At 46.9% G+C, this 71,863-nt stretch overlaps 1 long non-coding RNA gene and 3 gene segments (V, D, J or C); 3 read left to right on the plus strand and 1 right to left on the minus strand.

Moving 5' to 3' along the window:
* Window positions 1-1,679: 1,679 nt before the first annotated feature.
* Window positions 1,680-2,620, plus strand: LOC125126691 (immunoglobulin kappa variable 2-28-like). The segment is given in 2 exon segments: window positions 1,680-1,796; window positions 2,043-2,620. Coding segments are annotated over 2 exon segments (612 nt in total).
* A 5,716-nt stretch (window positions 2,621-8,336) lies between these two features.
* On the plus strand, window positions 8,337-9,428 carry LOC125126693 (immunoglobulin kappa variable 2-28-like). The segment is given in 2 exon segments: window positions 8,337-8,467; window positions 8,851-9,428. Coding segments are annotated over 2 exon segments (612 nt in total).
* A 2,509-nt stretch (window positions 9,429-11,937) lies between these two features.
* LOC125126697 (uncharacterized) lies at window positions 11,938-14,979 on the minus strand. The gene is made up of 2 exons (XR_007134754.1): window positions 14,604-14,979; window positions 11,938-12,284 (listed from the first exon to the last, which is right to left on the minus strand). It is a non-coding gene; the product is annotated as an uncharacterized LOC125126697 (long non-coding RNA).
* Window positions 14,980-15,164: 185 nt separating this feature from the next.
* On the plus strand, window positions 15,165-16,236 carry LOC125126692 (immunoglobulin kappa variable 2-28-like). The segment is given in 2 exon segments: window positions 15,165-15,276; window positions 15,659-16,236. Coding segments are annotated over 2 exon segments (612 nt in total).
* The last annotated feature ends 55,627 nt before the right edge of the window (window positions 16,237-71,863 follow it).

Here is a 71,863-nt window from a genome sequence, read left to right on the forward strand (position 1 = left end):
AAATCTCTAGGATACGTTTTAACTGTCTAGAAAGTTTAAATATCTATATTTTCACACTGACGTTGTAAATGAGAGGTCTACATTTTGTATATCTTAATTTACACCTCACCACATTATCAAGTTTTTGCTATGAAATGCAAGTTACATGGAACAAAAAGAGAATTTAATAAATGAACTAAGACTCTGTGATTTGTCACATATTCCTTTTTAAATGTTTTTTTATGGCCGCAGCAACAGCACTTGGAAATTCCTGGGCCAGGGATGGAACTATGCCGCCAAAGAGACCCAAGGCATGGCTGTCGGATTCTTAACCCCCTATCCAACAGCCAGAAATCCAACCTGTTTCTTAACCAATGAAAAATTAGTTACTATTTAAAAATGAGTGTTTTGGAGTTCCTGTTATGGCACAGTGGAAACAAATCTGACTGGGAACCATGAGGTGGGGGTTCGATCCCCGTCCTCACTCAGTGGGTGAAGCAACTGGCATTGCTGTGGCTGTGGGGTAGGCCGGCAGGTGTAGGTCCCATTTGACCCCTAGCCTGGGAACTTCCCTATGTCTCAGGTGTGGCCCTAAAAAGGAAAAATCGTAAAAATAAAATACAAATGAGTGTTTCACGGCTATAGGTCCGTGTCAACATGCCTGTTCTCTGGTGTGACTGAAGTCACTTCAGAGCTGTGTCTGGACCTCAGGGAGAAAGACAGCCACCTCCTAGTGGCTGAAAGAGGAACAATGGTGCAGCCCGTGGACCTGCCACTAGAGAGAGGAGGCATGTGAGGTGAGGCTTCAGGCTCTTTTATCTAAGAAGAAAAGAGAGAACACACTCCAAGATATGCAGGTTTTATGGCTATAAGGCTCTAATATAAAATCACTCTGTCTGGGAGTTCCCGTCGTGGCTCAGTGGTTAATGAATCCGACTAGGAACCATGAGGGTGTGGTTTTGATCCCTGGCCTTGCTCGGTGGGTGAAGATCCCGCATTGCTGTGGCTGTAGTGTAGGCTGGTGGCTACAACTCCGATTAGACCCCCAGCCTGGGAACCTCCACATGCCATGGCAGCAGCCCTAGAAAAGGAAAAAAGACAAAAAAAAACAACAAACAACAAACAAACAAACAAACAAAACTAGGTCTGGACCTCAGGGTCGAAGGACTTACAGTCAAGCTTTTTCCCACGTGGGCAGCTCTCCAGGTTTCTACTAAGAAGAGCAGCTCTGGGGGCTCATATGTGTCATCACGGTGACGAGGATCCTCCTGAGGTCCAGTGAGTCCAGAGGGTTTATTAACGTAGCTGAAGGAGAGTGTTTTCCAGAAGAAAACATTTTGATCACATCGACTGATGATTTAAATGTTTGACAAATTTTTAAGTAGTATTCATTGCTATTTTTAATTTTAAAATGACTTGCTAAACTCGGACTAGAAAGACTCAGTACATTCAAAAGGATGACCTGTGAGCACAAGCAGGGGAGCAATGAGAGATCTTCCTGAGACTGTAAGGGAGTAAAGAGAAGTGACAGCTGCTCCCATGAATGTCAAGATAACGAGTGAAAATGATGAGAAAAATGAGACCGTGATTTCTCTTGGTTCAAATGTGAGTGCCTCCACCCACCTGCTCTCCCCCCTCTGCTGCCCCCACCAGGGGATTTGCATTTGCATGCTGTCCCCTAGGGAGGACCTGCCCAGGCCAGCCTGACATAAAAGGGCAGCTCTAGTCTGGCTTGGACTGATCAGGGCTCATCTGGACACAGCTGACCATGAGGTTCCCTGCTCAGCTCCTGGGGCTCCTCCTGCTCTGGGTCCCAGGTGAGGAAGGAGGGGAGATGAGAAGGGGAAGGGGGTGCTGTGGGGGCAGGGCTGCTTTTTGTGGGCATGTGCCAACATGTATGTGCACATCTCCCACCCTCTGCCAAGGGCAGATGTTTAACAAAGAGAGAATGAGGATAAAACCAGATGAAACTAATCTAGCGTGAAATAAATAACAAGTCGAGAATTGTGAAAATTATTCATGATACTGGCTCAAAATGCTCTTCTTTTCTCTCATTATTTCAGGATCCAGTGGGGCCATCGTGCTGACCCAGACTCCACTCTCCCTGTCAGTCAGCCCTGGAGAGCCGGCCTCCATCTCCTGCAGGTCCAGTCAGAGCCTTGAGAGTTTTGGATACAATTTGTTGAGTTGGTACCAGCAGAAACCAGGCCAGTCGCCAAGGCTCCTGATCTATGAGGCTACCAACAGGGCCTCTGGGGTCCCAGACAGGTTCAGTGGCAGTGGGTCAGGCACAGATTTCACCCTGAAAATCAGCAGGGTGGAGGCTGAGGATGCAGGCGTTTATTACTGCCAGCAAAATAAAGAACCTCCTCCCACAGTGATACAGCCCTTGACACAAACCCCTCTCCTGGGGGCCCAGCTGCACACATGGGTGTGTGTTGTCTGGGGGAGCAGAGGGGCAGATGCTCTGAGGCTGTGTAAGAGGAAGAGGTGGGAGAACCAGGGGCAGAGGGTGCAGCTGAGGCCTGTGGGCCAGCAGAGCCTCAGCTCCTCCTCAGACACCACATGTCAAGGCCCCTCAGCTTCATGGCCTTGGCCCGATGCCCCCTTCGAAACAGGCCAGTGAGCGAAGTTGGCCTCCGGGACAACCACAGCTCAGCTGAGTTCCCCTTTTACAGCTCAGGTTTTCGGCCTGGACCGAGTGAGAACTTTATCAGATGCAGCTTTGGAAATGGTAAAGAATAGCTGACGGTCAGGTGAAAACAAAAGATAGTACAACAAAAAATGGACCTTTAATTACAGAATTTTAGGCTCTATTATTATATTTTCCATTAAACTCTAATGCAATGAGAATACAGTGTCTCCAATTTACCCTTTTATTTATTTATTTTTTTGTCTTTTGCAACATTGGCTTTCCAAGCCCTCTAACACAATCCCGTGAAATGGATATTCTTGTCTTTTTTCAACTTAAGTAATGTTTTGGAGATTATGCCTTGGGTCATCAATTGTCCTAAAAGCCAACCAATCAGACAATAAACAAACGTAGTGTTTCACATGACATGCTCATGTCATGAGTCTAAATCTGGATCCTATTTTCTAGATCTAAGTGTAGACAATGGATACATTGACTAGATCCCCTTTTTCAAAATTCTTATGTATTTGTTTTGCTTTTCTTAGGGCTTCACCTGAAGCTTTTGGCTTTCCCAGGCTAGGGGTCAAACGGAGCTGCAGCCACTGGCCTTTTTCACAGCCACAGCATCGCGGCATCGGAGCTGTGTCTGCGACCCACACCACAGCTCACGGCGACACCAGCTCCCTAACCCACGGAGCGAGGCCAGGGATCCAATCCACATCCTCATGGATACTAGTCAGCTTCGTAACCCGCTGAGCCCCAACAGGAACCCCTGACCCCAGTTTTTAAAAGGTTTTAAAACTACGTCTGAAGAAACAATGGGCATGCTGGGTTCATGTTGTGGCATGATGTGATTCACGGTGAAATACTTCCAGGCAGTTCCTGTTGTGGCTCAGTGGGTTATGCACCCAACTAGGACCCATGAGGATGAGGGTTTGATCCCTGGTCTCACTAAGTGGGATAAGGATCTGGCATTGCCACAAGCTACGGAGCTCACAGGTGTGGCCTGGATCTGCCTTTGCAGGGGCTGTGGTGGACTTCCCTGACCTGGGAACTTGCATACATCACAGGTGTGGCCATAAAAAGAAGAAAAGAGTAAATAATTGCAGATCACTAGGATGATATAATCCTGGTTGTGATTAAGGGATTCAAAGTACATTTTGCATGGCAAGTGTGCAGTCGAACTTGGATGAACAAGTTCATAAAGACAAATTAAATAAAAAAAAACGGCTTCTACTAAGAAGCTTAGAGCCCAGAGAAGAAGTTTTCAGAGGGTGTTTCTACACAAATTCCCAGTGGGCACCGTTGCATCCCAAACGCACATGGCGGGTTGCTCCGATGCCCAGTGTGGAGCCAGGGGATGCTGCTTGTCCTCCTGTGAGCAGGACGCTCCCTGGACCCGACACAGAGTCACAGCCCCTCACACAGGCCCCTTGGCTTTCTGGCCCCTCTCGCGTCTGGCAGATTCCACAGCCCCTGATCCCTGAGCCAGACCCTCCCTCCTGCTGGTGGAAGGTGTGGTCTCCAGAAGGCAGAGAAGCTGTCACGTGATCCCTTTCTTTAAGGAAAAGACACATTCAACACTCTGGATGGGAATGGAAATCTCAACCTGTGTGGGGGGCACACTTGAGAGCTCACTTGCCCTTGGGGAGCATTTTCTTGGTCCGTTGCTGCCAGCCGTTGGGTGCCTGGGAATAGAATGTGGACAGCACTCCATCCAAGGGACATCGGCCACCTGACAACCACCAGGACGTCACCAGGCAGCCCAGAAGGAGGTCCTGGGTCCTTTGCCGTTGGTTTCTTTTCAATCCCGACAATTTCTGGGCCGAGGCTCTAGTTCAAAGGCGATAAAACTGAGTTGGAACTTGTACCTGGTAGCCTTTTCTCCTCACCTTGGACACAAATCTTAGGTATTCCCAGAGCCCTTTCCCCAGAACTCCTAACCTTTCACCTCCTAATTATGTCGTTCCAGGCCCTTGAGGAACCAGCTCTCCAGAAATCTCTGAACATCCTGGTCTCTAGTCACGTCCCTGCTAAGACCAAGGTGGTGGTGACCATGTGCGCTGCTCCAGCATCTGCTGACTCAGCAGATCATTTCAGAGCCCAGCAAGAGCTGGGCTGTAGGGCGGGAGTGCTGCGTTCTTACTCGCACCCACATATGATGCTGGTGTGCCCAGGACAAACCTGAAGTCTTCTCTCCCAAGTCACCTGCTTGAGCGCCCCTCGGATGCCAATCTCTAAGCTGATGAAGACATGTTAGGGCCAGGGGGGTGACTGCTGTGGGGACTGAGGTCCTTCCCGTGGAGAAGGAGTCTGCCTGCTGGATTTGTTTAGACCCAGTCCTCAAAGAGCCACCGCTCTGCTAAGACTCACTGCCACTGAGACCCAGACCTACTGATAACTTGCCGGCTTTAAAATGAACAGATCCCACTGGGCAGTTCAGCCACATAGCTGCTTCTTGTCCTACAGACAAATCTAGCAGCGGTCCTTGACCTTTGGAGAGATTGCTTTTTTTTAAAAAAAAATGTATAGTTTATGTTTGTTTATTGAGAAAGGCATGGCTTTCCACCACAAGCCTAGAAATCTAGGAAGTGCCCTTATATCTGAGCTTTTCAGAGCGTGCACACAGAATCCTATGTCATCCAGCTGTAACCAGCACCATGTGCTGTGCTGATCACATGGCCCAAGTAGAGGAGCCAGTCCTCTTGCTCCTTGAACTGGAGGCAGAGTCCTCTCCTTCCCTGAGTCTTCACAGATGTAGCCAAGATCCAAAGCAGCTGACTGACTCCTATCATATATTACACTGATGTGAGGGTGTCGTGTACACGGTGGTGAAATAGTTGTCTCGACCAATGGGGCAAACTGGAGAGATACACGTAAAAGAATGAAAATGGAACATTTTCACACACCATGTAAAAAATAAACTCAATATGGATGGAGGACCTTAATGTGAGGCATAGTACTCTGAAAGAAAAGGAAATGTCAAATCCTTTTGATTGTTGATTGACTCCCTGATGTACACATATGGCCAGCCTCACCTCACTGTATGTATCATATACGTGCCCTGCCTTAGATATCGGTGAAGCTGTGTTCCCCACACAATATGACCTGGGGTGGATGGAATCCTATCAGTTGAATTCATGACTGACAACGAAAACCTCAAGGTCTAGACTCTTGGGCCACAGCATCCAACATCCTGTAAGTTTCCTTGCCACCAAACTGCCATTAGATGGCAGACAAACACCACCATCCACAAAGGTCCTAGGCCTGATCTTGGAAATTCTGGGGAAGTAGGAGGGAGACTGTCCCATTTTCAAGAGGGAGCCCCTTTGAATTTAAGGTCTCAGGTGTGGTGAGGACACTGAAGAAGGAGCTGCCGTCAGGGTGGGTGGTGGAGAAACCCTCTCTGGGTCCTGGGCTCTGGGGCTGGAAGCCTGGCCTGCCCCCCTCCTCTCTGACATGGCTGTGTCCACACAGCCCGTCTCTACCCTTGCTGAGCAGGATCCATCTCAGGCGGCCACCTTTCCCCACCTGCTGAAGCTGACACCGTCAGCTCAAAGATTAGAGACCTGATGTCATTGGCATCCTCAGGCCCTCTTAGGTCACCACCGCCTTGCAAAGGTCCCTTTGGGCACTCCCCTTGCCCTCCAGCTTAACGTCCATGCACAGCAAAATCCAACATGTGGAAGAATCTCTGAGCCATGGGCACAGCAGGCCTTCCCCTTCTGCTCAGGGTTCGAGACCCCAGCTCTGCCCTGGTGTGCATTGTGCCCTGCATGTGCTTGGGGTGTGGGTGGCGGTGTGAAAGGATTCCTTGAGCCCACACTCTGGCCTCTTCCTCTACTCAGGGAGATAATGCGATTTAGTGGGACTATTTCTAGTCACTCTTTAATGCAATGGAAATTGAGGTTTCTGGTCATCTGACCTTAAACTTTACCAAATGCTTCTATAACCTTGAATGACCTTGTATTGGTGGTGGATTTGGAAACAGTTTATTTTTCATCCTAAACTTTCAAATTACAGGAAATATAAAAGAACCACAGTTTAGAATAAATCTCTTCCTACGCCATTTCACATTTTGTTTGGTTTTGTTTTGTTTTTATTTTGTTTATTTTTATTTATTTTTGTCATTTGTCTTTTTAGGGCCTCACCCGGCACATGTGGAGGTTCCCAGGCTAGGTGTCAAATCGGAGCTGTAGCCACCGGCCTACACCACAGCCACAGCAGTGCCTGACCCAAGCTGTGTCTGCGACCTACACCACAGTTCGCGGCAAAGCCACATCCTTAAGCACTGAGCAAGGCCGGGGATTGAGCCCACAACCTCATGCTTCCTAGTCAGATTCATTTCCACTGCACCATGACGGGAACTCTCATTTTATTTTTTGGGTAAACTTAAAACTTGTTGGCCTCAAATTGTATATGTCAGTGCTATTCTGTCCTGAACATGCATTATTTCATAACATGTGGAGAAACAATCTTTAAATTGAAGCTTTGAAAAGCCATATGCTGAGGTATAAATTTAATTTCTTAAAAAGCTTTGTAATGAGCTTGAGATAGAACATGATCTTGATCAGGAATAGGGACAGAAGAAGAAAGTGATCAGAAAACACACACAGGTAAACACACTTACACACACATGCACACTTCAAGGAAAAGTATATATGAAAACACATGCAGTGAGATCCTGCTGAGTAGCACAGGGGACTGTATCTAATCACTTGGGATGGAGCGAGATGGAGGATAACGTGAGAAAAAGAAAGGCTACTCGTGTGTGACTGGGTCACTTGGCTGTTCAGTAGAACATGACAGAACGCTGTAAACCAACTATAACGGAAAAAATAAAATCATTTTATTTTCTGTCGTAGCACAGTGGAAATGAATCCGACTAGGAACCATGAGGGTGTGGTTTTGATCCCTGGCCTTGCTCAGTGGATGCAGGATCTGGCACTGCCGTGAGCTGTGGTGTAGGTTGCAGATGTGGCTCGGATCCCGCGTTGCTGTGGCTATAGTGTAGGCCGGTGCCTACAGCTCCGATTAGACCCCTAGCCTGGGAACCCCCATATGCTGTGGGAGCAGCCCTAGAAAAGGCAAAAAGACAAAGAAAAATAAAATAAAATAAAATTAAGTTAAATTAAATTAAATTAAAATCGCTAGGTCTGTTCCTCAGGGATGAAGGACTTACAGTCAAGCTGCTTCCCACGTGGGCACCTCTCCACATTTCTTCCAAGAAGAGCAGCTCTGGGGGATCGTGTGTGTAATCATGGTGACGCTGATCCTCATGAGGTCCAGTGAGTCCAGCCGGTTAACTAACGTAGCTGAACAGAAGTGATTTCCAGAAGAAAACCTTTTTGGTCACGTTGATTGATGGTTTCAGGGTTTGATAAATTCTAAGTAGCATTTGTTACTATTTTTAATTCTAAAAAGTCTTACTAAACTAGGACTAGAAAGACTCAGTACATGAGATGTCCTAGAGCTTCTCATTCAATAGGATTATGTGTGAGCACAAGCAGGGGAGCAATGAGAGATCTTCCTGAGACTGTAAGGGAGTAAAGAGACGTGACAGCTGCTCCCATGAATGTCAAGATAATGGGTGAAAATGATGAGAAAAATGAGACCGTGATTTCTCTTGGCTCGAAGTTGAGTTCCTCCCCCTTCCCCCCACAAGCTACTTCCCCTCTGCTGCCCCCACCAGGGGATTTGCATTTGTGTGTTGTCCCCTAGGGAGGACCTGCCCAGGCCAGCCTGACATAAAAGGGCAGCTCTAGTCTGGCTTGGACTGATCAGGGCTCATCTGTCCACAGCTGGCCATGAGGTTCCCTGCTCAGCTCCTGGGGCTCCTCCTGCTCTGGGTCCCAGGTGAGGATGGAGGGGAGATGAGAAGGGGAAGGGGGGCTGTGGGGGCAGGGCTGCTTTTCATGTGTAATTGCCCACAAGTTAGCTTCACACCTTAGCCTCAGCAAAGGGAATGTGATGTTTAACAAAATAGGAATAAGGAAAAATATGGAAGAAGAAATATCCATCCTGTGGTGAAGAGGGAGGCATAGGAAGTGTAGGAAGTGGACTTGACCTCTAGAGGGCTCCTTATACATTGAACATCTCTGGTTCTTGCGAAATTGAATATTTTGTGTCTAAATCAGAATCAAAAAATAACCTAGCATGAAGTAAATAACAAGTAGAGAATTGTGAAAATTACTCATGATATTGGCTCAAAATGCTCTTCTTTTCTCTCATTATTTCAGGATCCAGTGGGGCCATCGTGCTGACCCAGACTCCACTCTCCCTGTCAGTCAGCCCTGGAGAGCCGGCCTCCATCTCCTGCAGGTCCAGTCAGAGCCTTGAGAGTTTTGGATACAATTTTTTGAGTTGGTACCAGCAGAAACCAGGCCAGTCGCCAAGGCTCCTGATCTATGAGGCTACCAACAGGGCCTCTGGGGTCCCAGACAGGTTCAGTGGCAGTGGGTCAGGCACAGATTTCACCCTGAAAATCAGCAGGGTGGAGGCTGAGGATGCAGGCGTTTATTACTGCCAGCAAAATAAAGAACCTCCTCCCACAGTGATACAGCCCTTGACACAAACCCCTCTCCTGGGGGCCCAGCTGCACACATGGGTGTGTGTTGTCTGGGGGAGCAGAGGGGCAGATGCTCTGAGGCTGTGTAAGAGGAAGAGGTGGGAGAACCAGGGGCAGAGGGTGCAGCTGAGGCCTGTGGGCCAGCAGAGCCTCAGCTCCTCCTCAGACACCACATGTCAAGGCCCCTCAGCTTCATGGCCTTGGCCCGATGCCCCCTTCAAAACAGGCCAGTGAGCGAAGTTGGCCTCCGGGACAACCACAGCTCAGCTGAGTTCCCCTTTTACAGCTCAGGTTTTCGGCCTGGACCGAGTGAGAACTTTATCAGATGCAGCTTTGGAAATGGTAAAGAATAGCTGACGGTCAGGTGAAAACAAAAGATAGTACAACAAAAAATGGACCTTTAATTACAGAATTTTAGGCTCTATTATTATATTTTCCATTAAACTCTAATGCAATGAGAATACAGTGTCTCCAATTTACCCTTTTATTTATTTATTTTTTTGTCTTTTGCAACATTGGCTTTCCAAACCCTCTAACACAATCCCGTGAAATGGATATTCTTGTCTTTTTTCAACTTAAGTAATGTTTTGGAGATTATACCTTGGGTCATCAATTGTCCTAAAAGCCAACCAATCAGACAATAAACAAACGTAGTGTTTCACATGACATGCTCATGTCATGAGTCTAAATCTGGATCCTATTTTCTAGATCTAAGTGTAGACAATGGATACATTGACTAGATCCCCTTTTTCAAAATTCTTATGTATTTGTTTTGCTTTTCTTAGGGCTTCACCCGAAGCATTTGGCTTTCCCAGGCTAGGGGTCAAACGGAGCTGCAGCCACTGGCCTTTTTCACAGCCACAGCATCGCGGCATCGGAGCTGTGTCTGCGACCCACACCACAGCTCACGGCGACACCAGCTCCCTAACCCACGGAGCGAGGCCAGGGATCCAGTCCACATCCTCATGGATACTAGTCAGCTTCGTAACCCGCTGAGCCCCAACAGGAACCCCTGACCCCAGTTTTTAAAAGGTTTTAAAACTACGTCTGAAGAAACAATGGGCATGCTGGGTTCATGTTGTGGCATGATGTGATTCACGGTGAAATACTTCCAGGCAGTTCCTGTTGTGGCTCAGTGGGTTATGCACCCAACTAGGACCCATGAGGATGAGGGTTTGATCCCTGGTCTCACTAAGTGGGATAAGGATCTGGCATTGCCACAAGCTACGGAGCTCACAGGTGTGGCCTGGATCTGCCTTTGCAGGGGCTGTGGTGGACTTCCCTGACCTGGGAACTTGCATACATCACAGGTGTGGCCATAAAAAGAAGAAAAGAGTAAATAATTGCAGATCACTAGGATGATATAATCCTGGTTGTGATTAAGGGATTCAAAGTACATTTTGCATGGCAAGTGTGCAGTCGAACTTGGATGAACAAGTTCATAAAGACAAATTAAATAAAAAAAAACGGCTTCTACTAAGAAGCTTAGAGCCCAGAGAAGAAGTTTTCAGAGGGTGTTTCTACACAAATTCCCAGTGGGCACCGTTGCATCCCAAACGCACATGGCGGGTTGCTCCGATGCCCAGTGTGGAGCCAGGGGATGCTGCTTGTCCTCCTGTGAGCAGGACGCTCCCTGGACCCGACACAGAGTCACAGCCCCTCACACAGGCCCCTTGGCTTTCTGGCCCCTCTCACGTCTGGCAGATTCCACAGCCCCTGATCCCTGAGCCAGACCCTCCCTCCTGCTGGTGGAAGGTGTGGTCTCCAGAAGGCAGAGAAGCTGTCACGTGATCCCTTTCTTTAAGGAAAAGACACATTCAACACTCTGGATGGGAATGGAAATCTCAACCTGTGTGGGGGGCACACTTGAGAGCTCACTTGCCCTTGGGGAGCATTTTCTTGGTCCGTTGCTGCCAGCCGTTGGGTGCCTGGGAATAGAATGTGGACAGCACTCCATCCAAGGGACATCGGCCACCTGACAACCACCAGGACGTCACCAGGCAGCCCAGAAGGAGGTCCTGGGTCCTTTGCCGTTGGTTTCTTTTCAATCCCGACAATTTCTGGGCCGAGGCTCTGGTTCAAAGGGGATAAAACTGAGTTGGAACTTGTACCTGGTAGCCTTTTCTCCTCACCTTGGACACAAATCTTAGGTATTCCCAGAGCCCTTTCCCCAGAACTCCTAACCTTTCACCTCCTAATTATGTCGTTCCAGGCCCTTGAGGAACCAGCTCTCCAGAAATCTCTGAACATCCTGGTCTCTAGTCACGTCCCTGCTAAGACCAAGGTGGTGGTGACCATGTGCGCTGCTCCAGCATCTGCTGACTCAGCAGATCATTTCAGAGCCCAGCAAGAGCTGGGCTGTAGGGCGGGAGTGCTGCGTTCTTACTCGCACCCACATATGATGCTGGTGTGCCCAGGACAAACCTGAAGTCTTCTCTCCCAAGTCACCTGCTTGAGCGCCCCTCGGATGCCAATCTCTAAGCTGATGAAGACATGTTAGGGCCAGGGGGGTGACTGCTGTGGGGACTGAGGTCCTTCCCGTGGAGAAGGAGTCTGCCTGCTGGATTTGTTTAGACCCAGTCCTCAAAGAGCCACCGCTCTGCTAAGACTCACTGCCGCTGAGACCCAGACCTACTGATAACTTGCCGGCTTTAAAATGAACAGATCCCACTGGGCAGTTCGGCCACATAGCTGCTTCTTGTCCTACAGACATATCTAGCAGTGGTCCTTGACCTTCGGGGAGATTGCTTTTTTAAAAAAAAAAAAAATGTATGGTTTTTGTTTGTTTATTGAGAAAGGCGTGGCTTTCCACCACAAGCCTAGAAATCTAGGAAGTGCCTTTATATCTGAGCTTTTCAGAGCGTGCACACAGAATCCTATGTCATCCAGCTGTAACCAGCACCATGTGCTGTGCTGATCACATGGCCCAAGTAGAGGAGCCAGTCCTCTTGCTCCTTGAACTGGAGGCAGAGTCCTCTCCTTCCCTGAGTCTTCACAGATGTAGCCAAGATCCAAAGCAGCTGACTGACTCCTATCATATATTACACTGATGTGAGGGTGTCGTGTACACGGTGGTGAAATGGTTGTCTCGACCAATGGGGAAACCTGGAGAGATACACGTAAAAGAATGAAAATGGATCATTTTCACACACCATGTGAAAAATAAACTCAATATGGATGGAGGACCTTAATGTGAGGCATAGTACTCTGAAAGAAAAGGAAATGTCAAATCCTTTTGATTGTTGATTGACTCCCTGATGTACACATATGGCCAGCCTCACCTCACTGTATGTATCATATACGTGCCCTGCCTTAGATATCGGTGAAGCTGTGTTCCCCACACAGTATGACCTGGGGTGGATGGAATCCTATCAGTTGAACTCATGACTGACAATGAAAACCTCAAGGTCTAGACTCTTGGGCCACAGCATCCAACATCCTGTAAGTTTCCTTGTCACCAAACTGCCATTAGAGGGCAGACAAACACCACCATCCACAAAGGTCCTAGGCCTGATCTTGGAAATTCTGGGGAAGTAGGAGGGAGACTGTCCCATTTTCAAGAGGGAGCCCCTTTGAATTTAAGGTCTCAGGTGTGGTGAGGACACTGAAGAAGGAGCTGCCGTCAGGGTGGGTGGTGGAGAAACCCTCTCTGGGTCCTGGGCTCTGGGGCTGGAAGCCTGGCCTGCCCCCCTCCTCTCTGACATGGCTGTGTCCACACAGCCCGTCTCTACCCTTGCTGAGCAGGATCCATCTCAGGCGGCCACCTTTCCCCACCTGCTGAAGCTGACACCGTCAGCTCAAAGATTAGAGACCTGATGTCATTGGCATCCTCAGGCCCTCTTAGGTCACCACCGCCTTGCAAAGGTCCCTTTGGGGACTCCCCTTGCCCTCCAGCTTAACGTCCATGCACAGCAAAATCCAACATGTGGAAGAATCTCTGAGCCATGGGCACAGCAGGCCTTCCCCTTCTGCTCAGGGTTCGAGACCCCAGCTCTGCCCTGGTGTGCATTGTGCCCTGCATGTGCTTGGGGTGTGGGTGGCGGTGTGAAAGGATTCCTTGAGCCCACACTCTGGCCTCTTCCTCTACTCAGGGAGATAATGCGATTTAGTGGGACTATTTCTAGTCACTCTTTAATGCAAAGTAAGTTGAGGTTTCTGGTCATCTGACCTTAAACTTTACCAAATGCTTCTATAACCTTGAATGACCTTGTATTGGTGGTGGATTTGGAAACAGTTTATTTTTCATCCTAAACTTTCAAATTACAGGAAATATAAAAGAACCACAGTTTAGAATAAATCTCTTCCTACGCCATTTCACATTTTGTTTGGTTTTGTTTTGTTTTTATTTTGTTTATTTTTATTTATTTTTGTCATTTGTCTTTTTAGGGCCTCACCCGGCACATGTGGAGGTTCCCAGGCTAGGTGTCAAATCGGAGCTGTAGCCACCGGCCTACACCACAGCCACAGCAGTGCCTGACCCAAGCTGTGTCTGCGACCTACACCACAGTTCGCGGCAAAGCCACATCCTTAAGCACTGAGCAAGGCCGGGGATTGAGCCCACAACCTCATGCTTCCTAGTCAGATTCATTTCCACTGCACCATGACGGGAACTCTCATTTTATTTTTTGGGTAAACTTAAAACTTGTTGGCCTCAAATTGTATATGTCAGTGCTATTCTGTCCTGAACATGCATTATTTCATAACATGTGGAGAAACAATCTTTAAATTGAAGCTTTGAAAGCCATATGCTGAGGTATAAATTTAATTTCTTAAAAAGCTTTGTAATGAGCTTGAGATAGAACATGATCTTGATCAGGAATAGGGACAGAAGAAGAAAGTGATCAGAAAACACACACAGGTAAACACACTTACACACACATGCACACTTCAAGGAAAAGTATATATGAAAACACATGCAGTGAGATCCTGCTGAGTAGCACAGGGGACTGTATCTAATCACTTGGGATGGAGCGAGATGGAGGATAACGTGAGAAAAAGAAAGGCTACTCGTGTGTGACTGGGTCACTTGGCTGTTCAGTAGAACATGACAGAACGCTGTAAACCAACTATAACGGAAAAATAAAATCATTTTATTTTCTGTCGTAGCACAGTGGAAATGAATCCGACTAGGAACCATGAGGGTGTGGTTTTGATCCCTGGCCTTGCTCAGTGGATGCAGGATCTGGCACTGCCGTGAGCTGTGGTGTAGGTTGCAGATGTGGCTCGGATCCCGCGTTGCTGTGGCTATAGTGTAGGCCGGTGCCTACAGCTCCGATTAGACCCCTAGCCTGGGAACCCCCATATGCTGTGGGAGCAGCCCTAGAAAAGGCAAAAAGACAAAGAAAAAATAAAATAAAATAAAATTAAGTTAAATTAAATTAAATTAAAATCGCTAGGTCTGTTCCTCAGGGATGAAGGACTTACAGTCAAGCTGCTTCCCACGTGGGCACCTCTCCACATTTCTTCCAAGAAGAGCAGCTCTGGGGGATCGTGTGTGTAATCATGGTGACGCTGATCCTCATGAGGTCCAGTGAGTCCAGCCGGTTAACTAACGTAGCTGAACAGAAGTGATTTCCAGAAGAAAACCTTTTTGGTCACGTTGATTGATGGTTTCAGGGTTTGATAAATTCTAAGTAGCATTTGTTACTATTTTTAATTCTAAAAAGTCTTACTAAACTAGGACTAGAAAGACTCAGTACATGAGATGTCCTAGAGCTTCTCATTCAATAGGATTATGTGTGAGCACAAGCAGGGGAGCAATGAGAGATCTTCCTGAGACTGTAAGGGAGTAAAGAGACGTGACAGCTGCTCCATGAATGTCAAGATAATGGTGAAAATGATGAGAAAAATGAGACCGTGATTTCTCTTGGCTCGAAGTTGAGTTCCTCCCCCTTCCCCCCACAAGCTACTTCCCCTCTGCTGCCCCCACCAGGGGATTTGCATTTGTGTGTTGTCCCCTAGGGAGGACCTGCCCAGTGCCAGCCTGACATAAAAGGGCAGCTCTAGTCTGGCTTGGACTGATCAGGGCTCATCTGTCCACAGCTGGCCATGAGGTTCCCTGCTCAGCTCCTGGGGCTCCTCCTGCTCTGGGTCCCAGGTGAGGATGGAGGGGAGATGAGAAGGGGAAGGGGGCTGTGGGGGCAGGGCTGCTTTTCATGTGTAATTGCCCACAAGTTAGCTTCACACCTTAGCCTCAGCAAAGGGAATGTGATGTTTAACAAAATAGGAATAAGGAAAAATATGGAAGAAGAAATATCCATCCTGTGGTGAAGAGGGAGGCATAGGAAGTGTAGGAAGTGGACTTGACCTCTAGAGGGCTCCTTATACATTGAACATCTCTGGTTCTTGCGAAATTGAATATTTTGTGTCTAAATCAGAATCAAAAAATAACCTAGCATGAAGTAAATAACAAGTAGAGAATTGTGAAAATTACTCATGATACTGGCTCAAAATGCTCTTCTTTTCTCTCATTATTTCAGGATCCAGTGGGGCCATCGTGCTGACCCAGACTCCACTCTCCCTGTCAGTCAGCCCTGGAGAGCCGGCCTCCATCTCCTGCAGGTCCAGTCAGAGCCTTGAGAGTTTTGGATACAATTTGTTGAGTTGGTACCAGCAGAAACCAGGCCAGTCGCCAAGGCTCCTGATCTATGAGGCTACCAACAGGGCCTCTGGGGTCCCAGACAGGTTCAGTGGCAGTGGGTCAGGCACAGATTTCACCCTGAAAATCAGCAGGGTGGAGGCTGAGGATGCAGGCGTTTATTACTGCCAGCAAAATAAAGAACCTCCTCCCACAGTGATACAGCCCTTGACACAAACCCCTCTCCTGGGGGCCCAGCTGCACACATGGGTGTGTGTTGTCTGGGGGAGCAGAGGGGCAGATGCTCTGAGGCTGTGTAAGAGGAAGAGGTGGGAGAACCAGGGGCAGAGGGTGCAGCTGAGGCCTGTGGGCCAGCAGAGCCTCAGCTCCTCCTCAGACACCACATGTCAAGGCCCCTCAGCTTCATGGCCTTGGCCCGATGCCCCCTTCGAAACAGGCCAGTGAGCGAAGTTGGCCTCCGGGACAACCACAGCTCAGCTGAGTTCCCCTTTTACAGCTCAGGTTTTCGGCCTGGACCGAGTGAGAACTTTATCAGATGCAGCTTTGGAAATGGTAAAGAATAGCTGACGGTCAGGTGAAAACAAAAGATAGTACAACAAAAAATGGACCTTTAATTACAGAATTTTAGGCTCTATTATTATATTTTCCATTAAACTCTAATGCAATGAGAATACAGTGTCTCCAATTTACCCTTTTATTTTATTTTATTTTTTTGTCTTTTGCAACATTGGCTTTCCAAGCCCTCTAACACAATCCCGTGAAATGGATATTCTTGTCTTTTTTCAACGTAAGTAATGTTTTGGAGATTATGCCTTGGGTCATCAATTGTCCTAAAAGCCAACCAATCAGACAATAAACAAACGTAGTGTTTCACATGACATGCTCATGTCATGAGTCTAAATCTGGATCCTATTTTCTAGATCTAAGTGTAGACAATGGATACATTGACTAGATCCCCTTTTTCAAAATTCTTATGTATTTGTTTTGCTTTTCTTAGGGCTTCACCTGAAGCTTTTGGCTTTCCCAGGCTAGGGGTCAAACGGAGCTGCAGCCACTGGCCTTTTTCACAGCCACAGCATCGCGGCATCGGAGCTGTGTCTGCGACCCACACCACAGCTCACGGCGACACCAGCTCCCTAACCCACGGAGCGAGGCCAGGGATCCAATCCACATCCTCATGGATACTAGTCAGCTTCGTAACCCGCTGAGCCCCAACAGGAACCCCTGACCCCAGTTTTTAAAAGCTTTTAAAACTACGTCTGAAGAAATAATGGGCATGCTGGGTTCATGTTGTGGCATGATGTGATTCACGGTGAAATACTTCCAGGCAGTTCCTGTTGTGGCTCAGTGGGTTATGCACCCAACTAGGACCCATGAGGATGAGGGTTTGATCCCTGGTCTCACTAAGTGGGATAAGGATCTGGCATTGCCACAAGCTACGGAGCTCACAGGTGTGGCCTGGATCTGCCTTTGCAGGGGCTGTGGTGGACTTCCCTGACCTGGGAACTTGCATACATCACAGGTGTGGCCATAAAAAGAAGAAAAGAGTAAATAATTGCAGATCACTAGGATGATATAATCCTGGTTGTGATTAAGGGATTCAAAGTACATTTTGCATGGCAAGTGTGCAGTCGAACTTGGATGAACAAGTTCATAAAGACAAATTAAATAAAAAAAAACGGCTTCTACTAAGAAGCTTAGAGCCCAGAGAAGAAGTTTTCAGAGGGTGTTTCTACACAAATTCCCAGTGGGCACCGTTGCATCCCAAACGCACATGGCGGGTTGCTCCGATGCCCAGTGTGGAGCCAGGGGATGCTGCTTGTCCTCCTGTGAGCAGGACGCTCCCTGGACCCGACACAGAGTCACAGCCCCTCACACAGGCCCCTTGGCTTTCTGGCCCCTCTCACGTCTGGCAGATTCCACAGCCCCTGATCCCTGAGCCAGACCCTCCCTCCTGCTGGTGGAAGGTGTGGTCTCCAGAAGGCAGAGAAGCTGTCACGTGATCCCTTTCTTTAAGGAAAAGACACATTCAACACTCTGGATGGGAATGGAAATCTCAACCTGTGTGGGGGGCACACTTGAGAGCTCACTTGCCCTTGGGGAGCATTTTCTTGGTCCGTTGCTGCCAGCCGTTGGGTGCCTGGGAATAGAATGTGGACAGCACTCCATCCAAGGGACATCGGCCACCTGACAACCACCAGGACGTCACCAGGCAGCCCAGAAGGAGGTCCTGGGTCCTTTGCCGTTGGTTTCTTTTCAATCCCGACAATTTCTGGGCCGAGGCTCTAGTTCAAAGGCGATAAAACTGAGTTGGAACTTGTACCTGGTAGCCTTTTCTCCTCACCTTGGACACAAATCTTAGGTATTCCCAGAGCCCTTTCCCCAGAACTCCTAACCTTTCACCTCCTAATTATGTCGTTCCAGGCCCTTGAGGAACCAGCTCTCCAGAAATCTCTGAACATCCTGGTCTCTAGTCACGTCCCTGCTAAGACCAAGGTGGTGGTGACCATGTGTGCTGCTCCAGCATCTGCTGACTCAGCAGATCATTTCAGAGCCCAGCAAGAGCTGGGCTGTAGGGCGGGAGTGCTGCGTTCTTACTCGCACCCACGTAAGATGCTGGTGTGCCCAGGACAAACCTCAAGTCTTCTCTCCCAAGTCACCTGCTTGAGCGCCCCTCGGATGCCAATCCCTAAGCTGATGAAGACATGTTAGGGCCAGGGGGGTGACTGCTGTGGGGACTGAGGTCCTTCCCGTGGAGAAGGAGTCTGCCTGCTGGATTTGTTTAGACCCAGTCCTCAAAGAGCCACCGCTCTGCTAAGACTCACTGCCGCTGAGACCCAGACCTACTGATAACTTGCCGGCTTTAAAATGAACAGATCCCACTGGGCAGTTCAGCCACATAGCTGCTTCTTGTCCTACAGACAAATCTAGCAGCGGTCCTTGACCTTCGGAGAGATTGCTTTTTTAAAAAAAAAATGTATAGTTTATGTTTGTTTATTGAGAAAGGCATGGCTTTCCACCACAAGCCTAGAAATCTAGGAAGTGCCCTTATATCTGAGCTTTTCAGAGCGTGCACACAGAATCCTATGTCATCCAGCTGTAACCAGCACCATGTGCTGTGCTGATCACATGGCCCAAGTAGAGGAGCCAGTCCTCTTGCTCCTTGAACTGGAGGCAGAGTCCTCTCCTTCCCTGAGTCTTCACAGATGTAGCCAAGATCCAAAGCAGCTGACTGACTCCTATCATATATTACACTGATGTGAGGGTGTCGTGTACACGGTGGTGAAATAGTTGTCTCGACCAATGGGGCAAACTGGAGAGATACACGTAAAAGAATGAAAATGGAACATTTTCACACACCATGTAAAAAATAAACTCAATATGGATGGAGGACCTTAATGTGAGGCATAGTACTCTGAAAGAAAAGGAAATGTCAAATCCTTTTGATTGTTGATTGACTCCCTGATGTACACATATGGCCAGCCTCACCTCACTGTATGTATCATATACGTGCCCTGCCTTAGATATCGGTGAAGCTGTGTTCCCCACACAATATGACCTGGGGTGGATGGAATCCTATCAGTTGAATTCATGACTGACAACGAAAACCTCAAGGTCTAGACTCTTGGGCCACAGCATCCAACATCCTGTAAGTTTCCTTGCCACCAAACTGCCATTAGATGGCAGACAAACACCACCATCCACAAAAGTCCTAGGCCTGATCTTGGAAATTCTGGGGAAATAGGAGGGGAGACTGTCCCATTTTCAAGAGGGAGCCCCTTTGAATTTAAGGTCTCAGGTGTGGTGAGGACAGTGAAGAAGGAGCTGCCGTCAGGGTGGGTGGTGGAGAAACCCTCTCTGGGTCCTGGGCTCTGGGGCTGGAAGCCTGGCCTGCCCCCCTCCTCTCTGACATGGCTGTGTCCACACAGCCCGTCTCTACCCTTGCTGAGCAGGATCCATCTCAGGCGGCCACCTTTCCCCACCTGCTGAAGCTGACACCGTCAGCTCAAAGATTAGAGACCTGATGTCATTGGCATCCTCAGGCCCTCTTAGGTCACCACCGCCTTGCAAAGGTCCCTTTGGGCACTCCCCTTGCCCTCCAGCTTAACGTCCATGCACAGCAAAATCCAACATGTGGAAGAATCTCTGAGCCATGGGCACAGCAGGCCTTCCCCTTCTGCTCAGGGTTCGAGACCCCAGCTCTGCCCTGGTGTGCATTGTGCCCTGCATGTGCTTGGGGTGTGGGTGGCGGTGTGAAAGGATTCCTTGAGCCCACACTCTGGCCTCTTCCTCTACTCAGGGCGATAATGCGATTTAGTGGGACTATTTCTAGTCACTCTTTAATGCAATGGAAATTGAGGTTTCTGGTCATCTGACCTTAAACTTTACCAAATGCTTCTATAACCTTGAATGACCTTGTATTGGTGGTGGATTTGGAAACAGTTTATTTTTCATCCTAAACTTTCAAATTACAGGAAATATAAAAGAACCACAGTTTAGAATAAATCTCTTCCTACGCCATTTCACATTTTGTTTGGTTTTGTTTTGTTTTTATTTTGTTTATTTTTATTTATTTTTGTCATTTGTCTTTTTAGGGCCTCACCCGGCACATGTGGAGGTTCCCAGGCTAGGTGTCAAATCGGAGCTGTAGCCACCGGCCTACACCACAGCCACAGCAGTGCCTGACCCAAGCTGTGTCTGCGACCTACACCACAGTTCGCGGCAAAGCCACATCCTTAAGCACTGAGCAAGGCCGGGGATTGAGCCCACAACCTCATGCTTCCTAGTCAGATTCATTTCCACTGCACCATGACGGGAACTCTCATTTTATTTTTTGGGTAAACTTAAAACTTGTTGGCCTCAAATTGTATATGTCAGTGCTATTCTGTCCTGAACATGCATTATGTCATAACATGTGGAAAAAATATCTTTAAATTGATCCTTTGAAAAGCCATATGCTGAGGTATAAATTTAATTTCTTAAAAAGCTTTGTAATGAGCTTGAGATAGAACATGATCTTGATCAGGAATAGGGACAGAAGAAGAAAGTGATCAGAAAACACACACAGGTAAACACACTTACACACACATGCACACTTCAAGGAAAAGTATATATGAAAACACATGCAGTGAGATCCTGCTGAGTAGCACAGGGGACTGTATCTAATCACTTGGGATGGAGCGAGATGGAGGATAACGTGAGAAAAAGAAAGGCTACTCGTGTGTGACTGGGTCACTTGGCTGTTCAGTAGAACATGACAGAACGCTGTAAACCAACTATAACGGAAAAAATAAAATCATTTTATTTTCTGTCGTAGCACAGTGGAAATGAATCCGACTAGGAACCATGAGGGTGTGGTTTTGATCCCTGGCCTTGCTCAGTGGATGCAGGATCTGGCACTGCCGTGAGCTGTGGTGTAGGTTGCAGATGTGGCTCGGATCCCGCGTTGCTGTGGCTATAGTGTAGGCCGGTGCCTACAGCTCCGATTAGACCCCTAGCCTGGGAACCCCCATATGCTGTGGGAGCAGCCCTAGAAAAGGCAAAAAAGACAAAGAAAAATAAAATAAAATAAAATTAAGTTAAATTAAATTAATAAAATCGCTAGTCTGTTCCTCAGGGATGAAGGACTTACAGTCAAGCTGCTTCCCACGTGGGCACCTCTCCACATTTCTTCCAAGAAGAGCAGCTCTGGGGGGATCGTGTGTGTAATCATGGTGACGCTGATCCTCATGAGGTCCAGTGAGTCCAGCCGGTTAACTAACGTAGCTGAACAGAAGTGATTTCCAGAAGAAAACCTTTTTGGTCACGTTGATTGATGGTTTCAGGGTTTGATAAATTCTAAGTAGCATTTGTTACTATTTTTAATTCTAAAAAGTCTTACTAAACTAGGACTAGAAAGACTCAGTACATGAGATGTCCTAGAGCTTCTCATTCAATAGGATTATGTGTGAGCACAAGCAGGGGAAGCAATGAGAGATCTTCCTGAGACTGTAAGGGAGTAAAGAGACGTGACAGCTGCTCCCATGAATGTCAAGATAATGGGTGAAAATGATGAGAAAAATGAGACCGTGATTTCTCTTGGCTCGAGTTGAGTTCCTCCCCCTTCCCCCACAAGCTACTTCCCCTCTGCTGCCCCCACCAGGGGATTTGCATTTGTGTGTTGTCCCCTAGGGAGGACCTGCCCAGGCCAGCCTGACATAAAAGGGCAGCTCTAGTCTGGCTTGGACTGATCAGGGCTCATCTGTCCACAGCTGGCCATGAGGTTCCCTGCTCAGCTCCTGGGGCTCCTCCTGCTCTGGGTCCCAGGTGAGGATGGAGGGGAGAGGAGAAAGGGGAAGGGGGGCTGTGGGGGCAGGGCTGCTTTTCATGTGTAATTGCCCACAAGTTAGCTTCACACCTTAGCCTCAGCAAAGGGAATGTGATGTTTAAACAAAATAGGAATAAGGAAAAATATGGAAGAAGAAATATCCATCCTGTGGTGAAGAGGGAGGCATAGGAAGTGTAGGAAGTGGACTTGACCTCTAGAGGGCTCCTTATACATTGAACATCTCTGGTTCTTGCGAAATTGAATATTTTGTGTCTAAATCAGAATCAAAAAATAACCTAGCATGAAGTAAATAACAAGTAGAGAATTGTGAAAATTACTCATGATATTGGCTCAAAATGCTCTTCTTTTCTCTCATTATTTCAGGATCCAGTGGGGCCATCGTGCTGACCCAGACTCCACTCTCCCTGTCAGTCAGCCCTGGAGAGCCGGCCTCCATCTCCTGCAGGTCCAGTAGAGCCTTGAGAGTTTTGGATACAATTTGTTGAGTTGGTACCAGCAGAAACCAGGCCAGTCGCCAAGGCTCCTGATCTATGAGGCTACCAACAGGGGCCTCTGGGGTCCCAGACAGGTTCAGTGGCAGTGGGTCAGGCACAGATTTCACCCTGAAAATCAGCAGGGTGGAGGCTGAGGATGCAGGCGTTTATTACTGCCAGCAAAATAAAGAACCTCCTCCCACAGTGATACAGCCCTTGACACAAAACACCCTCTCCTGGGGCCCAGCTGCACACATGGGTGTGTGTTGTCTGGGGGAGCAGAGGGGCAGATGCTCCTGAGGCTGTGTGTAAGAGGAAGAGGGTGGGAGAACCAGGGGCAGAGGGTGCAGCTGAGGCCTGTGGACCAGCAGAGCCTCAGCTCCTCCTCAGACACCACATGTCAAGGCCCCTCAGCTTCATGGCCTTGGCCTGATGCCCCCTTCAAAACAGGCCAGTGAGCGAAGTTGGCCTCCGGGACAACCACAGCTCAGCTGAGTTCCCCTTTTACAGGCTCAGGTTTTCGGCCTGGACCGAGTGAGAACTTTATCAGATGCAGCTTTGGAAATGGTAAAGAATAGCTGACGGTCAGGTGAAAACAAAAGATAGTACAACAAAAAGTGGACCTTTAATTACAGAATTTTAGGCTCTATTATTACATTTTCCATTAAACTCTAATGCAATGAGAATACAGTGTCTCCAATTTACCCTTTTATTTTATTTATTTTTTTGTCTTTTGCAACATTGGTTTCCAAGCCCTCTAACACAATCCCGTGAAATGGATATTCTTGTCTTTTTTCAACTTAAGTAATGTTTTGGAGATTATACCTTGGGTCATCAATTGTCCTAAAAGCCAACCAATCAGACAATAAACAAACGTAGTGTTTCACGTGACATGCTCATGTCATGAGTCTAAATCTGGATCCTATTTCTAGGATCTAAGTGTAGACAATGGATACATTGACTAGATCCCCTTTTTCAAATTCTTATGTATTTGTTTTGCTTTTCTTAGGGCTTCACCTGAAGCTTTTGGCTTTCCCAGGCTAGGGGTCAAACGGAGCTGCAGCCACTGGCCTTTTTCACAGCCACAGCATCGCGGCATCGGAGCTGTGTCTGCGACCCACACCACAGCTCACGGCGACACCAGCTCCCTAACCCACGGAGCGAGGCCAGGGATCCAGTCCACCATCCTCATGGAGTACTAGTCAGGTTCGTAACCCGCTGAGCCCAACAGGAACCCCTGACCCCAGTTTTTAAAAGGTTTAAAACTACGTCTGAAGAAATAATGGGCATGCTGGGTTCATGTTGTGGCATGATGTGATTCACGGTGAAATACTTCCAGGCAGTTCCTGTTGTGGCTCAGTGGGTTATGCACCCAACTAGGACCCATGAGGATGAGGTTTTGATCCCTGGTCTCACTAAGTGGGATAAGGATCTGGCATTGCCACAAGCTACGGAGCTCACAGGTGTGGCCTGGATCTGCCTTTGCAGGGGCTGTGGTGGACTTCCCTGACCTGGGAACTTGCATACATCACAGGTGTGGCCATAAAAGAAGAAAAGAGTAAATAATTTCAGATCACTAGGATGATATAATCCTGGTTGTGATTAAGGGATTCAAAGTACATTTTGCATGGCAAGTGTGCAGTCGAACTTGGATGAACAAGTTCATAAAGACAAATTAAATAAAAAAAACGGCTTCTACTAAGAAGCTAGAGCCAGAGAAGAAGTTTTCAGAGGGTGTTGTCTACACAAATTCCCAGTGGGCACCGTTTCATCCCAAAATGCACATGGCGGGTTGCTCCGATGCCCAGTGTGGAGCCAGGGGATGCTGCTTGTCCTCCTGTGAGCAGGACGCTCCCTGGACCCGACACAGAGTCACAGCCCCTCACACAGGCCCCTTGGCTTTCTGGCCCCCTCTCACGTCTGGCAGATTCCACAGCCCCTGATCCCTGAGCCAGACCCTCCCTCCTGCTGGTGGAAGGTGTGGTCTCCAGAAGGCAGAGAAGCTGTCACGTGATCCCTTTCTTTAAGGAAAAGACACATTCACACTCTGGATGGGAATGGAAATCTCAACCTGTGTGGGGGGCACACTTGAGAGCTCACTTGCCCTTGGGGAGCATTTTCTTGGTCCGTTGCTGCCAGCCGTTGGGTGCCTGGGAATAGAATGTGGACAGCACTCCATCCAAGGGACATCGGCCACCTGACACACCACCAGGACGTCACCAGGCAGCCCAGAAGGAGGTCCTGGGTCCTTTGCCGTTGGTTTCTTTTCAATCCCGACAATTTCTGGGCCGAGGCTCTAGGTTCAAAGGGGATAAAACTGAGTTGGAACTTGTACCTGGTAGCCTTTTCTCCTCACCTTGGACACAAATCTTAGGTATTCCCAGAGCCCTTTCCCCAGAACTCCTAACCTTTCACCTCCTAATTATGTCGTTCCAGGCCCTTGAGGAACCAGCTCTCCAGAAATCTCTGAACATCCTGGTCTCTAGTCACGTCCCTGCTAAGACCAAGGTGGTGGTGACCATGTGCGCTGCTCCAGCATCTGCTGACTCAGCAGTTCATTTCAGAGCCCAGCAAGAGCTGGGCTGTAGGGCGGGAGTGCTGCGTTCTTACTCGCACCCACGTAAGATGCTGGTGTGCCCAGGACAAACCTGAAGTCTTCTCTCCCAAGTCACCTGCTTGAGCGCCCCTCGGATGCCAATCCCTAAGCTGATGAAGACATGTTAGGGCCAGGGGGGTGACTGCTGTGGGGACTGAGGTCCTTCCCGTGGAGAAGGAGTCTGCCTGCTGGATTTGTTTAGACCCAGTCCTCAAAGAGCCACCGCTCTGCTAAGACTCACTGCCGCTGAGACCCAGACCTACTGATAACTTGCCGGCTTTAAAATGAACAGATCCCACTGGGCAGTTCAGCCACATAGCTGCTTCTTGTCCTACAGACAAATCTAGCAGCGGTCCTTGACCTTCGGAGAGATTGCTTTTTTAAAAAAAAAATGTATAGTTTATGTTTGTTTATTGAGAAAGGCATGGCTTTCCACCACAAGCCTAGAAATCTAGGAAGTGCCCTTATATCTGAGCTTTTCAGAGCGTGCACACAGAATCCTATGTCATCCAGCTGTAACCAGCACCATGTGCTGTGCTGATCACATGGCCCAAGTAGAGGAGCCAGTCCTCTTGCTCCTTGAACTGGAGGCAGAGTCCTCTCCTTCCCTGAGTCTTCACAGATGTAGCCAAGATCCAAAGCAGCTGACTGACTCCTATCATATATTACACTGATGTGAGGGTGTCGTGTACACGGTGGTGAAATAGTTGTCTCGACCAATGGGGCAAACTGGAGAGATACACGTAAAAGAATGAAAATGGAACATTTTCACACACCATGTAAAAAATAAACTCAATATGGATGGAGGACCTTAATGTGAGGCATAGTACTCTGAAAGAAAAGGAAATGTCAAATCCTTTTGATTGTTGATTGACTCCCTGATGTACACATATGGCCAGCCTCACCTCACTGTATGTATCATATACGTGCCCTGCCTTAGATATCGGTGAAGCTGTGTTCCCCACACAATATGACCTGGGGTGGATGGAATCCTATCAGTTGAATTCATGACTGACAACGAAAACCTCAAGGTCTAGACTCTTGGGCCACAGCATCCAACATCCTGTAAGTTTCCTTGCCACCAAACTGCCATTAGATGGCAGACAAACACCACCATCCACAAAGGTCCTAGGCCTGATCTTGGAAATTCTGGGGAAGTAGGAGGGAGACTGTCCCATTTTCAAGAGGGAGCCCCTTTGAATTTAAGGTCTCAGGTGTGGTGAGGACAGTGAAGAAGGAGCTGCCGTCAGGGTGGGTGGTGGAGAAACCCTCTCTGGGTCCTGGGCTCTGGGGCTGGAAGCCTGGCCTGCCCCCCTCCTCTCTGACATGGCTGTGTCCACACAGCCCGTCTCTACCCTTGCTGAGCAGGATCCATCTCAGGCGGCCACCTTTCCCCACCTGCTGAAGCTGACACCGTCAGCTCAAAGATTAGAGACCTGATGTCATTGGCATCCTCAGGCCCTCTTAGGTCACCACCGCCTTGCAAAGGTCCCTTTGGGGCACTCCCCTTGCCCTCCAGCTTAACGTCCATGCACAGCAAAATCCAACATGTGGAAGAATCTCTGAGCCATGGGCACAGCAGGCCTTCCCCTTCTGCTCAGGGTTCGAGACCCCAGCTCTGCCCTGGTGTGCATTGTGCCCTGCATGTGCTTGGGGTGTGGGTGGCGGTGTGAAAGGATTCCTTGAGCCCACACTCTGGCCTCTTCCTCTACTCAGGGAGATAATGCGATTTAGTGGGACTATTTCTAGTCACTCTTTAATGCAATGGAAATTGAGGTTTCTGGTCATCTGACCTTAAACTTTACCAAATGCTTCTATAACCTTGAATGACCTTGTATTGGTGGTGGATTTGGAAACAGTTTATTTTTCATCCTAAACTTTCAAATTACAGGAAATATAAAAGAACCACAGTTTAGAATAAATCTCTTCCTACGCCATTTCACATTTTGTTTGGTTTTGTTTTGTTTTTATTTTGTTTATTTTATTTATTTTTGTCATTTGTCTTTTTAGGGGCCTCACCCGGCACATGTGGAGGTTCCCAGGCTAGGTGTCAAATCGGAGCTGTAGCCACCGGCCTACACCACAGCCACAGCAGTGCCTGACCCAAGCTGTGTCTGCGACCTACACCACAGTTCGCGGCAAGCCACATCCTTAAGCACTGAGCAAGGCCGGGGATTGAGCCCACAACCTCATGCTTCCTAGTCAGATTCATTTCCACTGCACCATGACGGGAACTCTCATTTTATTTTTTGGGTAAACTTAAAACTTGTTGGCCTCAAATTGTATATGTCAGTGCTATTCTGTCCTGAACATGCATTATTTCATAACATGTGGAGAAACAATCTTTAAATTGATCCTTTGAAAAGCCATATGCTGAGGTATAAATTTAATTTCTTAAAAAGCTTTGTATAGAGCTTGAGATAGAACATGATGCTTGATCAGGAATAGGGACAGAAGAAGAAAGTGATCAGAAAATACACACTAGGTAAACACACTTACACACACATGCACACTTCAAGGAAAAGTATATATGAAAACACATGCAGTGAGATCCTGCTGAGTAGCACAGGGGACTGTATCTAATCACTTGGGAATGGAGCGAGATGGAGGATAACGTGAGAAAAAGAAAGGCTACTCGTGTGTGACTGGGTCACTTGGCTGTTCAGTAGAACATGACAGAACGCTGTAAACCAACTATAACGGAAAAAATAAAATCATTTTATTTTCTGTCGTAGCACAGTGGAAATGAATCCGACTAGGAACCATGAGGGTGTGGTTTTGATCCCTGGCCTTGCTCAGTGGATGCAGGATCTGGCACTGCCGTGAGCTGTGGTGTAGGTTGCAGATGTGGCTCGGATCCCGCGTTGCTGTGGCTATAGTGTAGGCCGGTGCCTACAGCTCCGATTAGACCCCTAGCCTGGGAACCCCCATATGCTGTGGGAGCAGCCCTAGAAAAGGCAAAAAGACAAAGAAAAATAAAATAAAATAAAATTAAGTTAAATTAATTAAATCAAAATCGCTAGGTCTGTTCCTCAGGGATGAAGGACTTACAGTCAAGCTGCTTCCCACGTGGGCACCTCTCCACATTTCTTCCAAGAAGAGCAGCTCTGGGGGATCGTGTGTGTCATCATGGTGACGCTGATCCTCATGAGGTCCAGTGAGTCCAGCCGGTTTACTAACGTAGCTGAACAGAAGTGATTTCCAGAAGAAAACCTTTTTGGTCACGTTGATTGATGGTTTCAGGGTTTGATAAATTCTAAGTAGCATTTGTTACTATTTTTAATTCTAAAAAGTCTTACTAAACTAGGACTAGAAAGACTCAGTACATGAAGATGTCCTAGAGCTTCTCATTCAATAGGATTATGTGTGAGCACAAGCAGGGGAGCAATGAGAGATCTTCCTGAGACTGTAAGGGAGTAAAGAGAAGTGACAGCTGCTCCCATGAATGTCAAGATAACGGGTGAAAATGATGAGAAAAATGAGACCGTGATTTCTCTTGGCTCGAAGTTGAGTTCCTCCCCCTTCCCCCCACAAGCTACTTCCCCTCTGCTGCCCCCACCAGGGGATTTGCATTTGTGTGTTGTCCCCTAGGGAGGACCTGCCCAGGCCAGCCTGACATAAAAGGGCAGCTCTAGTCTGGCTTGGACTGATCAGGGCTCATCTGTTCACAGCTGACCATGAGGTTCCCTGCTCAGCTCCTGGGGCTCCTCCTGCTCTGGGTCCCAGGTGAGGATGGAGGGGAGATGAGAAGGGGAAGGGGGGCTGTGGGGGCAGGGCTGCTTTTCATGTGTAATTGCCCACAAGTTAGCTTCACACCTTAGCCTCAGCAAAGGGAATGTGATGTTTAACAAAATAGGAATAAGGAAAAATATGGAAGAAGAAATATCCATCCTGTGGTGAAGAGGGAGGCATAGGAAGTGTAGGAAGTGGACTTGACCTCTAGAGGGCTCCTTATACATTGAACATCTCTGGTTCTTGCGAAATTGAATATTTTGTGTATAAATCAGAATCAAAAAATAACCTAGCATGAAGTAAATAACAAGTAGAGAATTGTGAAAATTACTCATGATATTGGCTCAAAATGCTCTTCTTTTCTCTCATTATTTCAGGATCCAGTGGGGCCATCGTGCTGACCCAGACGCCACTCTCCCTGTCAGTCAGCCCTGGAGAGCCGGCCTCCATCTCCTGCAGGTCCAGTGAGAGCCTTGAGAGTTTTGGATACAATTTGTTGAGTTGGTACCAGCAGAAACCAGGCCAGTCGCCAAGGCTCCTGATCTATAGTGCTACCAACAGGGCCTCTGGGGTCCCAGACAGGTTCAGTGGCAGTGGGTCAGGCACAGATTTCACCCTGAAAATCAGCAGGGTGGAGGCTGAGGATGCAGGCGTTTATTACTGCCAGCAAAATAAAGAACCTCCTCCCACAGTGATACAGCCCTTGACACAAACCCCTCTCCTGGGGGCCCAGCTGCACACATGGGTGTGTGTTGTCTGGGGGAGCAGAGGGGCAGATGCTCTGAGGCTGTGTAAGAGGAAGAGGTGGGAGAACCAGGGGCAGAGGGTGCAGCTGAGGCCTGTGGACCAGCAGAGCCTCAGCGCCTCCTCAGACACCACATGTCAAGGCCCCGTCAGCTTCATGGCCTTGGCGTGATGCCCCCTTCGAAACAGGCCAGTGAGCGAAGTTGGCCTCCGGGACAACCACAGCTCAGCTGAGTTCCCCTTTTACAGCTCAGGTTTTCGGCCTGGACCGAGTGAGAACTTTATCAGATGCAGCTTTGGAAATGGTAAAGAATAGCTGACGGTCAGGTGAAAACAAAAGATAGTACAACAAAAATGGACCTTTAATTACAGAATTTTAGGCTCTATTATTATATTTTCCATTAAACTCTAATGCAATGAGAATACAGTGTCTCCAATTTACCCTTTTATTTTATTTTATTTTTTTGTCTTTTGCAACATTGGCTTTCCAAGCCCTCTAACACAATCCCGTGAAATGGATATTCTTGTCTTTTTTCAACTTAAGTAATGTTTTGGAGATTATGCTTTGGGACATCAATTGTCCTAAAAGCCAACCAATCAGACAATAAACAAACGTAGTGTTTCACATGGCATGCTCATGTCATGAGTCTAAATCTGGATCCTATTTTCTAGATCTAAGTGTAGACAGTGGATACATTGACTAGATCCCCTTTTTCAAAATTCTTATGTATTTGTTTTGCTTTTCTTAGGGCTTCACCTGAAGCTTTTGGCTTTCCCAGGCTAGGGGTCAAACGGAGCTGCAGCCACTGGCCTTTTTCACAGCCACAGCATCGCGGCATCGGAGCTGTGTCTGCGACCCACACCACAGCTCACGGCGACACCAGCTCCCTAACCCACGGAGCGAGGCCAGGGATCCAGTCCACATCCTCATGGATACTAGTCAGGTTCGTAACCCGCTGAGCCCCAACAGGAACCCCTGACCCCAGTTTTTAAAAGGTTTTAAAACTACGTCTGAAGAAATAATGGGCATGCTGGGTTCATGTTGTGGCATGATGTGATTCACGGTGAAATACTTCCAGGCAGTTCCTGTTGTGGCTCAGTGGGTTATGCACCCAACTAGGACCCATGAGGATGAGGGTTTGATCCCTGGTCTCACTAAGTGGGATAAGGATCTGGCATTGCCACAAGCTACGTAGCTCACAGGTGCGGCATGGATCTGCCTTTGCAGGGGCTGTGGTGGACTTCCCTGACCTGGGAACTTGCATACATCACAGGTGTGGCCATAAAAAGAAGAAAAGAGTAAATAATTTCAGATCACTAGGATGATATAATCCTGGTTGTGATTAAGGGATTCAAAGTACATTTTGCATGGCAAGTGTGCAGTCGAACTTGGATGAACAAGTTCATAAAGACAAATTAAATTAAAAAATAACGGCTTCTACTAAGAAGCTTAGAGCCCAGAGAAGAAGTTTTCAGAGGGTGTTTCTACACAAATTCCCAGTGGGCACCGTTTCATCCAAAACGCACATGGCGGGTTGCTCCGATGCCCAGTGTGGAGCCAGGGGATGCTGCTTGTCCTCCTGTGAGCAGGACGCTCCCTGGACCCGACACAGAGTCACAGCCCCTCACACAGGCCCCTTGGCTTTCTGGCCCCTCTCACGTCTGGCAGATTCCACAGCCCCTGATCCCTGAGCCAGACCCTCCCTCCTGCTGGTGGAAGGTGTGGTCTCCAGAAGGCAGAGAAGCTGTCACGTGATCCCTTTCTTTAAGGAAAAGACACATTCAACACTCTGGATGGGAATGGAAATCTCAACCTGTGTGGGGGGCACACTTGAGAGCTCACTTGCCCTTGGGGAGCATTTTCTTGGTCCGTTGCTGCCAGCCGTTGGGTGCCTGGGAATAGAATGTGGACAGCACTCCATCCAAGGGACATCGGCCACCTGACAACCACCAGGACGTCACCAGGCAGCCCAGAAGGAGGTCCTGGGTCCTTTGCCGTTGGTTTCTTTTCAATCCCGACAATTTCTGGGCCGAGGCTCTGGTTCAAAGGGGATAAAACTGAGTTGGAACTTGTACCTGGTAGCCTTTTCTCCTCACCTTGGACACAAATCTTAGGTATTCCCAGAGCCCTTTCCCCAGAACTCCTAACCTTTCACCTCCTCATTATGTCTTTCCAGGCCCTTGAGGAACCAGCTCTCCAGAAATCTCTGAACATCCTGGTCTCTAGTCACGTCCCTGCTAAGACCAAGGTGGTGGTGACCATGTGCGCTGCTCCAGCATCTGCTGACTCAGCAGTTCATTTCAGAGCCCAGCAAGAGCTGGGCTGTAGGGCGGGAGTGCTGCGTTCTTACTCGCACCCACGTATGATGCTGGTGTGCCCAGGACAAACCTGAAGTCTTCTCTCCCAAGTCACCTGCTTGAGCGCCCCTCGGATGCCAATCTCTAAGCTGAGGAAGAGATGTTAGGGCCAGGGGGGTGACTGCTGTGGGGACTGAGGTCCTTCCCGTGGAGAAGGAGTCTGCCTGCTGGATTTGTTTAGACCCAGTCCTCAAAGAGCCACCGCTCTGCTAAGACTCACTGCCGCTGAGACCCAGACCTACTGATAACTTGCCGGCTTTAAAATGAACAGATCCCACTGGGCAGTTCGGCCACATAGCTGCTGTTTGTCCTACAGACAAATCTAGCAGCGGTCCTTGACCTTCGGAGAGATTGCTTTTTTATTTAACAACGTATAGTTTTTGTTTGTTTATTGAGAAAGGCGTGGCTTTCCACCACAAGCCTAGAAATCTAGGAAGTGCCTTTATATCTGAGCTTTTCAGAGCGTGCACACAGAATCCTATGTCATCCAGCTGTAACCAGCACCATGTGCTGTGCTGATCACATGGCCCAAGTAGAGGAGCCAGTCCTCTTGCTCCTTGAACTGGAGGCAGAGTCCTCTCCTTCCCTGAGTCTTCACAGATGTAGCCAAGATCCAAAGCAGCTGACTGACTCCTATCATATATTACACTGATGTGAGGGTGTCGTGTACACGGTGGTGAAATAGTTGTCTCGACCAATGGGGAAACCTGGAGAGATACACGTAAAAGAATGAAAATGGAACATTTTCACACACCATGTGAAAAATAAACTCAATATGGATGGAGGACCTTAATGTGAGGCATAGTACTCTGAAAGAAAAGGAAATGTCAAATCCTCTTGATTGTTGATTGACTCCCTGATGTACACATATGGCCAGCCTCACCTCACTGTATGTATCATATACGTGCCCTGCCTTAGATATCGGTGAAGCTGTGTTCCCCACACAATATGACCTGGGGTGGATGGAATCCTATCAGTTGAATTCATGACTGACAACGAAAACCTCAAGGTCTAGACTCTTGGGCCACAGCATCCAACATCCTGTAAGTTTCCTTGCCACCAAACTGCCATTAGATGGCAGACAAACACCACCATCCACAAAGGTCCTAGGCCTGATCTTGGAAGTTCTGGGGAAGTAGGAGGGAGACTGTCCCATTTTCAAGAGGGAGCCCCTTTGAATTTAAGGTCTCAGGTGTGGTGAGGACACTGAAGAAGGAGCTGCCGTCAGGGTGGATAGGTGGAGAAACCCTCTCTGGGTCCTGGGCTCTGGGGCTGGAAGCCTGGCCTGCCCCCCTCCTCTCTGACATGGCTGTGTCCACACAGCCCGTCTCTACCCTTGCTGAGCAGGATCCATCTCAGGCGGCCCCCTTTCCCCACCTGCTGAAGCTGACACCGTCAGCTCAAAGATTAGAGACCTGATGTCATTGGCATCCTCAGGCCCTCTTAGGTCACCACCGCCTTGCAAAGGTCCCTTTGGGGACTCCCCTTGCCCTCCACCTTAACGTCCATGCACAGCAAAATCCAACATGTGGAAGAATCTCTGAGCCATGGGCACAGCAGGCCTTCCCCTTCTGCTCAGGGTTCGAGACCCCAGCTCTGCCCTGGTGTGCATTGTGCCCTGCATGTGCTCGGTGTGTGGGTGGCGGTGTGAAAGGTTTCCTTGAGCCCACACTCTGGACTCTTCCTCTACTCAGGGCGATAAAGCGATTTAGTGGGACTATTTCTAGTCACTCTTTAATGCAATGTAAATTGAGGTTTCTGGTCATCTGACCTTAAACTTTACCAAATGCTTCTATAACCTTGAATGACCTTGTATTGGTGGTGGATTTGGAAACAGTTTATTTTTCATCCTAAACTTTCAAATTACAGGAAATATAAAGGAACCACAGTGTAGAATAAATCTCTTCCTACGCCATTTCACATTTTGTTTGGTTTTGTTTTGTTTTTATTTTGTTTATTTTTATTTATTTTTGTCATTTGTCTTTTTAGGGCCTCACCCGGCACATGTGGAGGTTCCCAGGCTAGGTGTCAAATCGGAGCTGTAGCCACCGGCCTACACCACAGCCACAGCAGTGCCTGACCCAAGCTGTGTCTGCGACCTACACCACAGTTCTCGGCAAAGCCACATCCTTAAGCACTGAGCAAGGCCGGGGATTGAGCCCACAACCTCATGCTTCCTAGTCAGATTCATTTCCACTGCACCACGACGGAACTCTCATTTTATTTTTTGGGTAAACTTAAAACTTTTAGGCCTCAAATTGTATATGTCAGTGCTATTCTGTCCTGAACATGCATTATTTCATAACATGTGGAAAAATATCTTTAAATTGATCCTTTGAAAAGCCATATGCTGAGGTATAAATTTAATTTCGTAAAAAGCTTTGTAATGAGCTTCAGATAGAACATGATCTTGATGAATAGGGACAGAAGAAGAAAGTGATCAGAAAACACACATAGGTAAACACACTTACACACACATGCACACTTCAAGGAAAAGTATATATGAAAACACATGCAGTGAGATCCTGCTGAGTAGCACAGGGGACTATATCTAATCACTTGGGATGGAGCGAGATGGAGGATAACTTGAGAAGAAGAAAGGCTATTCATGTGTGACTGGGTCACTTGGCTGTTCAGTAGAACATGACAGAATGCTGTAAACCAAGTATAACGGAAAAAATAAAATCATCTAAACATTTTTTAAAAATAGGCGTTTCTGTTATAGCACAGTGGAAACTAATCTAGTAACCATGAGGTCACAGGTTTGATCCCTGGCCTCGATCAGTGGGATAAGGATCCGGTGTTGCCATGAGCTATGGCGCAGGCTGCAGATGCAGCTTGGATCTGGTGTTGCTGTGGCTGTTGTGTAGGCTACTGGCTACAACACTGATTTGACTGCTATCCTGGGAATTTCCATAGGCTGTGGGTATGGGCCTAAAAAGAAACAGAAAAGGATAATAATAGTCCCCATTGTGGCACAGTGGAAATGAAGCTGACTAGGAACCAGGAGCTTGCCGGTTTGATCCCTGGCCGTGCTCAGTGGGTTAAGCATCTGGCACTGCTGTGAGCAGTGGTGTAGGCAGGCAGCTGTAGGTCCCATTTGACCCACAGCCTGAGAACCTCCATATGCCATGGGTGGAGGCCTAAAAAATGAAACAAAAGAAAAAATTCTAAAACTACTGCACACACACACACACACAAACACACACCCACACACCCACACACCCACACACACACACACACACACACACACATACACACAAATGCAGTAAGACTCAGCTAGCACTTGCCTAGATAACCGCTGCTCCAGGAGTCCTCACGGACAAGGATGACACAGGGACCCCTGGGTGCACACAGGCTTTCCCACTGTGTGTGGGGATGCAGCTTCTCTCCTTTGCAGCCACACCCTGAAGGCCTGGGGCTCCCTGGTCTGGTGACACTGACAGCAGGCCGGCTTTCTCTCCAGCCCCATGGCTCCTCCTCCCTGGCCTCTCTGCAGCTCACAGCAACTCCACAGGCTGTGGTCTCGGTCCTCACCCTGCTTCAGAGAGAAAGGATCAGACTGGATTGGGGCTGGCTTCATTTTCTCCAAGTCCAGGGCCTTCCTCTCTGACTGGACGAAGAAGCAGTGGTGGTTGGGGAGATGACCAGCACTGGCCACGCTGGCTACACCAATGCCTTCCTCATCTCCCTCCAGCTCCACTCCCGGCACTGTGCCAGCAGCGGCAGCACCCCCTTGAGGGGACAGCCTCCTGTCTCCCCTGTGGCTGCCATACCACAGGCTGGGCTCCCTTCCTGTCTGTGCTGGTGCCCTGTCCACACCGTGTGGGCTGCAGCCCAGCTACGGGCTCCTAACCTCACCTGCCTCCATGGTCCGCACCTCCCCCGCTTGAGCCCCAGCTCCCTGCCACCCACCCCTGAGAACTGGCATCTCTTAGGAGATCTGGTGATGCAGGAATCCGATGCAGGTGCAGGAAACACAGTTAGTTCAGGGAGACACAGTGGGTGGTTGGTCTGAGGAGGATCAAAGAATGTATCTCACCCAAGACATCTGAGAAGCAGACCATAATGGGAAATTCTCCAGCTTCAAGAATAGCTCCATTATACCACAATGAAGTGGTATAATGAAACTCCCTGCAGTATTTTGAAATACTTCATCCCTGATATTCCTGCTCTTAGATGGAGATGGAGCAAGAAAGACAATGGGGAGCCTTGAATGGAGGAAACCAAACACTCTCCCAACAGGACGGTGTGCTGAGTCCGTCCTAGGGTCTCCAGGGAGAAAGGTGTTTTAGGCAGCAAGGGTGTGCTGCCTGCTCTGACCGGAGTCCCCAGGGCACAGCCCCTGGGCTGTCACTGAGACCAGCCAGCCCTGCAGCTGTGCCCAGCCCTCCCCTCCCCCGGCTGATCTGCTTGTTCCCAGAGCACAGCCCACCACCCTGGACACTTACTAAGAGTCTGGGCCCACCCTGGGCAGGAGGCAGGGGTGGTCAGGAGCCAGTGTGGACATGAGGGCCCCCGTGCAGCTCCTCGGCCTCCTGCTGCTCTGGCTCCCAGGGGAGGAGGGAGACCCCCTGAATGACTCCCACGGCTGACACCTGCCCCTCATCCCTGCTCCCTGTCAGACCCCTGAGTGTCTCTGTGTGTCTGGGACATGGGAGCATCCCCTCGGCCACTGGGCTCAGTACCTCTGGGCTCTTCAAGGAAGTCCTCTGACAACAGGAATATGTGTGGTTTTTTGTTTGCCCTCTCAGGTGCCAGGAGTGCCATCCAGCTGACCCAGTCTCCAGCCTCCCTGGCTGCATCTCTAGGAGACACAGTCTCCATCACTTGCCGGGCCCATCAGAGCATTAGCAGTTATTTAGCCTGGTATCAACAACAACCAGGGAAGCCTCCTAAACTCCTTATATGGGATGCATGCACTTTGCAAAGAGGGGTCCCATGCGGGTTCAAGGGCAGTGGATCTGGCACCCGTTTCACCCTCACCATCAGCGGCCTGCAGGCTGAAGATGTTGCAACTTATTATTCTCAGCAGCTTAACAATGCACCTCCCAGAGTGTGACAGGCCAGCACCTAACCCCCACCCCCACCCCCCACCCCCCACCGCCCGGGAAGAAGATGTGTGAGGCTGGGCTGCCCCAGCTGCCCCTGGTGCCTCCATCTGCTGAGAGCATTTCTCAGACCACACGTTGAAGGTCATGGCAAGTTTTTGCTAGAAGGGCCAGGGAGCATTGTGTGCTGAATTCATGCGGATATTGTTTTCAAGTTTGAGAGGAAAACATGATAGGACTGTTTTCTGTCAGAAACCACCAGCCTGTCTCCCCAGTGGCTGTACCACGTTGCATCCCCACCAGCAATGAATAAGAGTTTCTATTGCTCCACATCCTAGCCAGCATTGAGTGTCGTCACTGTTATGGCTTTAGGCCATCCTGACAGGTGTACAGGGTGTCTATTGTTTTAATTTGCATCTTCCGGTGACACAGAGTGTGGAATAACTTTTCGTGTGCTTACTTGTCATCGGGCTGTCTCTTCCATGAACTGTCTAGTATGGTCTTTGCCTCAATTTTGGACCGGGTGTTCATTCCCATATCATTCAGTATTTATAAGTTCTTGCCTTTTGTGTGTGAGTTCTGGATTATCCATCTTTTATCCCATGTGGATTTTGAGATTTGTTTCTCTCGATGTTTCTTGCCAGGTCTTGTTTTAATACAGGGAAGAAGTGTTTAATCCGCCTCGGGGTAAGTTCATCTGGGAAGCAGAGGCTATACATGAGGCCCTCTCTGCCCTCCCCCAAAAGCCAGAGCATGTCTGACTGCAGGTGCTGCCTGCCTCCACTTCTGCCCACTCTCCTCACCCTGAATAATGGCTGCCTTTGCCTCCTTACACTGTATCGGACACCAGTGGGTCAGACTCCCTGGGGGACTGTGGATGACAACGACCTGTTCCACCATGGGGAAGGCACTGATTGTTCCTTGTATTTGCCTTTTCCTTACTTGCTGGCCAGAAATAGTCTTGGAGATTCCACATAACAAAGCATTTGGACCATGCGTGCAGCACAAGTAGAAGCCATAGGAGAACCTTGTGAAAAACCATAAACATTATGCCTCAAAATTTGCAAGTGGTTAAGAGACAAATTCTAAGAAAGATATATCACTTCCCCAAACTGACAAACACTAGGAAACTTGCCCGTCAGGATGACCAGGAAATAATTGGATGGCATCCTTGCAAATATTCCCCCAAAGGAACTTCTGGAGTCAGACAGTCTAAGAGATGGACACTAGCTTCTAGGAAAAGTCATGCCTCTTCCGAAGTAGGCCAAATTTGAGAAACTACAAGAGCAGAAAATGATCCTTCATTTGTTGCATGAACCTCAACTGCAAAATCAGACAAGGACCGAGCAAAGTGGGAGAAGGATGCTCCCATCGGCCTTTGAACTTAGGTGTGGACATCTGAAAGAAAATGCTGGCAAACCCAAACTGGAAATATACAAGTGAAGTAAGACATTATGAGCATCCACAGCTCTGATTAAAAAACTCAAGTGGGGTTTTAAAACCTGTTTATGTCATTTCCCAAATTAAAGGTGAAAGATTTATGTGATCTGAAGGGAAACCAGAGTTTGTCATTTCCCAAATTAAAAGATTAAAAGATAAATAATGAGCACCTCCATAGATACTTTAAAAAGTACACATAGAAGTCAGTACCTACTGGTGATAAAAGTACTTGGAAAGAGTGGAGTAAGAGGTAGTGCACAACTTCATATACGATGTAGAAAAACCCACACTAATCCTCATGCTCCTCAAGGGAATGGATGGAAATACGTTCTCACGCTTACCGTGTTCACGCAGGCCTAAGTTCCCATAGGAGAACAAGAGCTTGATAAAGGGGAGTTCATAAAAGAGCCTCAGGAGACAGTACAAACGGACAATAAGGTAAAGGAAAATCCTCAAAGCCCAGACTTACTCAAGCACTAGAAGCAGAGCATACTCTGACCTCATGCTCTGTGTCAATGGAGACAAGAACAACCCAGATTGACAATGTGGACAGCCCGACTCAGAGGAAGGGAGCATCCTGGGGGAGTATGGGAAGAGAGTTCATCCCAGCAGTGACAGAGAAGGCTGTGGAGCCAGGAGGGGGAGCAATAGGCTGCACCCTAGGAGGCAATGGTCACTTCCCAGAGGGAAGCACCAAGGACACACACGAAACCCTGCATGCAGGCCCCCAGAGAAAGGACAGCCGGGGCCTGGGGAAACAGGGGCCTCCGGAGAGTGAAGTTGTGGAAATCAGCTCCAGATATGCATCCTCTGGCAACCATAGAGCACCAAAGAGTCAGAAGACACAGCACCAAAGGGTTTAAAGGATGCACTTTCTTGTAGTGGATACAGACGAGGTGTTGGTGTAAAGCAACCACCTCAGCCACCTAAAGAAAGTTCCTCCTGCTCCTAAAGAAACATGTCTTGCGGATCAGGAAATAGCTACTCCAACACATCCTTGAGGGAACACGGTTCTCAAGGGTAGGCTCCAATACGGAGATAGGAATGTTGAAAACCGAAATCCTTTGGGAGGCAGCAATCCTTTTGTTGGTTTGTTTGTTTGTTCTTGTTTTATCTCTTTTTTATTTTTTTATTTTTTTTAATTTATTGAAGTATAGTTGATTCACAAAGTTGTGATAATTTCTGCTGTACAACAAAGACATTCAGTTATACATGTACGTATATCTATTCCCTTTCACATTCTTTTCCCACGTGGATTATCACAGAACATTATTTTTTTAACAGAATAAAATACATATATTTAAACACAATTACATTCAGACAGATTCTTATATCATGGATCTTAAGAAACAGATAAAGTGTCTCCCTCTGCAGAAATGGAATGGAAAATATGCTGAGAGAAATAGGAAATTCATTCTAGGCTTTATCCCATTTTGTATGGCTTTCCTCTTTACTATTTAGTATTATCTATTACGTTTCAATTTTTCTTTAAAAACTGGCATTATATTAACATTGTGTCTATTATGCAACTAAAATGTATAAAGAAGAAAGCCTTATATACCATTAAATATTTTATATAGCATAGTAAAAAGAATACCTTAACTGGTAAGAATAACAAAAATAATACACCCTCTGAAAAGAAGTAAAATATAAAATGCGTAAATGGGTTAAAAAACAGGGTAACTATATAAATATGTCCTCACAAGTTGTTACACCTCATTGATTCTTCAATAAAGGCATTACACCATTCTAGGTGATGTGATAAACAAGACATTATAGACCTTACATCGTACCATGGAGAGAAACGGTTATTAATAACACGATTGCAGAACTGTTTTATTTAATTGTACAGTTGCATTATTTAATTGTAATTATCATAAATTCTTTGATGGAGAGGAAACCAGAGTCAGACCTAAGAAGACGTCAGCATTCCAAGAATGATGTCAAATAACCCCCTTCATGGTGGATTATGCACTGGTTTACTATGAGATATATTTCTTCTCCAGAGATTCCTTGTTTGTGTATCAGTTGCAGAGTTTTGGTTTGAGGTAAGAGTCGACATGGATATGAGATTGTTTTGTTGTTCTCTTACTTGCAAGTTCATCTCCAGAGTCCTGCATTTGTACCCACCTCTTCTCATGATTTCTGATTTTGGTGGTATAATTGTGCATGGATGATTTCATGTCTTTCCTGTATATATACCTTTACTGGTGAGCCTTGTCACTTGTGGCATTTTTGTTTCCTGTTGCTGCCTTTTCTTTTCTGCCTAGAGAAGTTCCTTTAGGATTTGTTGTAAGGCTGGTTTAGTGTTGCTGAATCCTCTCAACTTTTGCTTACCTGTGAAGGCTTTGATTTCTCCTTCAAATCTGAATGAGAGCCTTGCTGGGTAAAGTCATCTTGGTTGGAGGCTCTTTCCTTTCATCACGTGAAGTGTATCATGCCACTCCCTTCTGGCCTGCCGAGTTTCAGGTGAAAAATCTGCCAATAACCTTATTGGGGATCCCTTGTGTGTTACTTGTTTATTTTCCCTAGCTGCTCTCAAGGTTTTCTCTTTGTCTTTAATTTTGGTCAGTTGGGTTGATATTCCTCCTTGGGTTTATTTTATGTGGTACTCGTTGTGCTTGCCGGATTTGAGTGAGTGGTTCCTTTCCCATGGTAGGGGAGTTTTCGGCTATTATCTCTTGAAATATTTTTTCTGTCCCCTTCTCTCTCTCTTCTCCTTCTGGCACCCCTATAATACGGATGTTGGTGCGTTGATTGTTGTCCCAGAGTTCTCTGAGACTCTCTTCATTTGTTTTCAGTCTTTTTTTTCTTTTCTGTCCCGCATCCCTAATTTCCACTACTCTGTCCTCCACCTCGCTTATTCAATCTTCTGCCTCCTGCATTCTGCTGTTAGCTGCTTCTAGTGCCTTTTTTATTTCCGTTATTGTATTTTGCATCTCTTCTTGTTTAAGTTTGATATCTTGTATCTCGTTGCTCAGTGTTTCCTGTAAGTTATCCATCTTTGCCTCCAGTTTATTTCCAATGTCTTGCATCATCTTTAGCATCAACAGTCTAAAAGTCTTTTTCCTGGAGGCTGACAATCTCCTGATCACTTAGCTGATTTTCTGGGGTTTCTCCTTTCTCCCTCGTCTGAGTTATAGTTCTCTGTCTTTTCATTTTTATAGGTGTTTGGCGTGGTGCCCTTTTTACAGATACAAGGGTTGTAGCCTCTCTTACCTCTGGTGTCTGCCCCCCTTGTGGCTGAAGTCGGTATGGGGGGGCTTGCTGTAGGCTTCCTGATGGGAGGGGCTGATGCCTGCCCCCTGGCAGGTGGAGCTGATTCTAATCCCTCTCATCCCTCTGGTGGGTGGGGCTGAGTCTCTGGATGGGATTAGAGGCAGTTGTGTGCCCTTTGATGGGTCTTTAGGCAGCCTGTTTACTGAGGGGTGGGGCTGTGATCCCACCTGGATTGTTGTTTGCCCTGGGGCTTCTCAGTGCTGACAGATGGGTGGGGCCAGATTTCCCCAAAAAGCCCACCTCCAGAGAAAGGCAACTGCTGAATCTTCCCAGAGCTTTGCCTTCAATGGCCCTCCCTCACAACAAGCCACATTCACGCCTGTTTTCCCAGGATGACCTCCAAGAACTGCAGTCAGGTTTGACCCAGATTCCTATGGAGACCTTGCTCTGCCCTGGGATCCAGTGCACCTGAAAGTCCGTGTGTGCCTTTTAAGAATGGGGTCTCCGTTTCCGCCAGTCCCATGGAGTTCCTGCGCACAAGCCCCACTGGCCTTCAATGCCAGATGCTCCAGGGGCTCTTTCTCCCACTACCAGATCCCAGCACCTGAGAGTTTGATGTGGAGCTCAGAACTCTCACTCCTGTAGGTGAGTCTCTGTGAACCAGTTAGTTTTCAGTCTGAGGAGCGTCCCACCCGGGAGGTATGGGGTTGTTTATATCACAAAGTCACCCTTCCTACTTCTTGATGAGTCCTCCTCTTTTTCTTCTGGAGTAGGGTATCTTTTTTAAGGTTTCCGGTCCATTCGGGTGGAGATTGCTCAGCTTCTGGTTGTGAATTTTGCTGTTTTTAGGAGAGAAGTTGAGCTCCAGTCCTCCTATTCTGCCATCTTAATCCTCCGAAGCCATACTTTTAAAATGCTACGGAGGACTTCCCATTGTGGCTCAGTGGCTTAAAAATCAGGCTTGTCTCTGTGAAGCTGATGGTTCAATCCCCTGCCTGATGCAGTGGGTTAATGGTCCTGAGTTGCTCTGGCTCCGACTTTATCAGTGGGATAAAACTGGGAACTTCCATATGCCACTGAGGAGCCTGAAGAAGGGAAATTTTAAAATGTTGCGAAAAAGAAGAAAAGGTCCCACCATTCCTTCAGAATGAATATGGAATGATTACCCAAGTAAGTGAAGACATGAAATAACACCAAAAATACAAAATCTGCATGTTCAGAATGGACATGGTCAAAGAAGTGTAGCATGTGGAGAATGGCAGCAACACAAACGCAAAAAAAATAAATAAATAAAGTGAAAATGCCACCCTGGAAGTGTAGACAAAATGAGGAGGTGCCCAAGGAGAATAGAAATGACTGAGGGAAGAGGATGCAAGAATGGTTGGGAGGAAGAGAGCCAGGGTCCTTCACATCCAGGAGGTAAGGTGAGATCTTGTGCCATGAAGAATAATGCACTCAGAATCCACGTTGCTGTGGCTGTGGTGTAGGCCATTGGCTACAGCTCCGATTAGACCCCTAGCCTGGGAACCTCCATGTGCCACGGGAGCGGCACAAGAAATGGAAAAAAAAAAAAAAAAAACAAGGGAGTTCCCGTCGTGGCGCAGTGGTTAACGAATCCGACTAGGAACCATGAGGTTGGGGGTTCGGTCCCTGCCCTTGCTCAGTGGGTTAACGATCCGGTGTTGCCGTGAGCTGTGGTGTAGGTTGCAGACGCAGCTCGGATCCCGCGTTGCTGTGGCTCTGGCGTAGGCCAGTGGCTACAGCTCCGATTCAACCCCTAGCCTGGGAACCTCCATATGCCGTGGGATCAGCCCAAGAAATAGCAACAACAACAACAACAACAAAAAAGGAATAATGCAGACGGCAGGAGTGGGCAGCGCAGCATTCCTAGATAGTCTCATGGAACAGACAGGACCTCTCCTTAGGCTGTACTTCTATACACTCTCCTTGACATTTAAAGCATTAGAGTATAAAGATAAAATAGTCCCAAAATATACGACACTAAATGTTCAAGAAAAGTCAGTTGGATTTGACAGCATCATACAAAGCATATGTGCATGCTTTTATGTTCTGTTTTTCTTTCTACTCATTACGATTTTCCCTTAGAAACTAGCACGCTGTGTGTTAGGAAGTAGAGAAAAAAATGAAAATGTTCTTTAAGAATTTACACAAAGAACGTGGTCACATTGTGATGTATAAATGCTATTCGGAATTAGAGCTACGAAGTCTGAGTCTGAAACGTAAAATCAACAAAATTCATTGACATGTGTGTTCATGTACTTTTTCAATTGGTATAAATTCTGTTTTAAACTAGATCTGCTTTTCAATGACTGAATTAGAGGTTCTTTATTTTATTGGACCCGGAGGAACATTAAACTAAAATCTCTAGGATACGCTTTAACTGTCTAGAAAGTTTAAATATCTATATTTTCACACCGACGTTGTAAATGAGAGGTACACATTTTGTATATCTTAATTTACACCTCACCACACTATTAAGTTTTGCTATGAAATGCAAGTTAAATGGAGCAAAAACAAAGACTTTAATAAATGAACTAAGACTCTGTGATTTGTTACATATTCCTTTTTAAATGTTTTTTTATGGCCGCAGCAACAGCACTTGGAAATTCCTGGGCCAGGGATGGAACATGTACCCCCAAAGCGACCCAAGGCATGGCTGTCGGATTCTTAACCCACTATCCAACAGCCAGAAATCCAACCTGTTTCTTAACCAATGAAAAATTAGTTACTATTTAAAAATGAGTGTTTTGGAGTTCCTGTCATGGCACAGTGGAAAAAAATCCAACTAGGAACCCGGCCTCGCTCAGTGGGTGAAGCACCTGGCATTGCTGTGGCTGTGGGGTAGGCTGGCAGCTGTAGGTCCCATTTGACCCCTAGCCTGGGAACTTCCCTATGCCTCAGGTGTGGCCCTAAAAAGGAAAAATCGTAAAAATAAAATACAAATGAGTGTTTCACGGCTATAGGTCCGTGTCAACATGCCAGTTCTCTGGTGTGACTGAAGTCACTTCAGAGCTGTGTCTGGACCTCAGGGAGAAAGACAGCCACCTCCTAGTGGCTGAAAGAGGAACAACTCCAAGATATGCAGGTTTTATGGCTATAAGGCTCTAATATAAAATCACTCTGTCTGGGAGTTCCCGTCGTGGCTCAGTGGTTAATGAATCCGACTAGGAACCATGAGGGTGTGGTTTTGATCCCTGGCCTTGCTCGGTGGGTGAAGGATCCCGCATTGCTGTGGCTGTAGTGTAGGCTGGTGGCTACAACTCCGATTAGACCCCCAGCCTGGGAACCTCCACATGCCATGGCAGCAGCCCTAGAAAAGGAAAAAAGACAAAAAAACAACAAACAACAAACAAACAAGCAAAGAAACCTAGGTCTGGTCCTCAGGGTCGAAGGACTTACAGTCAAGCTTTTTCCCACGTGGGCAGCTCTCCAGGTTTCTACCAAGAAGAGCAGCTCTGGGGGCTCATATGCATCATCACGGTGACAAGGATCCTCCTGAGGTCCAGTGAGTCCAGCCGGTTTACTAACGTAGCTGAAGAAGAGTGTTTTCCAGAAGAAAACATTTTGATCACATCGACTGATGATTTAAATGTTTGACAAATTTTTAAGTAGCATTCATTGCTATTTTTAATTTTAAAATGACTTCCTAAACTAGGACTAGAAAGACTCAGTACATTCAAAAGGAGGACCTGTGAGCACAAGCAGGGGAGCAGTGAGAGATCTTCCTGAGACTGTAAGGGAGTAAAGAGAAGTGACAGCTGCTCCCATGAATGTCAAGATAACGGGTGAAAATGATGAGAAAAATGAGACCGTGATTTCTCTTGGTTCAAATGTGAGTGCCTCCACCCACCTGCTCTTCCCCCTCTGCTGCCCCCACCAGGGGATTTGCATTTGTGTGCTGTCCCCTAGGGAGGACCTGCCCAGGCCAGCCTGACATAAAAGGGCAGCTCTAGTCTGGCTTGGACTGATCAGGGCTCATCTGTTCACAGCTGACCATGTAGGTTCCCTGCTCAGCTCCTGGGGCTCCTCCTGCTCTGGGTCCCAGGTGAGGATGGAGGGGAGAGGAGAAGGGGAAGGGGGTGCTGTGGGGGCAGGGCTGCTTTTTGTGGGCATGTGCCAACATGCATGTGCACATCTCCCACCCTCTGCCAAGGGCAGATGTTTAACAAAGGGAGAATGAGGATAAAACCAGATGAAATAAGTACCCATCCTCTGGTGAAATTGTGGGCAAGTGGACACATGACCTCTAGAGATCTTTGATGGTGTAAGTCCTGGGGTTTTCTCAAGGTGAATGTTTTGGGGACAACTCACAATCAAAAACTAATCTAGCATGAAGTAAATAACAAGTAGAGAATTGTGAAAATTACTCATGATATTTGCTCAAAATGCTCTTCTTTTCTCTCATTATTTCAGGATCCAGTGGGGCCATCGTGCTGACCCAGACTCCACTCTCCCTGTCAGTCAGCCCTGGAGAGCCAGCCTCCATCTCCTGCAGGTCCAGTCAGAGCCTTGAGAGTTATGGAAACAATTGGTTGAGTTGGTACCAGCAGAAACCAGGCCAGTCGCCAAGGCTCCTGATCTACTAGTGCTACCAACAGGGCCTCTGGGGTCCCAGACAGGTTCAGTGGCAGTGGGTCAGGCACAGATTTCACCCTGAAAATCAGCAGGGTGGAGGCTGAGGATGCAGGCGTTTATTACTGCCAGCAATATAAAGAGTCTCCTCCCACAGTGATACAGCCCTTGACACAAACCCCTCTCCTGGGGGCCCAGCTGCACACATGGGTGTGTGTTGTCTGGGGGAGCAGAGGGGCAGATGCTCTGAGGCTGTGTAAGAGGAAGAGGTGGGAGAACCAGGGGCAGAGGGTGCAGCTGAGGCCTGTGGACCAGCAGAGCCTCAGCTCCTCCTCGGACACCACATGTTCAGACCTGTCAGCTGCCTGGCTTTGGTGAGATGCTCCTTTAGAAACAGGCCAGTGATAGGAGCTGGCCTGCAGGTCACCCAAAGCTTAGCTGAAGTCCATTTGTTCAGCCTTTGTTTTCTGCCTGGGCCAATCAGAACTTTTATCCTGGTGTGTATTGATAACCATAGAGGAGAGCATAACATCAGGTTAGAAACAATCGCACTCCTAGAAAAGGATCTTTTTAGCTGCAATTTAAGCCTGTGTGATTCTATTTTCCAATGTAATCTCATGGCTCTCTCATGCAATGAAAATATCACATCTATTTCACCCTTCTATTTCTTGTGGATTTTTCAATGTTGATTTTCCAAACCCTCTGACATTCTCCCTTGCTCTGGATTTTCTTGTCTTTTTTCAACTTAAATAATTTTGTGGAGATTACAAGCTTGATGGTATATTGTCATAAAAAGAAAAAATGTCAAACATAAATAAAGTGACTCATTTTGTACATACAAATCTCACTCACAGTTTCTGGGTATAGATATAATTAAATGAATAACTGAAATGTCTCCTTTTTTAAAGGCTTTAAATATATATCTGAATATATAAGTGTCCTGCACCTTTCAAGTCAGGACACTGTCCCTGAGCCTCTGTCAACAGCACACTAGGGGGCAGTCAAGTCCAATTCTTACCAGCACATGTCTATGCTCTTGCAAGTTTTGGTCCTTCTGGTCCAAAGCTTTTCTTTATCTGCCTACCACTGTGAGGATTACAACGCCTCTTCTGTCTCCCTCTTCACTCTTCCTCTCAGCAAATATTTACATTCAGACAAGTTCTATAGCATGTTTTTTTGTTATCTTTTTTTTAATACATATTCTTAGGTCAGTTCAATTCCAGTTATAACCAACACCACGGGTTTATGTTGCAATGAAGACGAATGATTTTTACTGAGTTTTACTTTAAATATTACCACTAAGCCCCAAAACAATAGGTGTTTACCTGTCTGGTTAGTAGGATTGCCTGCATTTCTGTGACCAGGAGTTCTTTGCTTTCATGTTTCCATAGAATCCAAGCAAGAATTCTCCTCTTGCTATTGCCTTAAATAAATCACTTTGATGCAGTAAGTTTACCTATAATTGTAGACTAATAGACAGTCTCATAATGGGTTTTAGATTTCACATGAGGCTGTCAGGGCCCAGAATTAAGAGCCCATCTCTTGATGGAAGAGCCTCCCAACTGCCCAGGATAAGAATATGGGATTGAAGATTCCCACATGGAAGTTTCTAAGAATTTATTATGGCCTGTAGGTCTCAGTAAACTTTATAAGACCTCCATGCCTCCTTTCAGGAATACACATTGTATCTCATTTTATTTTACTTTCATTATTTTTTTAAAATTTTTGCTCCTTTTTATCAACTTGGCCTAGCAGTTGCTTTAGAAGAGTCCACCTACACATTTCTGGAAGCACTGAAAAGTGAGTGCAAGTAATGCTTCAAAGAGCATTTGAACTCTGGCTTATCCTTTGCTTCTGGGGAAAAGTGAATGAGTGGATGAGAAGTCACTTCTGTGAGGCTAGTGGGTCCCTGAGGCAGAATTCACTGTTGTCACTACTGAGGTGGTTAATAGATTTGTATTATAAGGTGAGGAGTGAGCACTAAAAAACTCACTCATCTCTTGTGTCTTTCCTGATATGATCTTCCCTTTTGCATTAAACTGGTGATGTACAGGCATTGTTATTGAGCTTTAGGAAATCAATTAAGAGTTCCCTTATGTTGCCATGGCTTAAAAATCCAGGAATGTCACTGCAGTGACTTGGGTCCAATCCCGAGCCTGGATCTTCCAAATGCTATGGGCTCAACAGAAAAAAAAAATAAAATCATTTTAAGTGTTTTAATTTAATGTTGCTTTTTTCCCAGAATGTCTGCAGTGTCTCATTTTCACAATCATAAGAATTGCTAGATTCCTGAATTCACTGACTATGAAAGAGAAGCACTGAACTTGAGAATCCTTAGGTGAGAGGCCCCATTTGGCTTTATGTGCATGACCTTATCCATGACATTCTGAGAAAATCCTGTCTTGCTGACCCCGGGGCACCATACAAATCCTCCTCCACAGGCAGGGTCTGCCTTGCGGGTCCCAGAACCTCCCTGTGCCCTCACTCCCCACATCTCAAGTGACCTGACATGTTTACAAGGTCAAAGAGAACCTCACATGTGCACAGGGGGAAAGATTACTAAACACCCTGAACAGCCATGGCTTTGAAGGAGACTTTATTTCATGTGCAAATACTGGGTTTTAAGGGTCAGCTCAGAGTGAAGCTCCTGGAACAGGTGAAGAACCTACAGAGCAGAGGAAGCTCAGGCAGATGATACAATGCAATGACCATCTTCCTTGGTGCAATTACTCCACGGGGAGCAGGATTCAGCACATCATTTAATGTTTCTAGACAAAAAGCCTTCATCATGAACATGTCATTTCCCACTTATCCTATTGATCATTTTTTATGTCTAAGGAATTTTTAAATTCATTCTATGAGAAAAGAAATAACAACGAGTCAAACATTCAATACAGATGCCTGTTAGGCAGATGGAGAGGAAGTTCTTGAGGATCCAGAAGAGTCATGTGTGGAAACATTTGTTTCTCCATGTTTTGAAATGACTGATAGAGTCAGAGGTCAAAGCATTCGCAGAGCCTTCCCTGGGCTTTCCATAACCCAACGTCCCTTTAAGCCATGGACTTGATCCTCTGGTGAGTGACAGTGTGCTGTTAGTTTTGGCAGGCAGCCAGCTCCAATCCCAGGTGCTCAGGGCTCAGGATCTGGTCCAGCCCACCTGCCCCTGGGGCCCCCTCTGCTGGGGGCCTGATCTCAACACAAGGAACCTCCATCTGGATCCAGACGGGGAACAGTTCCCTCTGTCTCTCATCTTGATTGAAGCAGCCCAGGTGGGAACTCTGTGGGGTAACAAAGTCTACAAAACACGGTTCCCAGAGTGTGTCACAGTCTCCATCCTACAGAAAAATGCCAGCATGAACATAAACTCCAACATGAACAAGACAGTCTTGCCAAGCCATGAGTGTCCTGCACTGGCTGGAATGTTCAGGAAAGCAGCCCTGCATCTGGTTGTAGAAACACAGACATTGCCTGGTAACTTCAAAGCCAGGAGCAACACCCAGAATCATTTGGCTAGCACCATCAACAAAGCCAAAAAAGCAAACACTTCCAGAAATAGATACAATGAAATGGAAAACAACATTTTGACCCGATAAACATGTCACATTTGTAACTGTACACATACCTCTAGACCCTGATGAATGGCGGCAAAATGAGATTGTTGCCATCGTGTTCACATTATAGGTGAACATAAGTTTTGCTCAGTTACCTTTTCAGCATTGTTTCAAAATCCTATTCTTGAGCATTTCCCAGGGATCATTCAGACAAAAGCTTCTTGTGGAATCTTCCATACTATTGTATTAGGTAATTTGTCTTGGTCAATTAAGTCTCGACTTGGGGTTAAATTATCCAGACTTTAATAAGAGGGCAAAGTCTAATTTTTCGAATCCCCAAGACTTCATTTTCAGAATAAAAGCCATTGAACATTGTCACTGTTATTCAGGGGCTGTTCAGTTCAACATGACCTGCATCAGTCTGAAACATTTGAGGAATCGTGTGGTTGTCCTATGTCATGACAGGTGGGGGTGTCAGGCTGAATCCCTGAGTAGTGCTGGCTGGAAACCCTGGTCCACAGTGACCATTCAAAGATAAAGCCCAGGAACGTGTCTGTAACAGACATAGATTATCCCGCGACATGGAAATAAGGACCCAGTCATTATTCTCCTCGCAAACAGCATCTCCTTTTGAATTATTGACTCAGGGATCTGAATAAACATACATCAGTGAGAGGAGGAGGTTCTTACACCAAACAGTCAAGAACCAGGCAACTCTCGCTTTGAGGAGAAAGGGTCAACCTGGGAAATAATATCTTAGGAACACTCTCAAAAATCATATAAAATCATGCTTTTTTCATTATGTTTCCTCATAAAAAGTGGATGTTTTCTTCATAAATTCGTTGATTAGCCTGTCATATATACAACACTTATATACACATGTGTCTGTGCATACGTACATGTAGGCATGTACATGGCATGATCGCCATATATAGATGGAGAGACAGGGCAGAGAGAGACAGAGACAGAGAGAAACATAGAAGTATAAAATAATATGCACCAGATTTAAACAGTTTCAGATATTTCATTTTAGTGCCTGACACATAACATTCTTATGCCTTTTCTTACTGCCTGAAATGGGACTATGAGCTCTCTGCACAGCAGACATAGCATCTTTTTTCCTCAGTTAAGTCCTGTGACTGAAGTGCTCTTTGAAATGTAATTCACAAGGTACCAAGGAAACGATCCAATCTAACTGATTCTAACACCTGACTCTAAGGTCCATAAGCAGTCAACCCGGGAAGAGCTGGCACATGGCAGCTCTTGCACCAGCTCAACTCCGTGCTGTTACTGGGAGAAAACATGGGTGTTCAGGACTAACAGGGAGAGAGCAGTCCTCCCATCTGAACCATCTGGGAAGGCTCTGAGGCAGACAGCCATGCCCTCGTGGTACTGACCCTGGACACACACATCTGCACTCAGGGTCTCTGATGTTTTCTTAGAGCAGCCACCCATGGGCACTGGGTTCTTCCAATTAATTCAGACTTTCATGGTGAGATTCTGCCACCTGCTACTCCAAGAACTATAGATGCTATGTATCCATTTCATTCTAAACGCAGGAGGACTTGATTTCCCTTAGGCCAAAATTGTGCCCACACCCCCACCTATGGGTCTTTCCCCTCTGCTGCCCCCACCAGGGGAGTTCCATGCTGTCCTCCTACCCTGGCGAGTCTGATATAAAAGGGCAGCTCTAGTCTGGCTTGGAATGATCAGGGATCCTCTGTTCACAGCTGACCATGAGGTTCCCTGCTCAGCTCCTGGGGCTCCTCCTGCTCTGGGTCCCAGGTGAGGATGGAGGGGAGATGAGAAGGGGAAGGGGGGCTGTGGGGGCAGCACTGCTTGTCATGTGTATTGGCCCACATGTATGTGCATATTTCTCACCCTCTGCCAAAGGGCAGGAGAGGTTTAGCAAAGTGATAATTAGGAAAAATCCAGAAGAAGCAGGTTCCCATCCCCTGCTAGAGATGGAGACATAGGAAGTGCGGAAAAGTGGACAGGACGTCTGGGGACCTCTTTTTATGTTGTAAACTTGGATGGTTGGAATTGGAAATTTTGTATAATAATCAACATGCAAAAAAGAGTTTAGTGTGAAGAAAAAGCAAATAGAAAAATCTGATAATTACTCATGGGGTTTATGCCAACATACTCTTCTATATTTTCAGGATCCAGTGGGGCATCTTGCTGACCCAGACTCCACTCTCGCTGTCAGTCAGCCCTGGAGAGCCCACCTCCATCTCCTGCAGCTCCACTCAGAGCCTCCGAGGTAGTTATGGAAAGAATTATTTGAATTGGGACCTGCAGAAACCAGGCCAGTCTCCAAAATTCTTGATCTATTGGGCTACCAACAGGGCCTTTGGGGTCCCAGACAGGTTCAGTAGCAGTGGGTCAGGGACACATTTCACCCTGAAAATCATCAGGGTGGAGGCTGAGGATGCTGGAGTTTATTACTGTTGGCAACCTATAGAAGCTCCTCCCACAGTGATACTGCCCTGAACACAAACCTCCCTGCCTGGGGGCCCAGCTCCCAAGGTGCACCTTCTCTGGGGAACTGGGAGCTGATGCTCTGAGTCCATGTGAGAGGAAGCTGAGGGAGGGCCCAGGGGGTACATGGCAGCTGAGGGCTCTGGGCCATGAGCATCTGGGATGCACCTCAGGTTCCTCTGCTATGGCCCCATCAGCTGCATGGCCTGGTCCTGGCAGAAGCAGCAGGGACACTTAGTGGGTCCTGTGTCCTGTAGCAACCAGGGATGTGACAGGGAGGCTGAGGGAAGGGGAAGCCCAATCCTCCCTGTTCCTACATTGGACAATTAAATGTACCCAATGTAATAACCAATAAATGACACTGATATGTGGCAAGAAAAGTTTAACCATATTACAAATGAACCATGAGTGGCACATAATTCTCAATGTAATATTTGGTAATATTGGTGAATTGATACTTTTCCCATGTATCAGTTTCTTCCTTCCTTAATCTGTACAGGTCCACTTTCTTTAGCATACTTGAGAAAGTATTCCACACGTGCTATCCTCAGGGTGACTCGGCATGAGAATTATTTGTTAGAGACTTTAACTTTTGTTTATTACTGTAGACTGTTTACAATGTACAACAAATACAAGGTTTCAATGCCAGAGCCTATGATTTGCCTTAATTACATGTTTTTTAGCAAAAGGGAGGTGCTCAGTTTTTTAATGTGGGCCTTAAAAATAAACAGCAATCGTGAATAAAGGAGAAAATAAAGATTACTCCATTTACCCCAGGATAATCTAGAATGATAGGAGACGTAAAAACTCCCTGATAGGAAGGATATGAGGACCATCTAACCTAATAGGGTTGTAGGTCTGACATATCTGGTGGTCTATTGTCATAAGGAAAAGTTTCAAACAATAAATAAATGCATTTTAATACAAAATGATCATTAAATGGAAATAAATGAAATAATATATTTTAGTGGAAAATGTAAAGCGCGTATAAATTCCTGCATCGAACAAATTCTGTAAATATCCCAGTTATACTACTGTTCCAAAGTGACATTTGACCGAATAATGTGCCCTGTCATTTACATGCCATGATAGAGCATTATAGACAGGAAAAGAAGCACTGAAGTAATGAAACACCTGATCGGTTTTTTCTGCTTAAGAATATAAAGTACTTTAGAAAAGAGGAAAAGAAATTTTATGGCAAATGAAATGAACACTTCAATGTGTCTATTCCATTAGGTCTAAAGTTGTATAGAGAAATATCCATAGGAATAAGCAGACTGGAGCCCTCATGTTGTGAAACCTAAGGCACTTATTCAATTATTTGCTAACACTAATGCCTTGTTGAGATGCAGAGTTTCTGGAAGGTCCTGGGAGAAGGCAAGTGAAAGTGGTAAAACTGGGGACTGAGTGATGCCGTGGTCATCTGAGCCCCAAGTGAGTGACTATCTAGTGACCTGGAGCTTCCTCTTTGGGTGAGAGGAGACATAAACCAAAGGTACAGGAGCATCAGCAGGACAGATCCTGGTGAAGATGACTGGAGCTACAAAACAATGGACATGCATATGATATATAATACATGTGTATGTAAATACAAATACAAATACACAGGCGTTCTTCCATGAAGGAGAAGGAAATCCTCCCCTTCGGGACAGCAGGATGGCCCTTGAGGGCACTATGTGAAGTGAGTGATGTCAGAGAGTGAAAGTAAGCACTGCCAGAGATCACTTCTATGTGGAACCCAAAACAGCCCAGCTTGTGACCAGGGCCTATGGGGTCCTGTTGATTAAGGGCAAAAGCCTGGACCTTGTAGACTCATAATTCTGGGGAGGGAATGCCCAGCAGAGGGGTCATAGTCAACAGTACTGGCTTAGGAGGTTCACAGCTGCCAAGAGACCAGATCTTCATTGTTTCCTCCACAAAACGGAAATGACAACTACGTCATGGGATAGAGGAGTCTGGTTATGCTACAGTGATAACCATATTGGGACATATAACTCTATCAAATGAAATGTTTGGCACCTTAAACTCGACAATTATGATATGTCAATTCTTCAGCTCCCCCCTTGCCAACATGCAGTCGGTTCTCAATCCATAACAGAGAGATGTTTCAAAATGGGTCATGTTTCCCCTTTGCTCAAACTTGCTACTAGATTCCACTTCACACAGACCAAAAGCCCAAGTCCTCGCAGTGCCCATGGGACTGCCCCTGATTTGGACACTCCCTGGCATGCCCTGACCCCTCTGCTCGGCACCAGCCTCTGACTCCCCGGCATCCAGCCTCCCTGGTGTCCTGGCTCTGCCTGGAAGGAGCCACACCATCTGGACATGCCAGCTTTGCTCCTGATGGTCTGTCTCTCAGCAGGCAGAGCTTGTCTGCAGGTGCCCAGTGGGGTTGACTCTCAGCCCATCAAGTCAGCTCCAAGGTCCTCTGTTCAGTCCCTTCAGTCTATTCAACTAACCCAGAGACTGGGCAGTCGATAAACTCCAGTCATTTACTTCTCAGGATTGTTGGAGGCTGTAGTTTGTGGATCATTCTGACAGTGAGTGTGGTTGGTGAGGGGCACCGTTCCCATCCTCACATGGGGGAAGGGACCAGGGACACCTAGAGGTGTCTTTTTAAGAGCATGAATCCCAATGCAAAGGAGGGCCCCACTCCATGACCTAAGCACCTGCCTCTATGACATCTCTACCTTGAGTCATTGAATTTCAGTGTATGGCAGAATTGGCACAACATTGGAAACCAACCATTCTTTAATAAAATAAATTTTAATCTGTCGGTAAAGACTTTCAACACCAAAATTAAAAAAACTTCAGTGTATGAGTTTTGGGGGGTACCCAAGCACACGGGCTCTGGCACCTGCTCTGTGGTCATGCCATCCTGCATTCATAGCACACTCTGCTCCACACTCTTGTTCCAGGGAGTCCTCATCTTCCAATGTACTAGAAAACATACTGCTTCATGATGTTCACACTTCTAGTCTGACTCCCTCTCATTGAACTGAAACTCACAGGGTGAAGGACCTTTCCTTTGTCAGCTGTCTGCACTGATGTATCTCTGTGCAATTGAAGAGAACATAGTGAAAACTGCTGCTAAATGCACATGGTTGTATGAGTGTTGTTCCTTCTAATTAGGAAAGAAAGAACTACACACAAGGTCAAATTAAGATACAGTTGGGGCATTAAATTGTGTTCTGCTACCACCCTACAGTAAGTAGACAAGGGGCATGAAGGGCTAAGGAAGAGATCCCAGATTCTGACAGCAGGAACCTGGTTATGTCCCGAATCAGCTGGAGTGGAGACCAGAAGCTGAAGGAACACCCCACAACTACCCCCTTTAGTGGCGTGGTGTGCAGGTCACCACCTTGACCTGCCTTCTTCCTCCCAGGGGAGAGAGGGAGATATAAGACAGGGGGAGTAAGGTATTTTGGCCCTTAGGTACCAGGGAAAATCAGGGAGTGGCAGGCCCTTCAATGCCCTTGGCATCATCCATCAATTAGCGGTGACCTGAGCATGGTAACTAGGAGTCCATTTCATGTGCACAGGGTGTTGGTGGGCAGGGTTATGGACAGATGAGCAGGAGAACAGCCAACCTTGAGGGGCCTTGTCCACACATCCACCCATGCTGCTCCCCTGTAAGACCCTTGCAATCTTGGTCTGCCCTTCTTCTGTGACTCCACTGAGGTCAGATATGCAGGTGGCATGGGAAACCAGTTACCACAAATGCATAGAGACAGAAGAGAAGGCCACCCCTGGTTCCCAAACCCAGGCCACCTGTGGGTGGGAGGAAAACTCAATATTGGATGTGGAGACCTTAATGTGAGGCATTGTACTCTAAGAAAGAAAAGGAAATGTCAAATCCTTTTGATTGTTGATTGACTCCCTGATGTTACACATATGGCCAGCCTCACCTCACTGTTGTATCATAACGCCCTGCCTTAGATATCGGTGAAGCTGTGTTCCCCACACAGTATGACCTGGGGTGGATGATCCTATCAGTTGAATTCATGAATGAACACGCAAACCTCAAGGTCTAGACTCTTGGGCCAGCATCCACACTCCTGTAAGTTTCCTGTCACCAAACTGCCATTAGATGCAGACAAACACCACCATCCACAAAGTCCTAGGACCTGATCTTGGAAATTCTGGGGAAGTAGGGGGAGACTGTCCCATTTTCAAGAGGGAGCCCTTGAATTTAAGGTCTCAGTGTGGTGAGGACATGGAGAAGGAGCTGCCGTAGGGTGATAGTGGAGAGAAACCCTCTGGGTCCTGGGCTCTGGGGCTGGAAGCCTGGCCTGCCCCCCTCCTGTCTGCATGGCTGGTGTCCACACAGCCCGTCTCTACCCTTGCTGAGCAGGATCCATCTCAGCGGCCACCTTCCCCACCGCTGAAGCGACACCGTCAGCTCAAAGATTAGGACCTGATGTCATTGGCATCCTCAGGCCCTCTTAGGTCACTCGCCTTGCCAAGGTCCCTTTGGGGACTCCCCTTGCCCTCCACCTTAACGTCCCATGCACAGCAAAATTCAACATGTGGAAGAATCTCGTGCCATGGGCACAGCAGGCCTTCCCCTTCTGCTCAGGTGAGACCCCAGCTCTGCCTGGTGTGCATTGTGCCCTGCATGTGCTGGGGTGTGGTGGCGTGTGGAAAGTTCCTTGGCCCACACTCTGGACTCTTCCTCTACTCAGGGGATAATGCGATTTAGTGGGACTATTTCTAGTCACTCTTTAATGCAATGAAATTGAGGTTTCTGTCATCTGACCTTAAACTTACAAAGCTTCTATAACCTTGAATGACTTTATTTGGTGTGGATTGGAAACAGTTATTTTCATCCTAAACTTTCAAATTACAGGAAATATAAAGGACCACAGTTAGAAATAAATCTCTCCTACGCCATTTCACTTTTGTTTGGTTTGTTTGTTATTTTGTTTTTTTTATTTATTTTTGTCATGTTTCTTTTTAGGGCCTCACCCCCACCTGTGGGGTTCCCAGGCTAGGGTGTCAAATCGGAGCGTGTAGCCACCCGGCCTACACCACAGCCACGCAGTGCCTGACCCAAGCTGTGCTGCGACCTACACACAGTTCTCGGCAAGCCACATCCTTAAGCACTGAGCACGGCGCGGGATCGAGCCCACAACCTCATGCTTCCTAGTCAGATTCATTTCCACTGCACCATGACGGGAACTCTCATTTATTTTTTGGGTAAACTTAAAACTTACGACCTCAAATTGTAGATGTCAGTGCAATTCTCACCGAACAGCATTATTTCTTAACATGTGGAAAAAAATCTTTAAATTAAACCTTTGAAAACAACCACATGCTGCCATGGCTCTCTCCCTGGCCTCTCTGCAGCTCACAGCAACTCCACAGGCTGTGGTCTCGGTCCTCACCCTGCTTCAGAGAGAAAAAGGATCAGACTGGATTGGGCTGGCTTCATTTCTCCAAGTCCAGGGCCTTCCTCTCTGACTGGACGAAAGAAACAGTGGTGGTTGGGGGTGACAGCACTGGCCCACGTGGCTACAACCATGCCTCCCTCATCTCCTCCAGCTCCATCCCGGCACTGTGCCGCAGCGGCAGCACCCCTTGAGGGGACAGCCTCCTGTTCTCCCTGTGGCTGCCATACACAGGCTGGGCTCCCTTCTGTCGTTGCTGGTGCCTGTCCACACGTGTGGGCTGCAGCCCAGTACGGGCTCCTAACCTACCTGCCTCCATGGTCCGCACCTCCCCCGCTTGAGCCCAGCTCCCTGCCCCCACCCCTGAGAACTGGCATCTTCTAGGAGATCTGGTGATGCAGGAATCCGATGCAGGTGCAGGAAACACAGTTAGTTCAGGGAGACCCCGTGGGTGGTTGGTCTGAGGAGGATCAAAGAATGTATCTCACCCAAGGACGTCTGAGAAGCAGACCATAAGGGAAATTCTTCCAGCTTCAAGAATAGCTCCAGGTACACCATGAGTGGTAGTATGAAACTCCCTGCAGTTTTGAAATCTCATCCGATATTCCTGCTTTGATGGAGATGGGAAGAAGAAATGGGGACCTTGAATGGAGGAACAAACACTCTCCCAAGGACATGTCACTGAGTCCATCTAGGGTCTCCAGGGAGAAAGTTTTCTGCAGCACAGTGTGCTGCCTGCTCTGACCTGAGTCCCCAGGCACAGCCCTGGGCTGTCACTGGACCAGCCAGCCCTGCAGCTGTGCCCAGCCCTCCCCTCCCCGCTGATCTGTTGTTCCAGAGCACAGCCCACCACCCTGGACACTTACTAAGAGTCTGGGCCCACCCGGGCAGGAGGCAGGTGGTCAGGAGCCAGGTGGACATGAGGGCCCCCATGCAGCTCCTCGGCCTCCTGCTGCTCTGGCTCCCGGGGAGGAGGGAGACCCTGAATGACTCCCACGATGACACCTGCCCCTCATCCCTGCTCCCTGTCGACCCCTGAGTGTCTCTGGTGTCTGGGACATGGGGCATCCCTGGCCACTGGGCTCAGTACCTCTGGGCTCTTCAAGGAAGTCCTCTGAAACAGGAATATGTGGTTTTTTGTTTGCCCTCTCAGGTGCCAGGGTGCCATCCAGCTGACCCAGTCTCCAGCCTCCCTGGCTGCATCTCTAGGAGACACAGTCTCCATCACTTGCCGGGCCATCAGAGCTTAGCAGTTATTTAGCCTGGTATCAACAACACCAGGGAAGCTCCTAAACTCTTATCTGATGCAGCACTTTGCAAAGTGGGTCCCATTCCGGTTCAAGGGCAGTGGATCTGGCACTGATTCACCCTCACCATCAGGGCCTGCAGGCTGAAGATGTTGCAACTTATTATTCTCAGCAGGCTTAACAATGCACCTCCCAGAGTGTGACAGGCCAGCACCTAACCCCCACCCCACCCCCCCACCCCCCACCGCCCGGGAAGAAGATGTGTGAGGCTGGCTGCCCCAGCTGCCCCTGGTCTCCATCTGCTGAGAGCATTTCTCACGACACCAGTTGAAGGTCATGGCAAGTTTTTGCCAGAAGGGCCAGGGAGCATTGTGTGCTGAATTCATGCGGATATTGTTTTCAAGATTGGGAGAACAAGATAGGACTGTTTTCTGTCAGAAACCACCAGCCTGTCTCCCCAGTGCTGTACCACGTGCATCCCCACCAGCAATGAAAGAGTTTCTGTTGCTCCACATCCTTGCCAGCATTGAGTGTTGTCACTGTTTGGCTTTAGGCCATCTGGACAGGTGTGCAGGGTGTCTATTTGTTTTAATTTGTATCTTCCGATGACACAGAGTGTGGAAATACTTTTCGTATGCTTACATGTCATCGGCGTCTCTTCCATGAACTGTCTAGTATTGTCTTTTCCTCAATTTTGGACGGGTGTTCATTCCCATATCATTCAGTGTTTATAAGTTCTTGCTTTTTGTGTGTGAGTTCTGGATTATCCATCTTTTATCCCATGTGGATTTTGAGATTTGTTTCTCTCGATGTTTCTTGCCAGGTCTTGTTTTAATACAGGGAAGAAGTGTTTAATCGCCTCGGGGGTAGTTCATCTGGGAAGCAGAGCTATACATGAGGCTCTCTGCCCTCCCCCAAAAGCCAGAGCACGTCTGACTGCAGGTGCTGCCTGCCTCCACTTCTGCCCACTCTCCTCACCCTGAATAATGGCTGCCTTTGCCTCCTTACACTGTATCGGACACCAGTGGGTCAGACTCCCTGGGGGACTGTGGATGACAACGACCTGTTCCACCATGGGGAAGGCACTGGTTGTTCCTGATTTTCCTTTTCCTTACTTGCTGGCCAGAAATATCTTGGAGATTCCACATAACAAAGCATTTGGACCATGCGTGCAGCACAAATGAAGCCATGGAGAACCTTGTGAAAAACCATAAACATTATGCCTCAAAATTTGCAAGGTTAAGAGAAACTTCTAAGAAAGATATCACTTTCCCAAACTGACAAAACATAGGAAACTTGCCTCAGGATGACCAGAAATAATTGGATGGCTCTTGCAAATATTCCCCCAAAGGAATTCTGGAGTCAGACAGTCTAAGAATGGACACTGCTTCTAGGAAAAGTCATGCCTCTTCCGAAGTAGGCCAAATTTGAGAAAATACAAGAGCAGAAATTGATCCTTCATTTGTTGCATGAACCTCAACTGCAAATCAGACAAGGACCGAGCAAAGTGGGAGAAGGATGCTCCCCTCGGCCTTTGAACTTAGGTGTGGACATCTGAAAGAAAATGCTGGCAAACCCAAACTGGAAATTACAAGTGAAGTAAGACCTTATGAGCATCCACAGCTCTGATTAAAAACTCAAGTGGGGTTTTAAAACCTGTTTATGTCATTCCCAAATTAAAGGTGAAAGATTTATGCGATCTGAAGGGAAACCAGAGTATGTCATTCCCCAAATGAAAGATTAAAAGATAAATAATGAGCACCTCCATAGAACTTTAAAAAGTAACATAGAAGTCAGTACCTACTGGTGATAAAAGTACTTGGAAAGAGCGGAGTAAGAGGCAGTGCACACACTCATATACGATGTAGAAAAACCCACACTAATCCTCATGTCCCTCAGGGAATGGATGGAAATACGTTTCACACTCTACCGTGTTCACGCAGGCCTAAGTTCCCTAGAGAACAAAGCTTTAAAGGGGAGTTCATAAAAGAGCCCAGGAGACAGTACAAACGGACAATAAGTAAAGGAAATCCTCAAAGCCCAGACTTACTCAAGCACTAGAAGCAGAGCATACTCTGACCTCATGGTCTGTGTCAATGGAGAAAGAAACAACCCAGATTGACAATTGGACCGCCCACTCAGAGAAGGGACATCCTGGAGTATGGGAAGAGAGTTCATCCCAGCAGTGACAGAGAAGGCGTGGAGCCAGGAGGGGAGCAATAGGCTGCACCCTAGGAGGCAATGGTCACTTCCCAGAGGGAAGCACCAAGGACACACACGAAACCCTGCATGCAGCCCCAGAGAAAGGACGCGGGGCCTGGGGAAACAGGGCCTCCGGAGAGTGAAGTTGTGGAAATCAGCTCCAGATATGCATCCTCTGGCAACACAAGGCACAAAGAGTCAGAAGACACAGCACCAAAGGGTTTTAGGATGCACCTTTCTTGTAGTGGTACAGACGAGGGGTGTGGTGTAAAGCAAACCACCTCAGCCACCTAAAGAAAGTTCCTCCTGCTCCTAAAGAAACATGTCTTGTGGCAGGAAATAGCTACTCCAACACATCCTTGAGGGAACACGGTTCTCAAGGTAGGCTCAATACGGAGAAGGAATGTTGAACACCGAAATTCTTTGGGAGGGCAGCAATACCTTTTAAATGCTTCAGAGAACATCCCATTGTGGCTCAGTGGCTTAATAACAGCTTGTCTCTGTGAAGCTGATGGTTCAATCCCCTGCCTTGCAGTGGGTTAATGGTCCTGGTTGCTCTGGCTCCGAATTTATCCGTGGGATAAACTGGGAACTTCATAGCCACTGAGGAGCCTGAAGAAGGGAAATTTTAAAAAGCTACCAAAGAAGAAAAGGTCCCACCATTCCTTCAATGAATACGGAATGATTACCCAAGTAATGAAGACATGAAATAACACCCAAAATACAAAATCTACATGTTCAGCACGGACATGGTCAAAGAAGAGTGCATGTAGAGATGGCAGCAACACAAACGCAAACAAAAAAAAAAAAAAAAAAAAAAAATAAAGGGAAAAACCACCCTGAAAGTGTAGACAAAATGGGAGGTGCCCAAGGAGAATAGAAATGACTGAGGGAAGAGGACGCAAGAATGGTTGGGAGGAGAGAGCCAGGGTCCTTCACATCCAGGAGGTAAGGTGAGATCAGGTGCCATGAAGAATCATGCAGACGGCAGGAGTGGGCAGCGCAGCATTCCTAGAAAGTCTCATGGAACAGACAGGACCTCTCCTTAGGCTGTCTTCTATACACTCTCCTTGACATTTAAAGCATTAGAGTATAAAGATAAAATAGTCCCAAAATATACGACACTAATGTTCAAGAAAAGTCAGTTGGATTGACAGCAGCATTAAAGCATATGTGCATGCTTTATTTTCTGTTTTTCTTTCTACTCATTACGATTTTCCCTTAGAAACTAGCACGCTGTGTGTTAGGAAGTACAGGAAAAAATGAAAATTTCTTTAAGAATTTACCCAAAGAACGTGGTCACATTTTGATGTATAAATGCTATCGGAATAGAGCATGAAGTCTGAGTTGAAGTAAAATCAACAAAATTCATTGACATGGTGTTCATGTAGTTTTTCAATTGGTATAAATTCTGTTTTAAACTAGATCTGCTTTTCAATGACTGAATTAGAGGTTCTTATTTTATTGGACCCGGGAACATTAAACTAAAATCTCTAGGATACGCTTTAACTGTCTAGAAAGTTTAAATATCTTATTTCACACCGACATTGTAAATGAGAGGTATACATTTTGTATATCTTAATTTACACCTCACCACACTATTAAGTTTTGCTTGAATGCAAGTTACATGGAGCAAAAAAAAAAAAGATTAATAAATGAACTAAGATCTGTGATTTGTTACATATTCCTTTTAAATTTTTTTTATGCGCGAGCAACAGCACATGGAAATTCCTGGGCCAGGATGGAACTATGCCCCAAAGGACCCAAGGCATGGCGTTCGGATTCTTAACCCACTATCCAACAGCCAGGAATCCAACCTGTTTCTTAACAATGAAAATTAATTATATTAAAAATGGTGTTTTGGAGTTCCTGTCATGGCACAGTGGAAAAAATCCAACTAGGAACCCGCCTCTCAGTGGGTGAAGCACCTGGCATTGCTGTGGCTGTGGGGTAGGCTGGCCGCTGTAGGTCCCATTTGACCCCTAGCCTGGGAACTTCCCTTGCCTCAGGTGTGGCCCTAAAAAGGAAAAATCGTAAAATAAAATACAAATGAGTGTTCACGGCTATAGGTCCGTTTCAATGCCAGTTCTCTGGTGTGACTGAAGTCACTTCAGAGCTGTGTCTGGACCTCAGGGAGAAAGACAGCCCCCTCTAGTGGCTGAAGAGGAACAATGGTGCAGCCCAGGACCTGCCACTAGAGAGGAGGCATGGGAGGTGAGGCTTCAGGCTCTTTTATCTAAGAAGAAAAGAGAGAACACACTCCAAGATATGCAGGTTTTATGGCTATAAGGCTCTAATATAAAATCACCTGTCTGGGAGTTCCCGTCGTGGCTCAGTGGTTAATGAATCCGACTAGGAACCATGAGGGTGTGGTTTTGATCCTCGCCTTGCTCGGTGGGTGTGAAGATCCCGCATTGCTGTGGCTTAGTGTAGGCTGGTGGCTACAACTCCGATTAGACCCCCAGCCTGGGAACCTCCACATGCCATGGCAGCAGCCCTGAAAAGGAAAAAAGACAAAAAAAACAAAACACAACAAACAAGCAAAGAAACCTAGGTCTGGTCCTCAGGGTCGAAGGACTTACAGTCAAGCTTTTTCCCACGTGGGCAGCTCTCCAGGTTTTACTAAAGAAGAGAGCTCTGGGGGTCACTATGCGTCATCACGGTGACGAGGATCCTCCGAGGTCCAGTGAGTCCAGGGGTTTATTAACGTAGCTGAAGAAGATGTTTTCCCGAAGAAAACATTTTGATCACATCGACTGATGATTTAAATGTTTGACAAATTTTTAAGTAGCATTCATTGCTATTTTAATTTTAAAATGACTTGCTAAACTAGGACTAGAAAGACTCAGTACATTCAAAAGGATGACCTGTGAGCACAAGCAGGGGAGCAATGAGAGATCTTCCTGAGACTGTAAGGGAGTAAAGAGAAGTGACAGCTGCTCCCATGAATGTCAAGATAACGGGTGAAAATGAGAGAAAAATGAGACCGGTGATTTCTTGGTCCAATGTGAGTGCCTCCACCCACCTGCTCTTCCCCCTCTGCTGCCCCACCAGGGGATTTGCATTTGTGTGCTGTCCCCTAGGGAGGACCTGCCCAGGCCAGCCTGACATAAAAGGGCAGCTCTAGTCTGGCTTGGACTGATCAGGGCTCATCGTTACAGCTGACCATGAGGTTCCCTGCTCAGCTCCTGGGGCTCCTCCTGCTCTGGGTCCCAGGTGAGGATGGGGGAGGGAGAAGGGGAAGGGGGTGCTGTGGGGCAGGGCTGCTTTTTGTGGGCATGTGCCAACATGATGTGCACATCTCCCACCCTCTGCCAGGGCGATGTTTAACAAACGGAGAATGAGGATAAAACCAGACGAAAAGTACCCACTCTGGTGAAATGTGGGCAGTGTGACACATGACTCTAGAGATCTTTTTGCGTATCCTGGGTTTTCTCAAGGTGAATGTTTTTGGGACAACTCACAATCAAAAACTAATCTAGCATGAAGTAAAAACAAGTAGAGAATTGTGAAAATTACTCATGATATTTGCTCAAAATGCTCTTCTTTTCTCTCATTATTTCAGGATTCAGTGGGGCCATCTGCTGACCCAGACTCCACTCTCCCTGTCACAGCCCTGGAGAGCCAGCCTCCATCTCCTGCAGGTCCCGTGAGGCCTTGAGAGTTATGGAAACAATTGGTTGAGTTGGTACCCGCAGAAACCAGGCCCGTCGCCAAGGCTCCTGATCTATAGGCTACCAACAGGGCCTCTGGGGTCCCAGACAGGTTCAGTGCAGTGGGTCAGGCACAGATTTCACCCTGAAAATCAGCAGGGTGGAGGCTGAGGATGCAGGCGTTTATTACTGCCAGCATATAAAGAGTCTCCTCCCACAGTGATACAGCCCTTGACACAAACCCCTCTCCTGGGGGGCCAGCTGCACACATGGGGTGTGTGTGTCTGGGGGAGCAGAGGGGCAGATGCTCTGAGGTGTGTAAGAGGAAGAGGTGGGAGAACCGGGGCAGAGGGTGCAGCTGAGGCCTGTGGACCAGAGCCTCAGCTCCTCCTCGACACCACATGTTCAAGCCTGTCAGCTGCCTGGCTTTGGTGAGTGCCCCTTTAGAAACAGGCCAGTGTGATAGGACTGGCCTGCAGGTCACCCAAAGCTTAGCTGAAGTCCCTTGTTCAGCCTTTGTTTTCTGCCTGGGCCAATCAGAACTTTTATCCTGGTGTGTATTGATAACCATAGAGAGAGCATACATCAGGTTGAAAACAATCGCACTCTAGAAAAGGATCTTTTTGCTGCATTTAGTTGTAAGTTAGTGTGATTCTATTTCAATGTAATCTCATGGCTCTCTCATGCAATGAAAATATCACATCTTTTCACCCTTCTATTTCTGTGGATTTTCAATGTTGATTTTCCAAACCCTCTGACATTCTCCCTTGCTCTGGATTTTCTTGTCTTTTTTACCTAAATAATTTTGTGGAGATACAAGCTTGATGGTTTATTGTCATAAAAGAAAAAATGTCAAACATAAATAAAGTGACTCATTTTGTACATACAAATCTCACTCACAGTTTCTGGGTATAGATATAATTAAATGAATAACTGAAATGTCTCCTTTTTAAAGGCTTTAATATATATCTGAATATATAAGTGTCCTGCACCTTTCAAGTCAGGACACTGTCCCTGAGCCTCTGTCAACAGCACAATGGGGGCAGTCAAGTCCACTTACCCACACATGTCTATCTCTTGCAAGTTTTGGTCCTTCTGGTCCAAAGCTTTTCTTTATCTGCCTACCACTGTGAGGATTACAACGCCTCTTCTGTCTCCCTCACCTTTCCTCAGCCAATATTTACCTAGACAAGTTCATAGCAGTTTTTTTGTTATCTTTTTTTTAATACCTATTCTTAGGTCAGTTCAATTCAGTTATAACCACACCACGGGTTTATGTTGCAATGAAGACGAATGATTTTTACTGAGTTTTACTTTTTTACCACTAAGCCCCAAAACAATAGGTGTTTACCTGTCTGGTTAGTAGGATTGCCTGCCTTTCTTGACCAGGAGTTCTTTGCTTTCATGTTTCCATAGAATCCAAGCAAGAAATCTCCTCTTCTATTGCCTTAAATAAATCACTTTGATGCAGTAAGTTTACCTAGAATTGTAGACTAATAGACAGTCTCATAATGGGTTTTAGATTTCACATGAGGCTGTCAGGCCCAGATTAAGGCCCATCTCTTGATGGAAGAGCCTCCCAACTGCCCAGGATAAGAATATGGGATTGAAGATTCCCACATGGAAGTTTCAAGAATTTATTATGGCCTGTAGGTCTCAGTAAACTTTATAAGACCTCCATGCCTCCTTTCAGGAATACACATTGTATCTCATTTTATTTTACTTTCATTATTTTTTTTAATTTTGCTCCTTTTTATCAACTTGGCCTAGCAGTTGCTTTAGAAGAGTCCACCTACACATTTCTGGAAGCACTGAAAAGTGAGTGCAAGTTGCTTCAAGAGCTTGAACTCTGGCTTATCCTTTGCTTCTGGGAAAAGTGAATGAGTGGATGAGAAGTCACTTCTGTGAGGCTAGTGGGTCCCTGAGGCAGATTCACTGTTGTCACTACTGAGGTGGTTAATAGATTTGTATTATAAGTGAGGAGTGGGCACTAAAAAACTCACTCATCTCTTGTGTCTTCTGATATTATCTTCCCTTTTGCTTAAACTGGTGATGTACAGGCATTGTTATTGAGCTTTAGGAAATCAATTAGAGTTCCCTTATGTTGCCATGGCTTAAAAATCCAGGATGTCACTGCCGTGACTTGGGTCCAATCCGAGCCTGAATCTTCCAAAGCTATGGCTCAACAGAAAAAAAAAAAATCATTTTAAGTGTTTTAATTTAATGTTTTTTTCCCAGATGTCTGCAGTGTCCCATTTTCACAATCATAAGAATTGCTAGATTCCTGAATTCACTGACTATGAAAGGAAGCATGAACTTGAGAATCCTTAGGTGAGAGGCCCCATTTGGCTTTATGTGCATGACCTTATCCATGACCTTCTGAGAAAATCCTGTCTTGCTGACCCCGGGGCACATACAATCCTCCTCCACAGGCAGGGTCTGCCTTGCGGGTCCCAGAACCTCCCTGTGCCCTCACTCCCCACATCTCAAGTGACCTGACATGTTTACAAGGTCAAGAGAACTCACATGTGCACAGGGGGAAAGATTCTAAACCCCCTGACAGCCATGGCTTTGAAGGAGACTTTATTTCATGTGCAAATACTGGGTTTTAGGGTCAGCTCAGAGTTAAGCTCCTGGAACAGGTGAAGAACCTACAGAGCAGAGGAAGCTCAGGCAGATGATACAATGCAATGACCATCTTCCTTGTGCAATTACTCCACGGGAGCAGTTCAGCACATCATTTAATGTTTCTAGACAAAAAGCCTTCATCATGAACATGTCATTCCACTTATCCTATGATCATTTTTTGTCTAAGGAATTTTAAATTCATTCTATGAGAAAAGAAATAACAACGAGTCAAACATTCAATACAGATGCCTGTATGCAGAGATGGAGAGGAAGGTTCTTGAGGATCCAGAAGAGTCATGTGTGGAAACATTTGTTTCTCCATGTTTTGAAATGACTGATAGAGTCAGAGGTCAAAGCATTCGCAGAGGCTTCCCTGGGCTTTCCATAACCCAACGTCCCTTTAAGCATGGACTTGATCCTCTGGTGAGTGACAGTGTGCTGTTTGTTTTGGCAGGCAGCAGCTCCAATCCCAGGTGCTCAGGCTCGGATCTGGTCCAGCCCACCTGCCCCTGGGGCCCCTCTGCTGGGGGCCTGATCTCAACACAAGAACCTCCATCTGGGTCCAGACGGGGAACAGTTCCCTCTGTCTCTCATCTTGATTGAAGCAGCAGGTGGGAACTCTGTGGGGTAACAAAGTCTACAAAACACGGTTCCCAGAGTGTGTCACAGTCTCCATCCTACAGAAAAATGCCAGCATGAACATAAACTCCAACATGAACAAACGACGTCTTGCCAAGCCATGAGTGTCCTGCACTGGCTGGAATGTTCAGGAAAGCAGCCCTGCATCTGGTTTTAGAAACACAGACATTGCCTGGTAACTTCAAAGCCAGGGCAACACCCAGAATCATTTGGCTAGCCCATCAACAAAGCCAAAAAGCAAAACACTTCCAGAATAGATACAATGAAATGGAAAACAACATTTTGACCCGATAAATGTCACACTTTGTAACTGTACACATACCTCTAGACCCTGATGAATGGCGGCAAAATGAGATTGTTGCCATCGTGTTCACATTATAGGTGAACATAAGTTTTGCTCAGTTACCTTTTCAGCATTGTTTCAAAATCCTATTTTGAGCATTTCCCAGGGATCATTCAGACAAAGCTTCTTGTGGAATCTTCCATACTTTGTATTAGTAATTTGTCTTGGTCAATTAAGTCTCGACTTGGGGTTAAATTATCCAGACTTTAATAAGGGGCAAAGTCTAATTTTTCGAATCCCCAAGACTTCATTTTCAGAATAAAAGCCATTGAACATTGTCACTGTTATTCAGGGGCTGTTCAGTTCAACATGACCTGCATCAGTTGAAACATTTGGGAATCGTGTGGTTGTCCTATGTCATGACAGGTGGGGGTGTCAGGGAATCCCTGAGTAGTGCTGGCTGGAAACCCTGGTCCACAGTGACCATTCAAAGATAAAGCCCAGGAACGTGTCTGTAACAGACATAGATTATCCCGCGACATGAAATAAGGACCCAGTCATTATTCTCCTCGCAAACAGCATCTCCTTTTGAATTATTGACTCAGGGATCTGAATAAACATACCTCAGTGAGAGGAGGAGGTTCTTACACCAAACAGTCAAGAACCAGGCAACTCTCGCTTTGAGGAGAAAGGTAACCTGGGAAATAATATCTTAGGAACACTCTCAAAAATCATATAAATCATGCTTTTTTCATTATGTTTCCTCATAAAAGTGGATGTTTTCTTCATAAATTCTTGATTAGTGTCATATATACAACACTTATATACACATGTGTCTGTGCATACGTACGTAGGCATGTACATGGCTGATCGCCATATATAGATGGGAGACAGGGCAGAGAGAGACGAGACAGAGAGAAACATAGAAGTATAAAATATATGCACCAGATTTAAACAGTTTCAGATATTTCATTTTAGTGCCTGACACATACATTCTTATGCCTTTTCTTACTGCCTGAAATGGGACTTGAGCTCTCTGCACAGCAGACATAGCATCTTTTTTCCTCAGTTAAGTCCTTGACTGAAGTGCTCTTTGAAATGTAATTCACAAGTACCAGAAACGATCCAATCTAACTGATTCTACACCTGACTCTAAGGTCCATAAGCAGTCAACCCGGGAAGAGCTGGCACATGGCAGCTCTTGCACCCGCTCAACTCGTGCTGTTACTGGGAGAAAACATGGGTGTTCAGGACTAACAGGGAGAGAGCAGTCCTCCCATCTGAACCATCTGGGAAGGCTCTGAGGCAGCAGCCATGCCCTCGTGGTACTGACCCTGGACACACACATCTGCACTCAGGGTCTCTGATGTTTTTTAGAGCAGCCACCCATGGGCACTGGGTTCTTCCAATTATTCAACTTCATGGTGAGATTCTGCCACCTGCTACTCCAAGAACTATAGATCTATGTATCCATTTCATTCTAAACGCAGGAGGACTTGATTTCCCTTGGCCAAAATTGTGCCCACACCCCACCTATGGGTCTTTCCCCTTGTGCCCCCACCAGGGGAGTTCCATGCTGTCCTCCTACCCTGGAGTCTGATATAAAGGGCAGCTCTAGTCTGGCTTGGATGATCAGGGATCCTCTGTTCACAGCTGACCATGAGGTTCCCTGCTCAGCTCCTGGGGCTCCTCCTGCTCTGGGTCCCAGGTGAGAATGGAGGGAGAGTGAGAGGGAAGGGGGGCTGTGGGGGCAGCACTGCTTGTCATGTGTATTGGCCCACATGTATGTGCATATTTCTCACCCTCTGCCAGGGCAGGAGGGTTTAGCAAAGTGATAATTAGGAAAAATCCAGAAGAAGCAGGTTCCCTCCCCTGCTAGAGATGGAGCATAGGAAGTGCGGAAAAGTGGACAGGACGTCTGGGGACCTCTTTTTATGTTGTAACTTGGTGGTTGGAATTGAAATTTTGTATAATAATCAACATGCAAAAAAGAGTTTAGTGTGAAGAAAAGCAAAAGCAAATAGAAAAATCTGATTTACTCATGGGGTTTATGCCAACATACTCTTCTATATTTTCAGGATCCAGTGGGGCATTTGCTGACCCAGATCCCACTCTCGCTGTCAGTCAGCCCTGGAGAGCCCACCTCCATCTCCTGCAGCTCCACTCAGAGCCTCCGAGGTAGTTATGGAAAGAATTATTTGAATTGGGACCTGCAGAAACCAGGCCAGTCTCCAAAATTCTTGATCTATTGGGCTACCAACGGGCCTTGGGGTCCCAGACAGGTTCAGTAGCGTGGGTCGGGACACATTTCACCCTGAAAATCATCAGGGTGGGGCTGAGGATGCTGGAGTTTTTTAGTTGGCAACCTATAGAAGCTCCTCCCACAGTGTACTGCCCTGAACACAAACCTCCCTGCCTGGGGGCCCAGCTCCCAAGGTGCACCTTCTCTGGGAACTGGGAGCTGAGTCTCTGAGTCCATGTGAGAGGAAGCTGAGGGAGGGCCCAGGGGGTACATGGCGCTGAGGCTCTGGGCCATGAGCATCTGGGTGCACCTCAGGTTCCTCTGCTATGGCCCCATCAGCTCACTGGCCTGGTCCTGGCGAAGCAGCAGGGACACTTAGTGGGTCCTGTGTCCTGTAGCAACCAGGGATGTGACAGGGAGGCTGAGGGAAGGGGAGCCCAATCCTCCCTGTTCCTACATTGGACAATTAAATGTACCCAATGTTATAAACCAAAATGACACTGATATGTGGCAAAAAGTTTAACCATTACAAATGAACCATGAGTGGCACATAATTCTCCATGTATTTGGTAATATTGGTGAATTGATACTTTTCCCATGTATCATTTCTTCCTTCCTTAATCTGTACGGTCCACTTTCTTTAGCATACTTGAGAAAGTATTCCACACGTGCTATCCTCAGGGTGACTCGGCATGAGAATTTTTGTTAGAGACTTTAACTTTTGTTTATTATGTGACTGTTTACAATGTACAACAAATACAGGTTTCAATGCCAGAGCCTATGATTTGCCTTAATTACATGTTTTTTAGCAAAAGGGAGGTGCTCAGTTTTTTAATGTGGCCTTAAAAATAAACAGCAATCGTGAATAAAGGAGAAAATAAAGATTACTCCCTTACCCAGATAATCTAGAATGAGAGACTAAAAACTCCCTGATAGGAAGGATATGAGGACCATCTAACCTAATAGGGTTGTAGGTCTGACTATCTGGTGGTCTATTGTCATAAGGAAAAGTTTCAACAATAAATAAATGCATTTTAATACAAAATGATCATTAAATGGAAATAAATGAATAATATATTTTGTGGAAATGTAAGCGCGTATAATTCCTGCATCGAACAAATTCTGTAAATATCCCAGTTATCTACTGTTCCAAAGTGACATTTGACCGAATAATGTGCCCTGTCCTTTACATGCCATGATAGAGCATTATAGACGGAAAAGAAGCACTGAATAATG

This window comes from Phacochoerus africanus, chromosome 5 (assembly GCF_016906955.1).
Source record: "Phacochoerus africanus isolate WHEZ1 chromosome 5, ROS_Pafr_v1, whole genome shotgun sequence".
Taxonomy (NCBI): Eukaryota; Metazoa; Chordata; class Mammalia; order Artiodactyla; family Suidae; genus Phacochoerus; species Phacochoerus africanus.